The sequence below is a fragment of the Ranitomeya variabilis genome, chromosome 1 (assembly GCF_051348905.1).
Source record: "Ranitomeya variabilis isolate aRanVar5 chromosome 1, aRanVar5.hap1, whole genome shotgun sequence".
Classification (NCBI taxonomy): Eukaryota; Metazoa; Chordata; class Amphibia; order Anura; family Dendrobatidae; genus Ranitomeya; species Ranitomeya variabilis.
In genome coordinates, this window is record NC_135232.1 from 329,443,981 (window position 1) to 329,516,069 (window position 72,089).

Here is a 72,089-nt window from a genome sequence, read left to right on the forward strand (position 1 = left end):
GACAGGTCTAATGCGTTGCAATGCATGTGTAATGCAATGCTTTACACCAGTAATCAGATAAATGAATGTGTAAGTCCATTAGAGAATGTTTGTATACATAAAAATGAGTGAAAATAATTTGTGTAAAAATATTACGCCAATAAATATGCATGTTTTATGTAAAGAACAAACATAAACCAAAAAAGCACACGTTAGGTATCGCTGTGTCTGGAAGGCCCTGATCTACAGAACTGTCACACCATTTATCCCCTACATTGAACACTATAAAAAAAAAGTTAAAAAGTGTGTTTTTTCATCATAACACAAAGTAGTGGAATGAAATGAGATAAAAAAAAGTTGCATGTAAATAAAAATGGTATCTCTGAAAATGTCATCTCCCTCACACAAGCCATCACTCAGCTCTGTTAGCCGGAAAAGAAAAATGCTACAGCTCTCACAATATGAGGATGCAAAAACATTTTTTTTCTACAAAATTGTTTTAAAAGCAGCAAAACAAAAATAAAAACCCATATAAATGTGGTGACTGTAGTCGAATTAACTCAAAGACCTTTTTTTACATAGTTTTACAACACAGTGAATAGCTAAAAGAAAAATAAAACAGTTCCTAAATTACCGTTTTTTATTCATTTTCACTTTCTCCCAAATATCTGAGTAAAAAGCGATCAAAAAAAAATTTTGTTCCTGAAAATAGTACCAAAAAAGCTTCAACTAATCCCACCAAAAATACCCTCACATGACTCTATCAGTAGAATAGAAAAATAAAAGCTCTCAAAATATGGCAATGCAAAAAAACTTATTTCAGTGTGTTATTCTATGTTCACACGTTACGTTTTTGCTGTATTTTTTCCGTAGGTGAAACCTGCTCTCTTGGCTGTTAGATACTTTATTAAAATTAACAGGTTTTTCTTAGTTTTTGGTGCATTTTTGTCAGTGTACATTTGTCTCTTGTGCATTCTAATAAAGTTTAACCCCTTAACAACTGCCAGTACGGCTTTTAACGACGGCAGTTAAGGGGCATTATTCCTCAGCGCCGCTCTTTAATGGCGCTGAGAAATAAGGGAACAGTACCCCCCAGCATTGGAAAATCTCTGGGGTCTTGGCTATAGGTGGTAGCTGAGACCCCGGAGAACATGATTTGGGTTGGCTTTTACTGTCCCCATTCTCATGATCTCTGTTATTCACCGAATAACGGCGATCGCAAAAAAAAGACAGATTTCCCATTCATTCCTCTCTCCTCTGATATGATCTAGCATACCAATGGAGAGAGAAATGTGGTCCTCTTAGCCCCCCCAGGTACCACCGCCATCCCCAGAAACTCCTACTCCATCTCCCGGCCCTCCATGCCTTCTTCCTGGAAGAACATGGTGGGCGCATGTGCAGTGCTCTCGCCAAGATCTGCTGACTGGTACTCAGCAACAATAGGAGATTTTTCCTATTAGTTCATTTTGATCACTGTGATAGACTTGATCAAAGTGACCAAAATAAAAAAAAATGTAAATCAAACCCCCCTTTGTCACCCCTTTATCTAGGTATCAATAATAAAATAAAAAAAATTATTTTTTCCATTTTTTGCAGTTAGGGTAAGGGTTGGGGTTAGATCTAGGGATAGGGATGGGGCTAGGGTTAGGGTTGGGTCTAGGGTTAGGGTTGGGTTTAGGGTTAGGGTTGGGTCTAGGGTTAGAATTGTGTTGGGGATAGGGTTGTGTTGGGGTTACGGTTGTGGTGTTGAGGTTAGGGTGGTGTTGGGGTTAGGGTGGTGGTTAGGGTTATGGTTGTGATTAAGGTTGGGATTAGGATTAGAGTTGGGATTAGGGTTAGGGTTGGGGCTAGGATTAGGGTTAGAGCTAGAGTTAGGCTTGGGGCTAGGATTAGGGTTGGGGCTAGGGTTGGGACTAGGGTTAGGGTTGGGGTTGGGGCTAGGGTTGTGTTGGGGTTAGTGTTTTGTTGAGGTTAGGGTTTTGGTTAGGGTTATGGTTGTGGTTAGGGTTAGGTTTGTGGTTAGGGTTAGGGTTGGGATTAGGGTTAGGAGTGTGTTGGGGTTAGGGCTTTGTTAGGTTTGGAGTTAGAATCGCGTGGTTCCACTGTTTTCATACCTTAGGGGGTCTCCAAATGCGACATGGTACCCGCCATTGATTCCAGCCAATTTTGCATTCAAAACATCAAACAGTGCTCCCTTCCTTCTGGGCTCTGCCATGTACCCAATCAGTGGCTTTCCCCCACATACAAAGTATCACCGTACTCAGGAGAAATTTCACAAGAAATGTTGTGGTCCATTTTCTCCTGATACCCTTGCGAAAATAAAAAAAAGTTTGGGTCTAAAGTAAATTTTTTGTGAAAAAAGTAAAATGTTCATTTTTTCCTTCCACATTGCTTTAGTTCTAGTGAGGCATCTGAAGGGTTAATAAGCTTCTTGAATGTGGTTTTGAGCACCATGAGGGGTGAAGTTTTAGAATGGTGTCACTTTTGGGTATTTTCTGTCATGTTGACCTCCCAAAATCACTTCAGATGTGAGGTGATCCTTAAAAAATGGTTTTGTTGGAAAAATGAGAAATCGCTGGTCAACTTTTAACCTTTATAATGTCCTAGCAAAAAAAAACATGCTATCAAAATTGTGCTGATGTAAAGTAGACATATGGGAAATGTAAATTTTTTTTATTTACATAAATAAGCGCAAATCATATCAAAGAAACTTTACCACTAACATGAAGTACAATATGTCATGAAAAAACAGTCTCCGAATCAATGGGATCTGTGAAAACGTTCCAGAGTTAAAACCTCATAAAGTGACAGTGGTAAGAATTATAAAATTTTGGCATGTGAATAAGGTCAAAATTGGCTCGGTCACTAAGGAGATGATACATTAAAAATAAACCTTGCATCAACTTCCTCTGGTTTTGGCACTAAAAAAAGCACAACACTGATACCTGCCTTTTTGCAGTGTTTTTTCAGAGTTTTTTGAACTAGTCCCTTTGCTTTCGATGGGTGAAAAACGCTGAAAAAAACGGAAAAAAGTGACATGCTCCATTGTGCAATAACCAAGACATTTTTCAAAATACTGAGGATAAAAAAATCAAGCTGAAATCTCGTAGACATAGCTGGTACTGTAAAAAGCAGCTGAAAGTTTGTTTTAAAAAACACATGAAAAAAACACTGAAGGAGCATTACAGCTTTAAGTCTCCTCATCTTGGCATGCTTAACATGTGACTCTCGGCAAGGAGAAATGTTACTTCTTGGATCCTGGTCAGACGCCTGTCACACAGCCAAACCACATCTCAAGAATGAAAATATTCAAACTCAGGATATATTCACACGGTGTACACCACCAACTAATTATGGAAAAAGGGGGAAAGGGATTAGGGATGCATGAATGAAATAGTACTTTATTAACTTTTATTTTAAAATAATAAAGTAAATGAATTATATATACAGTACAGACCAAAAATTTGGACACACCTTCTCATTTAAAGATTTTTCTGTATTTTCATGACTATGAAAACTGTACATTCACACTGAAGGCATCAAAACTATGAATTAACACATGTGGAATTATATACTTAACAAAAAAGTGTGAAACAACTGAAATTATGTCTTATATTCTAGGTTCTTCAAAGTAGCCACCTTTTGCTTTGATGACTGCTTTGCACACTCTTGGCATTAACTTGATGAGCTTCAAGAGGTAGTCACCGGGAATGGTATTCACTTCACAGGTGTGCCCTGTCAGGTTTAATAAGTGGGATTTCTTGCCTTATAAATGGTACTGGGACCATCAGTTGTGTTGAGCAGAAGGCTGGTGGATACACAGCTGATAGTCCTACTGAATAGACTGTTAGAATTTGTATTATGGCAAGAAAAAAGCAGCTAAGTAAAGAAAAATGAGTGGCCATCATTACTCTAAGAAATGAAGGTCTGTCAGTCCGAAAAATTGGGAAAACTTTGAAAGTGTCCCCAAGTGCAGTTGCAAAAACCATCAAGCGCTACAAAGAAACTGTGACTCAGAAAAGGTGAACGGATGGACTCCACATGCCTGGTTCCTACCGTGAAGCATGGAGGAGGAGGTGTGATGGTGTGGGGGTGCTTTGCTGGTGACACTGTTTGGGATTTATTCAAAACTGAAGGCATACTGAACCAGCATGGCTACCACAACATCTTGCAGTGGCATGCTATTCCATCCGGTTTGCGTTTAGTTGGACCATCATTTATTTTTCAACAGGACAATGACCCCAAATACACCTCCAGGCTGTGTAAGGGCTATTTGACCAAGAAGGAGAGCGATGGGGTGCTACGCCAGACCTGAACCCAATCGAGATGGTTTGGGGTGAGCTGGACCGCAGAGTGAAGGCAAAAGAGCCAACAAGTGCTAAGCATCTCTGGGAACTCCTTCAAAATTGTTGGAAGACCATTTCCGGTGACTACCTCTTGAAGCTTATCAAGAGAATGCCGAGGGTGTGCAAAGCAGTCATCAAAGTAAAAGGTGGCTACTTTGAAGAACCTAGAATATAAGACATATTTTCAGTTGTTTCACACTTTTTTGTTAAGTATATAATTCCACATGTGTTAATTCATAGTTTTGATGCCTTCAGTGTGAATGTACAATTTTCATAGTCATGAAAATACAGAAAAATCTTTAAATGAGAAGGTGTGTCCAAACTTTTGGTCTGTACTGTATGTATAATTCATTTACTTTAGTATTTTAAAATAAAAGTTAATAAAGTACTATTTTATTCATACATCCCTAATCCCTTTCCCCCTTTTCCCAAACTACATTTCACACTTTGCACTGACGAGGGTCAGTACCCCGAAACACAGTGTCTGCAAATTGAGATTCTGGTTTTAGCTTTTATCATGTCATGTAACAATGCCACGTTAAAGGATTAACATTGACTTTTAGGATTGCTGCTTCCTATAGGTGGCATGAGAGTTCTAGTCCTCTTCCTCTCTGAAGAGACAATTTGCATATTTCCCAGAGGAACATTGTGGCCTTAAGTCTCCTCATCACGGCATGTTTAACATGTGACTCTCAGCAATGAGAAACGATACTTCTTGGATATCGGTCAGACATCTCTCACTCAGCCAAACCAGATCTCACACTTTGCACTGATGAGGGGCAGTACCCCGAAACACATTGTCTGCGAATTGAGATTCTGGTTTTGGCTTTTATCTTAAATCATGTAACAAAGCTCGCTAAAGGGTCGACATTGACTTCTAGGATTGCTACTTCCAATAGGTGGTACTAGAGTTCTAGTCCTGTGCTCCTTTCCTTCCTGTCATGTGCCCAAACAGTAATTTTCAATAATATGTTGGTTATCAGCTTACTCAGGAGAAAATGGATCCCCTGTCAATTGTGCAGTTTTTCTTGTTATAATTCTAATAATGAAAAATATGGAGATAAAACAAAATTTTCAAGGAAAAAAATATTTCATTTTTACCACTCAACAATATAAAATTCTATGAAGCATTAAGTACGAGATTTTTATCACACCCCTAGATGAATTCCTTTACTGGTGTAGTTTCCAATTTAGTGTCACATGTGGGGGTTTTATGCTATTTTGGCATCTCGAGGGCTCTGCAAGTGTCACCTGACATCCGCAGTCTTTTCCAAAGATAGCTGCAAAAATAAAAAAAGCACTCCTTCTCTTATGAGTCCTTTCATGTGTTAAAACAATTGTTTCAGACCACATGTGGAAAATTGGCATACTAAGAAGAAATTGCACTATAAATTTTATAGTCCAACTTCTTCATTCATCCTTGTGAAAATGAAACATTTGGAGCTAAAGCAACATTTCCATGAAAAAAATATATTTCACAGCCCAATATTCTAAAATTCTGTAAAGCACTTGTGAATTCAAGATTCTCGTCACACCTTTCAATGAATTTCTTGAGGGATGTAGTTTTTAAAATGTGGTCAATTTTGTGTGGTGTTTGCTGTTTAGGCACCTCAGGGGCTTCTCAAATGTTACATGAATCAATTCCGGCCAAATCTGCATTCCAAAATTTAAATAGCGCTCCTTCCCTTCAATGCTCTGCCGTGCACCCAAACAGTAGATTCCAACCACATATGGGGCATTAGAATGCTCAAGAGAAATTGCACAACAAATTTTACATTCTATTTTCTCCTGTTACCTTTGTGAAAATTATAATTTTGGAACTAAACAGGATTTTGTAGGAAAAAAACATAATCTGTTATTTTCACGGCACCATAACATTCCGAAAATCTCCTATTGGTTTAGGGAGGTCACTACACCCATAGATAAATGCCTTGATGTGCACAGTTTCCAAAATGGGGTCAGCTGTGTGGAATTTCTGCTGCTTTAGTACCTTATGGGCTCTCCAAATTCGACATGGCGTCTGCATTTTGTTCCAGCAAAAAATGCGCTACAAAAGTCAAATGGTTCTGCTTCCTTCTGAGCCCTGATGTGAGCACAACACTAGTTTCCAACCACTTATGTTCAGAAGAAAATGGACCTTGCATACTATTGTGTAATTTCTCTTTTCATCATTAAAATGTGAAATTAGGCTCCAAAGCAACATTCTGATGCAAAAAAAACCATAATAACCCAAGACCCAATAATATACATTTTTGTGAAGTACCTGTAAAATGAACATAGTCATCAAACCCGTCTATACATTTCTTAAGTGGCATAGTTTCCAAAATGGGGTCACTTGTGGGGGGTTCTGCTGTTATGTGACCAGGTGCAATGCAAACGACACATGGCATCCACAATTTATTCCAGCAAAATTTACGCTCAAGAAATCAAGTAGTGCCCCTTCTCTTACGAGCCCTGCTGTGTGCATAAAGTGTGGAAACAGTGCAGTGTTTTACAAATGGTATATAAAAAATTGTTTCATTTATACAACAGTTAATAAAGAAATTCATACATTTTAAACACATGCATGCATAAAGTGCATAGTTTACTGCCTTGAAAAATATACATTCCATATTAAAGAGACTCAGTCACCCACAAAATCGTATATGAGGTAAGCCCACTGGCATCAGGGGCTTATCTACAACATTCTGTAATGCTGTAGATAAGCCCCCGATGTATCCTGAAAGAGGAGAAAAAGCGGTTATATTATACTCACCCAGGGGCGGTCCGGTCCGGCTCCTCTTATCTTCATTCGATGACGTCCTCTTCTTGTCTTCTTTCTGTGGTTCCGGCGCAGGCATACTGATTTGTCCTGTTGAGGACAGAGCAAAGTACTGCAGTGCGCAGGCGCTGGGCCTCTCTGACCGTTCCCGTCCCCTGTGCAGGCATACTTTGTCTCTCCTGATGAGGGCAGAGCAAAGTACTGTAGTGCGCAGGGGACGGGAAAGGTCAGAGAGGCCCAGCGCCTGCGCACTGCAGTACTTTGCTCTGTCCTCAACAGGGCAAATCAGTACGCCTGCGCCGGAGCCGCAGAAAGAAGACAAGAAGAGGACATCATCGAATGAAGATAGGAGGCGCCGGACCGGACCGCCCCTGGGTGAGTATAATATAACCGCTTTTTCTCATCTTTCATGATACATCGGGGGCTTATCTACAGCATTACAGAATGCTGTAGATAAGCCCCCTAGTTGCCGGTGGGCTTACCTCATATACGATTTGGGGGGTGACAGGTTCCCTTTAAATGCAGTGAGTGCAAATACAATACATCTTAATTGGTCACAACCATCTCATATGTATATAATTTATTATATTTTTCTGACTCACCCCACCATCGATAGTAACACAAAGACATCAATGCCGCTATCGGCGTCCCGGAAACCACAATGCCCATACCCAAAGCATATGGAATATACCATAGTTTTCTCATCTGCGCATGCGCGCCGTCATGTGGTAGTCTAAGGCACATACGTTGCACCTATTGATAATAGCCTGCTGCCACATATTACTACAGGGCAAAGCCATTAAATCTGTATTATCCATATTACCATAGAAAAGCTGCAAAATTAACCCCAAGCTCTACTACATATTGCACTGTGCCTTTTTCTTCCTTGTTACATTCATTCAACAAGAATATCTTCAAATACATATTCATAAGGGAAGTACATATATTTTATTAAATTCACCTAAGGGCTGTCCCACACGTCCAGATAATTCCGGTACCGGAATAAATCGGTACCGGAGTTATCCGTGTCCGTGTGCCTGGGAACTCACGGAGGCCATACGTGCGGCACACGTGTGCCGCCCGTATGGCGAGTGGGTACCACACGGAGCGTGTGGTACCCACTCTGCATGGTGCTGAAGCTGCGATTCATATCTTCCCTGCAGCAACGTTTGCTGTAGAGAAAATATGAAGAATAGTGTTTAAAATAAAGATCCATGTGTCCGCCGCCCCCCCCACCCCCTGTGCGCCCCCCCGCTGGTCAGAAAATACTTACCCGCTCCCTCGCTGCTTCCTGGTCTGGCCGCGGCTTCTCCTGCATGCGGTCACGTGGGCCCGATCATTTACAGTCATGAATATGTGGCTCCACCTCCCATAGGGGCGGAGCCGACTATTCATGATTGTAAATGATCGGCCCCACGTGACCGCATACAGTAGGAGGCGCGGCCAGACCAGGAAGGAGCGAGGGAGCGGGTAAGTATTTTCTGACCAGCGGGGGGGCGCACAGGGGGTGGGGGGGCGACGGACACATGGATCTTTATTTTTAACACTATTCTTCATATTTTCTCTACAGCAAACGCTGCTACAGGGAAGATATGAATACCGGCTTCAGCACCATGTGGGGGGACAGCGCTTACTGTAGCGCTGTCTCCTGCACGCACACGGATCCCAGACGGAGAATGTCCGTGTGAGGTCCGTGTTTTACGCGGACCCATTGACTCTATTGGGTCCGTGTAAAACGTGCGCTCCCACGAACACTGACATGTCTCCGTGTTTGGCACACGGAGACACGGTCCGCAAAAAATCAATGACATCTGAACAGATGCATTGATTTTTATGTGTCTACGTGTGTCAGTGTCTCCGGTACGTGAGGAAACTGTCACCTCACGTACCGGAGCCACTGACGTGTGAAACCGGCCTAAGACATATAAAATACAGTCAAATTATATCCCCTTGAAAAAGGGCTGGCAATTATATATTCAACCAAAAAATATAACCAAAGGAAAAAGTTCCTGACCAAGAAAATGTATAATTTTGATAGAAATCCTTATTAATGTAAAATGAACAATATACAGCACATTGCTAAATGTATAAATAAGAGGAAATAAGTTACATGGCGGAGTGAGTGATGATTCACTATGCGTCTTCAAAATGCAAAAGCTCTGTGGAGACATACATAAAAAATTGTTAGAATATAAAAAAATATAAAAAAAATATAAAATAAAAAATTAAACTGTAGAAATACAATAATGCAGAAAGAAAAAAAATCCTATATAGAGGAGATCCATCATATCAATGTATGAAATTTAAAATCCACATTAAGACCACTTGGTTTCAAAGATTCTAGCCTACAAATCCACTCAAGTTTTTTCTTTTTAAGTAATTTCTCTCTGTCACCCCCTCTTCAGGGTGATCTACTATACAGAATTTAAGATCTTTTTCTTTATGTCACAAATCTGCAAAATGTTTTGATACCAGAAAAATCCAGCTAATTGTGAAGAAATGATGATTAATCATTGTTTGAGGGTATGTGCACACGTTGCGGAAAGTGGTTCGGATTTTTACGGACTGATTTTGGTAAATCCGCAGGTAATCTGCACTGCGGATTTCCTGCGAAATTACCGCGGATTTACCGCAATTTTTTTGCGGATTTTGTGCGGATTCCACTGCGGTTTTACACCTGCAGATTCCTATTGAGGAGCAGGTGTAAACTGCTGCGGAATCCACACAAAGAATTGACATGCTGCGGAATAAACAACGCTACGTTTCTGCGCGGATTTTGTTTTCCATAGGTTTACATGGTACTGTAAACTCAGAGAAAACAGCTGCAGATCCGCAGCATCAAAACCGCTGCGGACCTGCAGCAAAATCCGCAACGTGTGCACATAGCCTTAAAGTCCCAGGTTGTTGCTCCTAAGTATAATAATTTGCATGGGAACTTTAGGATATAAACAACATAATCTGTATCACATGTCACATAGAATTTAAAGTTATATGTCTTACCAGATGTGGGATGTTTACAATTCACACCCTTTGACAATTTTTACAACCCAAACAGTTAGATAGTTAGATAGATAGATAGATAGATAGATAGATAGATAGATAGATAATAGCTAGATAAATAGATAGATACGAGATAGATATGAGATAGATATATTATGAATAGATAGATCAGATAAATAAATTGATCAGATAGATACTGTATGGGATAGATAGATAGATAGACAGATAGATAGATAGATAGATAGATAGATAGATAGATAGATAGATAGATAGATAGATAGATAGATACCGTAGTTAGATAGACACAGACAAACACGCTGATCAGCTTGGTGTATAAAACCTGCCATTCATGAAGCAAAATATCATTCATGAATGTAGTTTTATAACTGGGAGACATGACCGCGTATGCCGAGTACGGTCTTTTCCTCCGTATGTAACCTAACCACCAAAAACTGCCCACTGACCCAACCTTTACTTAAATAAAACATAACCAATTATTCTTTTTTGGATATTTTGGCCACAGCGGCCAACTTTATTAATAAAATTAACATAACATAAATACAACAGTATAAATTCGAGGGGAGGGTTCTTGGAGCTAAAAAGATCTGGCAAAAACCCCACAATATAAGATCGACCACCATATTACCCTCAGCCGTGAAAACCAGCTCGAGGGCACCGTACATCCCGTTCCGGGAAGAGAAAAAACCACCAACAGCTCCCAGGGTAAAACCCCGTCCAGAGCCCATACCAAAATGCCAGATCCAACCCCACCACATTTTAAATTGCCTGCAATTATGCTCCAATTCCTTCCCCCAACCAATCAGCGTCAACTCCAAGAACCCCCACCCCCCCACCGCCACTGTGACAATAAATGAATAAAATGCAAACAATGACCAAAAAACCCGCATACCAAGTGTAAACCCAAACACTTTTTTTTTTTTTTTTTTATATAACATCCCGTGCCATATCAATATATAAAAACTCTGCCCCACAATTCCCCCCCCCCCCCTCGTTAAACAAAAACCCCAATCACAAGCCTACAAGGGAGGGTGGGTGGGTCTTCCTTCTTCTGGATTCAGGTAGGGAATGGCGGTTTTCCCGCACTTTCCCTACTAACTCCCCTTCTAAAACCCCTCCCCCTTTTCCCTTCTCCTATCCCCAGCCGTAGCATCATTTAAAAAAGCCCGCCGGCTCAAAGCAGTCATGGGGGGCCTCCTCCCAGCTGCGCTTTGTTCCGGCCCCCATCTTGACCGCGTATGCCGAGTACGGTCTTTTCCTCCGTATGTAACCTAACCACCAAAAACTGCCCACTGACCCAACCTTTACTTAAATAAAACATAACCAATTATTCTTTTTTGGATATTTTGGCCACAGCGGCCAACTTTATTAATAAAATTAACATAACATAAATACAACAGTATAAATTCGAGGGGAGGGTTCTTGGAGCTAAAAAGATCTGGCAAAAACCCCACAATATAAGATCGACCACCATATTACCCTCAGCCGTGAAAACCAGCTCGAGGGCACCGTACATCCCGTTCCGGGAAGAGAAAAAACCACCAACAGCTCCCAGGGTAAAACCCCGTCCAGAGCCCATACCAAAATGCCAGATCCAACCCCACCACATTTTAAATTGCCTGCAATTATGCTCCAATTCCTTCCCCCAACCAATCAGCGTCAACTCCAAGAACCCCCACCCCCCCACCACACACGAACAGCCCTGACCACCTCAGGCTCGTGAGTGCCCCAACGCCACCAACGCCCGTTCAACTCCTTCTTGCAATGCTAAAGTCCACAAATCAATCCCAATCGCGTTTAAGTGGACTCCGTCTTCCAACCAGTAGTTACCAAGCCCCGACTCCAATTCAAAATGTCTAACGCTAATCCCCCCGTTCCTGGAAACAAAACCTGCTATTGCCCTATTCAACTTGACCCTAGCCCTATTAATACCCTTCAAAGATCTAGCCCCCCTCCACCGTTTCCTAGGCACAATGTCCGACCACACAATCAACACCCCAGGAAATGATACCTGCAACCTCAACAAATCAAACCGTATGTCCCTAATCAACTCCCTGACAGGCCGCGCGCCCAAGTCGTTCCCCCCCAAATGCACAATTAAAATGTCAGGTTGCCTGTCTAAACGAACCGCCTTGGAAAATTCAGGAAGGGCCCTGCACCACACCATCCCCCTATACCCCAACCACCGAATGACAACCTGACGCCTACTAAACCCCAGTTGCCTACCGTCCGGCCGGACCTCGGCCCGCAGCGCCCCCCAATGAACGAACGAATGTCCGAAGATCCAGGCTAAGTAAGGGGACACACCTGCAACAAGAAGCATGAAGAAAAAACACTGAGGTCAAATACCAAAATCATAACCACACCACTAAATTAATGACGGATGTAACTCAAGTAACGATTGGAAGTCCACCTGCCAATCCTACAAATGTCCTCCGCGCCCAAACCCAAACTATCAGCTTCTGATGCCGCCCCGATACGAAAAGAATGCGACCCAAACAAATCTGGAGAAAGGCCCAACTCCCGCAAGCCCCTTCTTAACACTGCAATGAACTGAAAGCGTGACAAAAAGGACCCCTCTGCGTGACACAACAAAGGGCCGGATCTGCCCGACCATAACTGCCAGTACGCTTCCAGACAACCTCTAGGGCACATCAGAGACCCGTTAACCCTCCCCAGCACCACACGTTTTCCTCTCCCAAGTTGGTCAGTCTTCGAACGCCGAATCCAAAAAACGACACCCCCCGTCCATACTTCTACATCCTCCGCCAACAAACCCCCTGCTCTAACTTTGGACGTTGACACCAGCTCCCCAACGCGCATAGCCCCAAAAAATGCTAATGAAAAGGCGAGACGAAACAACGCCAACTCAAAACTCGAACCACAAATAATCTCCAAAACCCCACCCAACCGTTCTAAAAGTCTAAACGAAATGGGGCGGCGACGGTCAATCGTCTGAGTACCTCTCCTAAAACCCCTAAGTGCCTGTCTGACCAAAAAATGTTTAGTCGCGTCCACCAACCCCTGTAACTTAAAAGCAAAAGCCAATCCAGCAACAAATTTATTTACCTTCGAAATCGACCAACCTTCTTCGGCCGCCTTCCCTATCAAAAATAACACTGCCAACATTCTATCTTCGTCAGACACCAACTGGCCCCACACCGACACCCAACTTTGCCATACTCGCCAAGATGCTTCGTATGATGCCCATGTTTGACTCGTAACAGACTCCTGAATCAACCGACCCGCTCGTCCATAATCACGCTCCAAAGATGCAAAGGGCATTCCTCTCCCGAGATTTCCGCATCCGGCGCCAATTCCCGAAAACGGTCCCACTGGAAACGAGACAATGCATCTGCTATTGAGTTCTGCACACCCGGCACATGCACTGCCGAAATACAAGCATTCAGCTCTAAGCACCGAAAAACCAACTCCCTCACCAACTTAATCACCGGGGGAGATGAGGCCGACAAACTGTTCATCACTGACACGACGCTCATGTTGTCGCAATGAAAACGAATCCTCCTGTTAGCAAACATTTCCCCCCAAATGGAAACCGCAACCACGATAGGGAACAATTCCAACAAGACCAGGTTTTTTGTAAGGCCCAACTCCCTCCACTGGCCCGGCCACCGTCCGGCACACCAACGACCACCGCAATAGGCCCCGTAACCAGCCGAACCAGCTGCATCCGTATATATCTCGCAATCAAAGTTTGTTAAGACCTCCTGCTGAATCAACGACCGCCCGTTGTAGTTACACAGGAAACGTTGCCACACTAGCAAATCGTCTTTGTGTTCCTTGCTCAGACGAATAAAATGGTGCGGCTCTTTCACACCTGCCGTCGCGACCGACAACCTGCGACAAAATATCCTGCCCATGGGTATGATCCGACATGCAAAATTCAATCTACCCAAAAGAGACTGCAACTCTTTCAAAGTCAGCTTCTTCCTCTTTCTAGCTCTATCAACCTCCTGCTGCAGCAGGGCCAGCTTATCCTCCGGCAACCGACACTCCATTCTCTCGGAGTCAATTAAAATTCCCAAAAAACTCAACACCGTAGCAGGACCTTCCGTCTTATCTGCCGCTAATGGAACTCCAAAAAGCTCTGCAACCCAAAACATAGCCGTTAACGTATTACGGCATACCGCGGAATCAGGCGGCCCGATAAACAAAAAATCATCCAAATAATGGATAACCGACTGAACTCCCGCCACGTCCCTAACCACCCACTCCAGAAAAGTACTAAACGTCTCAAACAAGGAACAAGAAATGGCGCAGCCCATTGGCAAACATCTGTCCAAATAGTAACCACCATTCCAAAAACAACCTAACAACGGAACGCTGTCCGGGTGCACCGGAAGCAAACGGAAGGCCGATTCAATATCCGTCTTTGCCAACAGGGCCCCAGGGCCATGCCTTCTCACCCACAGCACCGCTGCATCAAATGATGTATACTCAACAGAGCACAGCTCTTGGGCGATGCCATCATTTACCGACCGACCCTTTGGATACGACAAATGTTGAATCAACCGAAATTTATTCGGCTCTTTCTTAGGCACCACCCCCAACGGGGAAACCACCAAACCCTCAATCGGCGGGTTTAAAAACGGCCCCGACATCCTTCCCAACTCCACTTCTTTCTTCAGTTTAACATCAACAACCTCGGCATGCAACATTGCCGACCGCAAATTCTTAATCGAAAAAGGAACCTCGTGACTCGGGGGAGGAATCCTAAAACCATCCGCAAAACCATCAAAAATAATACCCGCCTTCAACTGATCGGGGTACCTATTTAGAAAGGGGGCCATCTCGTGAAGCCTCACCGGGCTCTCCCCCTTGACCGGCACCCAAAGCTGGCTTTCCTTTTCCCTTCCTGAAACACTTGGAAGCCCCGTGTGAACTTCCATTACAGTGGGAACACACATGCTTAAATTTACAGGTGTTACCGTATTTACACTGCCCGTCGTTAAACTGCCAGCAGGTTCCAGACTTCTCCTTTGCTCCCTGTGCACCCTGACTACTGCTTCCGTGTCCCGACTGCTGGCTGCCACCACCCCCGGACCCATGAAAGGACTGCCCATGTCTGGCTGGGGCCATAACCTTCAGCCAAAGGCCTATATCCTTCTGGTCCCACCTAATTTCCGGCCTTACCGCCTTACGCTGCCTGAACTGCTCATCATACCGCAGCCACGTCTGACCGCCATATGTACGATGCGCCTCCCCAATCGAGTCTAAATAGCAAAACAAACCCGAGCAATTCTCAGGCGCCTTCTCCCCCACTACACTCGCCAATATTGCAAATGCCTGCAACCAGTTCAAAAACGTCTGCGGAATTAACCGCCACCTCCGCTTCTCTTCCTCCTCCTTTTTGCTATCGTCTTTTTTTCCTTTATCCAAGTTAAACTTTTCCAAAGGAAGCAGGGAAAAAATTTCCACATACTCGTCTCTCCAAATCTTCTCCTTCACCTCCTTTTTTAAATGCGCTCCCAACGGCCCTTCAAAGCACACATAAACTTCCCCTTTGGCTCTGTCATCTAATTTGACCGTATCGCCTTTATCCTTCTCCGTCTGAACCGAAACTGATACACCTGACGATGCAACCTCCACTGCCTGACCAGGGCTTAACAAACCACAACTTGCCTGGGGTTCCACCCCTCGACCAGACAACCACGCCTCAACCGGCGATGCGGCAACCCCAGCCGCCGACCCTCCCTCTAATCTACGCAAAATCTGCGACATACCCTGCAATAAGTCCTGCATACCTGGCACCTCAGCCACAATCGGCCCACTCCTCTGCCGTTCCTCACACACCGCCACCCGACCGCTCCTACTTTCCTGCAACCCGGCCCCTGCGGGCGACAAACCAGACATAGAGGCATACTCACAAGGCTGCGCGGGTGCTGTGTCCCCGCCAGCCGGACCTCCGGATCCCTGGCGCTCCGACCTCACGCGACTATCACCGCTGGACTCCAACCTCTCGTCGCCGCGTTGATGCCCCAGGCCCGCGCCCCTGGCCTCCTCGTCACCAGGGGGGACCCGAGCGTGCTGGAACTGCTGCGCCGTTAGCCCTCTCTGCCCCAGGCCCGCGCCCCTGGCCTCCTCGTCACCAGGGGGGACCCGAGCGTACTGGAACTGCTGCGCCGTTAGCCCTCTCTGCCCCAGGCCCGCGCCCCTGGCCTCCTCGTCACCAGGGGGGACCCGAGCGTGCTGTAGCTGCTGTATCGATCCACTCCTCCGTCCGCCGACAGTATCCCCCGCCACCTCACCGCCCGATGGGTAACGGGTAAACGCTGCTCTATGTTCCTGAGATCTCCTGGGCGACCGTGACCGATCCCCGCGTTCCAACCCGGGCGAGCCCGCCCGGTCGAGTAACGATCTTTGCTCCCTCGCAGGCAGCTCGACACTGCTGCCTGCAACTCTCCCTCCGCTGCGCCGTTGCATATAGGCGGGACGCAGAAGATCTCCTGACCGTTGACCGTCCGCCGCCTGCGCACTCCTTGTGGACATCCCAGCAGGCACCCTGAGAGGTGATGGACTGTGGGTGCCTGCCGCAGGTAAAGGGGCCGAATTCCTGACTGTTCCTGCCGCTGCTCGTCCCGGCCGTGCTGCTCCTCCTGGACTTGTTGTTCCTCCTGCTGCTCCTCCTGGCTGCGTCGCTCTGCCTGGCTGGGCTGCTCTTCCTGTCCGCGCTGCTCTCCCTCTCCTTGCCGCCGCTCGCCCCCTGGGCCCTGTGGATCTGGTGGGGGCAGGTGAAGCGGGGGCAGGGGAAGCGCCGGCCGCCCTGCCCCTGTACGCTGGGACACCGGATGTAGCTGGAGGACCGGCGGCCGCACGCCCGCTGTTATCTGGGGACCTGCCAGGAGCGGAGGAAGCTGCGGCTGCGCTCTGCCTGGATCGCGCAGGCCGCACTTCCGGTCCGGCGCTCCCAGCAGCAGCGGCGGTGTCCTGAGTCCGACGCCCGGCGCGTGCAGGCCGGGTGCTGGGATTCCTGCCGGTGCGGGAGCGGCCGGGGGAGGCAGCGCCGCTGGACTCACCGCCCGCAGGGTCCCTGGAGGGGCTCCGGAGCCTGCGCCTGCCACGCGCCGGGAGATCCGGAGATAGTCTCTCTGGGGGCCTGGTCCTCCTGCCCCGTAAACTCTGCCTGGATCCTCCTGCGGCACCAATGATGGAGGACAGCTGGGCCTCAAGCCAGCCCCCTCTTCTCGATCTGGCCATCTCTCGGAGCTGGGCCAGCATGGACTCCGCCGACGCCATCCTGGACTTCTTCCTTCTTCTGGATTCAGGTAGGGAATGGCGGTTTTCCCGCACTTTCCCTACTAACTCCCCTTCTAAAACCCCTCCCCCTTTTCCCTTCTCCTATCCCCAGCCGTAGCATCATTTAAAAAAGCCCGCCGGCTCAAAGCAGTCATGGGGGGCCTCCTCCCAGCTGCGCTTTGTTCCGGCCCCCATCTGGAAGGAGCTTGCCTGGTTTTCATAACCTCTGTCCTAGCTCCATTGCTGAAGAGACAAAGCTAATATATCACATTGTGAGAGCACGCATTTAGATCAGTGGTATCACTGTGCCATTGATCTGAAGAACCAATCAAAGTGGAGCACAAGCCCTCAGCAACTCAAAAGTGTGAGTGCCTGTGGAGCAATACATTTCTCAAAAGCAAAATAACCGTGTAACCACTTCTCTATGGTTTAATCCCTTGAATAGCTAATCTTTACTTCAGAATGGACTGTGTGACCTTCATTAGCCCACTGTACCTACATGATATCTTAAGGCCCCGTCTCACATAGCGAGATCGCTAGCGAGATCGCTGCTGAGTCACAAGTTTTGTGACGCAACAGCGACCTCCATAGCGATCTCGCTATGTGTGACACGTACCAGCGATCAGGCCCCTGCTGCGAGATCGCTGGTCGTGTCGGAATGGCCTGGACCTTTTTTTGGTCGTTGAGGCCCCGCTGACATTGCTGAATCGGTGTGTGTGACACCGATCCAGCGATGTCTTCACTGGTAACCAGGGTAAACATCGGGTTACTAAGCGCAGGGCCGCGCTTAGTAACCCGATGTTTACCCTGGTTACCAGCGTAAATGTAAAAAAAAACAAACAATACATACTCGCCTTCTGATGTCCGTCAGGTCCCTTGCCGTCTGCTTCCTGCTCTCACTGACTGCCGGCCGTACAGTGAGAAGTGAGAGCACAGCAGTGACGTCACCGCTGCGCTCTGCTCTCAGTGTACGGCGGCTCAGTCAGTCAGAGCAGGAAGCAGACGGCAAGGGACCTGGACACCGAAAGGCGAGTATGTACTGTTTGTTTTTTTTGGTAACCAGGGTAAACATCGGGTTACTAAGCGCGGCCCTGCGCTTAGTAACCCGATGTTTACCCTGGTTACCCGGGTGCTGCAGGGGGACTTCGGCATCGTTGAAGACAGTTTCAACGATGCCGAACTCGTTCCCCTGATCGTTGGTCGCTGGGGAGAGCGGTCTGTGTGACAGCTCCCCAGCGACCACACAGCGACTTACCAACGATCACGGCCAGGTCATATCGCTGGTCGTGATCGTTGGTAAATCGCTAAGTGAGACGGGGCCTTTAGGCTTGCTGGCTACTGTTCTAACTTTAATTGAACAAAGAATATCATACCGAACATGATCACCAAGTAGAAACACAGGAACATCAAAAGTAAAGGCCCCGTCTCACTTAGCGATTTACCAACGATCACGACCAGCGATATGACCTGGCCGTGATCGTTGGTAAGTCGCTGTGTGGTCGCTGGGGAGCTGTCACACAGACCGCTCTCCCCAGCGACCAACGATCAGGGGAACGAGTTCGGCATCGTTGAAACTGTCTTCAACGATGCCGAAGTCCCCCTGCAGCACCCGGGTAACCAGGGTAAACATCGGGTTACTAAGCGCAGGGCCGCGCTTAGTAACCCGATGTTTACCCTGGTTACCAAAAAAAACAAACAGTACATACTCGCCTTTCGGTGTCCAGGTCCCTTGCCGTCTGCTTCCTGCTCTGACTGACTGAGCCGCCGTACACTGAGAGCAGAGCGCAGCGGTGACGTCACTGCTGTGCTCTCACTTCTCACTGTACGGCCGGCAGTCAGTGAGAGCAGGAAGCAGACGGCAAGGGACCTGACGGACATCAGAAGGCGAGTATGTATTGTTTGTTTTTTTTTACATTTACGCTGGTAACCAGGGTAAACATCGGGTTACTAAGCGCGGCCCTGCGCTTAGTAACCCGATGTTTACCCTGGTTACCAGTGAAGACATCGCTGGATCGGTGTCACACACACCGATTCAGCAATGTCAGCGGGGCCTCAACGACCAAAAAAAGGTCCAGGCCATTCCGACACGACCAGCGATCTCGCAGCAGGGGCCTGATCGCTGGTACGTGTCACACATAGCGAGATCGCTATGGAGGTCGCTGTTGCGTCACAAAACTTGTGACTCAGCAGCGATCTCGCTAGCGATCTCGCTATGTGAGACGGGGCCTTAACAGAGGGGCAACTCCTAAATATAACAAACCTACAGAGAACAACTGAGTTAAATGCCCCAATAGAGTCAATATACGTACTCAGATGACTAGCTAAACAAACTAGACAGCACTGTATAGAAACATCAAAAAGTTTATTAATTACAAAAATGTATATAGACATATAAGACACTTAAAAAGTTTCTCTAGATGGGTAGGTGAAATGACAAAGAGAATGCAGGAGTACTGAGCCTCAAAAGATCAACCTTGATGTCCACAATAGGTTATCTATAATATAACGCTGGGAGCGTCACTCTGTCCGAAGCCTCTATAGACTGCGCAAGCGCAAGCGCCGGCGCAGTCTGGACCGCACAGAGCGACGCTCCCAGGAGATCGCGGTATGCGTAAGCGCTGAACGCACACCGCGATCTCCACCGGACAAGCAGGGACGAGCCAGGAGGCGGAGGGTGAGTATACTTACCTGACCCGTTCCACCGACGCGCTTCCGGGCCGTGACTGTCCCCCTGATCCCGGAATCGGCGCCTGCGCAGTCCGCGCTTTCCGGCGCCATTTTCTTGAAGACACATTGCAGTGTCTTCAAGAAAATGGCGCCGGAAAGCGCGGACTGCGCAGGCGCCGACTCCGGGAGCAGGACCGAGAAAATGGCTGCACCCAGCACAGCCGCCGCGCCCAGCACAGCCACGCACAGCCGCCCACAGCAACGCACAGCCGCCACACCCAGCACAGCCGACCATAGATGCCCACAGCCACGCACAGGCGCCCACAGCCACGCACAGCCGCCGCACCCAGCACAGCTGCCCACAGCCACGCACAGCCACCCATAGCCACGCACAGCCGCCGCACCCAGCACAGCCGCCCACAGCCACGCACAGCCGCCGCACCCAGCACAGCCGACCACAGCCGCCGCACCCAGCACAGCCGCCCACAGCCACGCACAGCCGCCCACAGCACAGCCGACCACAGCCGCCGCACCCAGCACAGCCGCCCACAGCCACGCACAGCCGCCCACAGCCACGCACAGCCGCACCCAGCACAGCCGACCACAGCCACGCACAGCCGCCGCACCCAGCACAGCCGCCCACAGCCACGTACAGCCACCCATAGCCACGCACAGCCGCCGCACCCAGCACAGCCGACCACAGCCGCCGCACCCAGCACAGCCGCCCACAGCCACGCACAGCCCACAGCCACGCACAGCCGCCGCACCCAGCACAGCCGCCGCACCCAGCACATCCGCCGCACCCAGCACAGCCATGCACAGCCGCCACAGCCACGCACAGCCGCCTACAGCCACGCACAGCCTCCCACAGCCACGCACAGCTGCCCACAGCCACGGACAGCCGCCGCACCCAGCACAGCCGCCGCACCCAGCACAGCCGCCGCACCCAGCACAGCCGCCCACAGCCACGCACAGCCGCCCACAGCCACGCACAGCCGCTGCACCCAGCACAGCCGCCCACAGCCACGCACAACCGCTGCACCCAGCACAGCCACCCACAGCCGCCGCACCCAGCACAGCCGCCGCACCCAGCACAGCCGCCGCACCCAGCACAGCCACGCACAGCCGCCACAGCCATGCACAGCCTCCGCACCCAGCACAGCCACGCACAGCCGCCTACAGCCACGGACAGCCGCACCCAGCACAGCCGACCACAGCCGCCGCACCCAGCACAGCCGCCCACAGCCACGCACAGCCGCCCACAGCCACGCACAGCCGCACCCAGCACAGCCGACCACAGCCACGCACAGCCGCCGCACCCAGCACAGCCGCCCACAGCCACGTACAGCCACCCATAGCCACGCACAGCCGCCGCACCCAGCACAGCCGACCACAGCCGCCGCACCCAGCACAGCCGCCCACAGCCACGCACAGCCCACAGCCACGCACAGCCGCCGCACCCAGCACAGCCGCCGCACCCAGCACAGCCGCCGCACCCAGCACAGCCGCCGCACCCAGCACATCCGCCGCACCCAGCACAGCCATGCACAGCCACGCACAGCCGCCTACAGCCACGCACAGCCTCCCACAGCCACGCACAGCCGCCCACAGCCACGGACAGCCGCCGCACCCAGCACAGCCGCCCACAGCCACGCACAGCCGCCGCACCCAGCACAGCCGCCCACAGCCACGCACAACCGCTGCACCCAGCACAGCCACCCACAGCCGCCGCACCCAGCACAGCCGCCGCACCCAGCACATCCGCCGCACCCAGCACAGCCGCCGCACCCAGCACAGCCACGCACAGCCGCCACAGCCATGCACAGCCTCCGCACCCAGCACAGCCACGCACAGCCGCCTACAGCCACGGACAGCTGCCGCACCCAGCACAGCCACCGCACCCAGCACAGCCGCCGCACCCAGCACAGCCGCCCACAGCCACGCACAGCCGCCGCACCCAGCACAGCCTCCCACAGCCGCCTACAGCCACGCACAGCCGCTGCACCCAGCACAGCCGCTGCACCCAGCACAGCCACCGCACCCAGCACAGCCGTCCACAGCTGCCGCACCCAGCACAGCCGCCCGCACCCAGCACAGCCACGTCACATACAGCCGCCCGCACTCAGCACAGCCACATACAGCCGCCCGCACTCAGCACAGCCGCCCGCACTCAGCACAGCCGCCCGCACTGATGGGGGCGCAGGATGGAGCAGCACGTGATAGGATGGGGGCGCAGGATGGGAGCACATGACAGGATGGGGATGAGGATGGAGCAGCACATGACACGGTGGAGCAGCACATGACAGGATGGGGGCGCAGGATGGAGCAGCACATGACACGGTGGAGCAGCACATGACAGGATGGGGATGCAGGATGGAGCAGCACATGACACGGTGGAGCAGCACATGACAGGATGGGGGCGCAGGATGGAGCAGCACATGACACGGTGGAGCAGCACATGACAGGATGGGGGCGCAGGATGGAGCAGCATATGACAGGATGGGAGCAGCACATACCAGGATGGAGACCATATTCCAATATAAATGCTCGCCACCCGGGCGTAGAACGGGTTCAATAGCTAGTACTAATATAAAAGGAGAAATCATGCTCTTTCTTATAGCCAGTCATGTCAAAAAAGTGTATAGGAGGATTCCCAGTGAAACACATCCCAATTGGCTAGCCACTACAGCATGAACCTATATCTGTTTCGGAGAGACTAGGTGGGCGAGAGCTTATAACCCGGGCCCCTGCAATTTCCCTAAGACTAGGGAAATACTGACTGGCCCCCTACCTGAAGTTTACACTGATGGTGTGCATGTTCAGGCCTCGAACCTCACCCTGCCTCCTGATACAACCCTGAGCTGGAAACCTCAGCCCTCCACCCAGTGAATGCAATACACCTGTACCCACAGTTAGCACAGGCAAGGATAAAGGAAAATATACATCACGCTGCAGTCACTCAGGAATACACTATAAATGTGCAGGGCAAAATAAACACAAATATAGGAAGGAGTAAATAAGACAAGGGAAAATACACCACCAGCAATGATACTCCAACGACCAGCTCTCCACTCCAGACCAAGATAACAAATGCGCCAAACAGAAGCTATAATCGGCAACACCCAATGATCAGGAGAACTATAAAAAGGCAATGGGCATGGCCCAGCCTCCAATCCGAGGATCAGGTAAATTAACCCCGGAACAGCTAGACAAAATCTAGCCGACGCCAATGAGCAAATAGTGGTCAAAAGCGGAACTACCGCTGTCTGTCAGATGACCTGGTCTGAACAGCGTCCGACATGACAATATCATCCAGATATAGTTAATCTATTAGTCCTAAAGTGCTGCAAATTGTGCTCCCAATTAAAAAGTGCTTACCCATGTGGGGACTCAGTACCTTCCTTCCGTCGCCCCGACGCGCGTTTCGCGTGATGGGCTTCCTCGGGGGGTGGTGCAGCTTATGTTGTGGCTAATAGTCTTTATATAGTGGCCGTCATAGTGATTTTAGATGGAGCCACCATCTTCATTGGCGCATGCAAAGTAAGCACGCGATCCACATCGCGTCATGTCCGGCCATCCCGGAAGCCGACGCGGGTCAGAGGGAACATTTCCCGTAACGTCACTGACCAACATCAGACCCATATGGATGCCTTCCAAAACGCGAGGGGGACCCACCACCACCACGCATGCGCACGATGTGGCGGCCATCAAATGCAAGGGCAAGAGAATGGGCAATATATTAGAGTGATAACGTAAGTATATAAAAAACAATAACACTTATTGCAATTTGCAGCTACATCATAAACAAGTCATATAAATACAGTATGTTTCAAATTACTATTAATACAAATTCAATTGTGCTATACATTCACTGAAAAGCAGGGGGAGGGATTGAAAGCTTCATTATGTTCATCATTAGATGTCCCATAAAGATGATAACCCAAAAAGGGACTGTGCTTTTTTGCTCTCTTTTTTCCATTTCTCCCCAGAATGGTAATCTAGTAGTCCAAGGCAATAAAGCAAACGGCCAGCATACGTGTCATCAGATATCCAAAACAGAAGTAACTATATAAAAACAAAAAAAGTTAAAACCACAAAACACACAACATGAATATAAAAAAGAGAAAGCAGAAAGAGTATATAGGCATATATCTAGAATTTAGAGAAACAATGTGAAGGGCAATTTTTCATTGAGGCCACAAGGGGACATTGTGCCAAGCATAACAATCCAACGACACTCAAGCTGCGCCAAAGCGCACTTGAGGTCACTCCCGCTTATTCCACAGTGGACACGATCTATACCGCGTACCAACAACCCAGCAGGATTAGAGTCATGGCATGTCATAAAATGCCTGGAAATTGTTTTAAGAACCGAGACATCAAGGGCTTCTCTAGCCACCACAATATCTCTCACATGTTCCATTGTCCTGATACGGAGTTCCCGGGACATTAAGCCCACATAAATACGATTACATGGGCATGTAGCGTAATATACAACATATCTGGTGCTGCATGATATGTACGATAAAATCCAGTAATCCCTACTCCCGTCAGATGACGAAAGAGTTAGCTCGCACAATGTTACTACATGCACGACAGGAGCCGCATGGATAACAGCTTCACTTCTGTCCGCGAGTACCGAAGGGGTTGGGTGGAGTCGCCACATAATGGCTCCTCACCAACAAATCCCTCAAGTTCCTACCTCTTCTCGCAGTCATTAATGGAGACTCCGTCAGGAACCCATTGAGAGATGGTTCAGTTTTTAGAATTGACCAGTGTCTCTGTAGGATCTGATTCATACCGGTCTACTGATTATTGTAAGTCCCAATAAATCATATAGGTGGATCCTTATTGACCATATGCATCGATTCACAGAGAAGCTGGTCACGGGGAGTCCTACGTGATCGTTGGTTCCCTCTTTTAATGCACCTATTACTATAACCGCGCTCACGGAACCTGGACCTGAGGTCCCTAGCCTGGCCCTCAAAGGCTCCATCCGATGAGCAAACCCTCCTCATTCTCAAAAACTGTCTGGTGGGGATAGCCTGTATGGTGGATGGGGTATGGGGAGAAGTAGCATGTAACAATGCATTGACCGACGTCTCCTTCCTGAAGACATCAGTCTGTATTCTGCCCACCCCATCCACCACAATCTATATATCCAAAAAATCAATCTCCCCACTAGCAATCCTATATGTGAATTTTACTATTCTAACTCTGTCTCTAACTTGTCATTATGCCATTACTTTCATTCTCGGGTTTTGACACAGGTGGTAAATTATTATTTTGCCAACTCCATCGCTTGCCATTGTACTTCATATGCACAACCTTAGGACCTCTACAGCAAGAGCCCAATATTTGTATATTTGAAAATCCCAATAAGAGTTGCCAAATTCCTCATACAGTTCCCAACAGCCATGTTGCTCATAGATTGTACGCTTGCGAGCAGGGCCCTCATTCCTCTTGGTATCTGTTGATTTATGTGATTATTGTTAATCTTTAATCTCTTTTATTGTCTGTACAAATCCCCTCTATAATGTAAAGTGCTGTGGAATATGTTGGCGCTATAGAAATAAAATTATTATTATTATTATTATTATGTTGTCTGCTTCTCTATGTGATGAATCTATTATGTATTCTGAAGTTTTGGATAAAGAACTATCTATATACTCACAGTTAATAACCTTATAAACCTTGCTGGGGAGTGACTAGGATGACATTTGGCACTAGGCTCATGCTAATATGGATGTTTGACATATTTCTGTTAATAGGGTAATGTAAGATATGCAGCTCTGCCCTGCTTCTCCTCCGACATTTAGCCATTGGCGATTTCTTACCTGTTTGATGTGATACATTCAATGTCACAACAGTGGGAGGGGAACGGCACATTTAGTTATATTACGCATTTCTAGCTGTAAATCAATAGTGCCCTAAGAGAAAGCTTGAAGAAAGGTCACGTTTTGCAATGTTAAGTAATTAAGAAAGTATGTCTAAATAACAGAAATTGACCAGTTAATGTCAAATTCTCTCCTTGCCCGTCATTGCTAAGGTGTGTTGTCAGATGGCATCTGCCTCTGACAACAGAAGCCAGAGCTGAGCTCAGATCACTGCAGTTAACCATTTAAATGTTGCTGTCAATCGCATTTAAATAGAGCGTTTGCAGGGCACCAATGGCTTGCCATGGCTGCCGGGGGCTTAACTCAGCAACACAGGCTGAGTTTCATAGTAGACTGCAATTTACAGGATATCCTGCAATAACATTGTATTGCAATGTATAGTGTAAGGTCCAAATTCCCTGATCAGACAACAAAATATAGTAAGAAAACAGTTTCTAAAAATATATAAAAAAAATGATAAACATTTGAATCACCCCTTTTTCCCACATTAAAGATAAAAAAAAAAAAAAAAAATCTTATTTAAAATTGCGGCAACCATTAAAGTCCAGAGTACAAAAATATAAACGTAATTAACCAATATGGTGAACAAAGTAAAAAGTTACAGAATTGTGTTTTATTTGATCACTACACCTCCATAAAAATGCAATAAAAAGCAATCAAAATGTCGTATGTATTCCACATTGATATGAAGAAAACCATCAGATGGTGTGCAAAAACCAAGTCCTCTCGCATCTCTATTGAAAGAAATATAAAAATGTTACTCTAAATTGTTTTAACCACTCAAGTAAAATAATATCTATGCAAATTTGGAATTGCCCTAAATGTACTAACCTGGAGAATTATGCTTCCAAGTCATTTCTACCTTAATAAACGTTGTAAAAACAAAACCCAAAGAACAATGACAGAATTCCATCTTTTTTATCATACACTTGCACTTGGAAAGTTTTCCTATTTTTCGGTATATTGTATGGTAAAATGGATAGTCTCATTTGAAACGACACTTCATCCTGCTAAAGCAAACTGTAAGGCCGGGGTCACACTTGCGAGTCTCTCACATCAATACCTGGCACTGCCGCCGGCACTCGGGACCGGAGTGTGCAGCTGTATGTATTTCTATGCATCTGAATTCTCCGGTCCCGAGTGACGGCGGCAGTGTCGGGTGTTGATACGAGAGAGTAAAGAAGAGATGCAGTATAAAACAGTAAAAAGAAAAGTCCAGCTCACCATAGTCGTTGTCCCAAGAAACTCGGAGCACGGAAACGCTGTGTCAAGGCGTGAAGAAGCCGAAAATGAAGAAAGGATTCCAGCTCAACGAGACGGTGAAAAAGTAAAAACTGGGTACTTTATTCACTTCATATCGGAAGCAGAGGATAAAACATCAGCACAATGTAATAAAAACACTATCTACGCGTTTCAGGTGGCACAGCACAGTTAATCATGATATCATGAGAATACATTACACTTACCATATGATATATAACATACATTAGTAATGGCTTTCCTGGTCACAGCAACCTGAACTAGGAAAGTTGCTTAATCATGCTCAGAGAATGATCATCAACTTACCCTGTCAGTGCAACTCTGACAGTATGCATGGCACAGTGATGCTGCTGCATCCCCATGCTATGTAAGGGATCAGCCTGCAAAAAAATGAAAGTCCCATAGTTGGACAAAGTAATAAAGAAAAAATAGTTAGAAAGAAGTTTAAAAAAAATTAGTAAATAAATTTAAAATAAATAAATAAATAAAAATAAATAAAAATATAATGTGCACATGGATGAATATTTTTCTGAAAAATAAAAACTAAAAACAATAAAAGTTCACATATTTGCTATCGCCATGTCCGGAAAGACCCGACCTTTCAAACTGTCCCAATAGTTAACCCCTTTAGTGAATACTATAAAAAAAAGGCAAAAAACTATTTCTTATCATCATATCGCCATTCAAAATCTGGAATAAAACGCAATAAAAAAGACGAATATAAATATAAACGGTACCACTGAAAACGTCATCTTGTCTCCCAAAAAACAATCTATCATACAGCTCCATCAGTGAAAAAATAAGTTATAGCTCTCAGAGTAAAACGATGCAAAAATATTTTTTTTATAAAAGTTTTTATTGTCTAAAAACGCCAAAACGTAAAAAAATGCTATGAATGAGGTATTGCTTTGATCGTACTGACCCGAAGAATAAAGCTGCTTTATCAATTTTACCACAAGTGGAATGACAAAAACCCCCACCAAAAAAATATGAATTGTTGGTTATTGTTCATTCTGCCTCCCAAAAATCGGAATAGAAAGCGATCAAAAAGTGTCATGTGTCTGAAAATGAGACCAATAAAAATGTCAACTCGTTCTGCAAAAAACAAGCCCTAACACGACTCTGAGGGATGAAATATGGGAAATTATATCTCTAAAAATATGGCTATGCAAAAAATAGTTTTTGCAATAAAAGCGTTGCATAGTGTGTGACAGCAGCCAAACATAAAAACCCGCTATAAATCTAGTATCGCTGTAATCGCTCCGACCCGAAGAATAAAGTCACCTAATCACTTATACCCCATGAGGAACAGTGTAAAAAAAATTAAAAGCAATACTTCGCCTGATGTTTTGTGCATTCTGCCTGCCAAAGATCGCAGCAAGGATATGTGCGCATGTTGCAGAATGGTGTACGGATTTTTCAACACTGTTTTTGCAAAATCCGCAGGTAAACCGCACTGTGGATTACCCATGGATTTACAGCGGTTTTTGTGCGGATTCCACCTGCGGTTTTACATCTGTGGATTCCTATTGAGGAGCAGGTGTAAAACGCAAGAATTGACATTCTGCAGAAAAACACTACTGCGTTTCCGCGCATTTTTTTTCCACAGCATGTGCACTGCGGATTTTGTTTTCCATATGTTTACATGGTACTGTACAACGCATAGAAAACAGCTGCAGATCCACAGGGTCAAAAACGCAGCAGATCCGCAGCAAAAACCGCAACGTGTGCACATAGCCTAAGGCTCGACACACATTTATTTTGTGCTCTATGCTGAGCGCTTACATCGGGGTTTCCATATAAATCTCTGAAATGTGTGATTCAGACGGAACCCCCAATGGAAGATTCCCTATAATGAGGCAGATGGAGGCACTGTGGACACTGTCTTACCTGTGATCCGGCGATGTCCGTCTTTTTAGGATTGCATAAAAGTGCGTCCTGCCAACGTTTTGTGCGCTTCTGAAAAGAGGACATCGCTGAACTGAGGCCAGATGGAGCCCAGAGTATCTCTGCTGCCTCATTATAGTGAATGGATCCCTTTGTAGTTTCATCTGAATCATGTCACTTGGAGATTTAGATGGAAACCTAAGAATAAGTGCTCAGCATAGAGCGCCGGATAACTGTGATCCCAAACACTATGTAAAATGTTCCCAAAAAATCAAATCCATAACAAAAGTAGGTCCCCACTCAGGTCAGTTATCTGTTAATGGAAATATAGGGGGCTTCCACGTTACTGGTAGTACAAAGGCTCTGGAAAAACTAAATGGCTCCTCGCCCCTGAAAAGAAATTCAGCAAATTCTCTGCTCCCAAATCCAAATGGCCCCCTCCATTCTGAGCCCCACAGTGTGCCTAAACCACATATGGCATCCACATATTTGGCATTTCTGAAGCGATAAGAGCCCTCCTATTTTACAGGTGCGTGTCTCCATAAGCATAAGCTGGGCATAACATACTGGTGATTACAAAGTACTGGTCACTACACTGTACTGGTCACTACAATGGCAGTTTGCAATTTTCACTCGGCAACATTCATTGCTGCATGTTTCAGGAAACACCCATGGAGACAAAATCGTTACTACAACAGTAATTGAGAGGGGATTCTGCTCTTCTAGCAATTAGGGGCTCTGCATATGTAGTCCACAAACTGTTTTAGGAAATTCTGTGCTCCTGGAGGCAAATAGCGCTCCGTCCCTCCCAAGTCTCTCTGTATGGCTAAGCAGTACTGTACAGCCACATATGAGGTATTGCAACGTTTAGGAGAAATTGTGGGACTAATTATGGTGTGAAAATGTAAAATCTAGGGGTAAAACAAACTTTTGGTGGTAAAAATGTAGTTATGTAGTTTTTCATCACTGCCCAATGGCATAAAATTCTGTGACACACCCATTGTATCAATATGATCACTACACCCCTAGATGAATTCGTTGAGAAGTGTAGCTTGTAAAATGGCATAACTTATGGGAAGTTCTTCTGTTAGGGCAACTCAGGGGCTCTTCCAGTGGGTCATGGCACCCGCAAACCTTAAAAGTAAAATCTGCACTATACTATGATGCTCTATCCCTTCTGAGCTTTGCACTGTGCCTGAAAATTCTTTCCCTCTTACATGTAGGTTATTGGCACACTCAGGAAAAAATGGACCTATGTTTGTTGTAAAAAATATTCTTATTAGCCCATAGAAAAATTAAAAACTTGGTGCTAAAACAACATTTTAGTGGTAAAAATTTAATTTATTCTTTCTTCACCAATGAACCCCTTTCTGACATCCGATGTACTATCCCGTTGAGGTGACCTATGACCATCGACGGGAAAGTTTGTCATACGCGATCGCAGCCGGGTGTCAGCTGATTATCCCAGCTGACACCCGGCACTATGTGCCTGTCAGGACTCTGAACATTTTTTACCTTTAGTGCATTACTGCCTTTTTCCAAGATGGCGTCTTTGGTCTCGTGTGCACTGTGTCTTCTTGCTATAAAACTCCACCCCAGACTTCAGTCTGTGCTAGAGTATTCTGCCTTGCATCCAGCTCCTGACCTCTGGTGACTCCCTGGCTATATACCTGCTCCTGTGAACCTGTATGGTGATCCTGCTACTCTGCTCTGAGTTCCTGCTGCATACACCAGTTTCCAGTAATCCTCCTTCATCTGCTGCTCGTGTTTACTTCCATCTGCATTTGCTGGACATGTAAGCTGTTGCTGCTCTGCAAAATCCTGAGACTATTAACCAGGCCTCCCTGGTTGAGCTAAGATATGATTTGAACTGCCTTATATGCTTATCTATCTGTGTTTGGACTAAGACAAGAATTTATTTGTGTCAAGTATCCTCAAGAATAACTGTGCTTCATAGACTTTCTGCTTGATTGCATTTTCCTCTGAAGTCTCCTATAGACTGCTAAGCTGCGTTTAATATTTACACCAAGTGTTGTGGACTTGAGTTTCTCTCTGCACCTGTTTGAATCACCTGTGATAATATAGACTTTACCACTTATAAAACTGTGTCCTGTAGTTGTCTTGTTCCACGCAAAGAGTCTCCTGAGTTATCCCCTATAATTATTACAGGACACTCTAGCCATTAAAAAAGGAGACTGCTGGAACAATGACTACAGAAAGCAGATTAGAGCAGGTGTTTTTTCCATAATTAGATCACTGCAGAAAGATGTCAAAGGTCTGTAAAAGAAGTTTGGAAGCTTTGAACACAATCAACAAGTGTTTGGACAAACTTTGCAGGACTTAAGCAACCACATGGCAGCCCAGGAAAACAAACTTGCTGGCATAGAGTCCCAGTATGGATGGGCTTTTCAGGACATAAGCACGCAAATAGCTGCACAAGTGACTTTACCCTCTGGGCAACAGCCACCAGCTAGCCCACCTAAGTTGCCCCAATCAGATTTAATGGTGATCGCGACAAATTTCGTGGCTTTGTGAATCAATGTATGCTATATTTTGATGTGCATGGCGACCATTTTCTTAGTGATATATCCAAAGTATTGTGTGTAATAATACTAACCTCACGAGCGCTCGCCTTGGCGAATCCAATGATTGAGTCTCGTGACCCACGGTTAAATAACTTGGATGATTTCTTGGCCGCTATGGCATTAATGTTTGATGACCCTAATCGCCGTGCAACCGCTGAATCTGCTTTGTTGTCTTTATGCCAGGCTAAACGTTCTGTTATTGAGTATGCCATTGAATTCAGGAGATTAGCGGTAGATACCAATTGGGACAGTTATGCACAATTGCCTATTTTTAAAAGGGTTCTGTCTAGTATTGTAAAAGATGAACTAGCTCACTCTGAGTCACCACAAGAGCTAGAGACATTTATACAGCATTATGTGCGCATAGACATTCGCCTTACTGAGCGTATGCAGGAGAAATTTGCTGCAAATAACCGTATTTCTAACTTTTCCCTTCCTTCCAAAGAGCCTGCAGGTAAAACCTCTCGGGAGGTGGAGGAGGTGCCCATGCAAATTGATTCCGTTCAGAGGCGCGAGATTAATGAGCGCCGGGAGCATCGCCTTCGTGAAAGTCTATGTTTCTACTGCGGTCAGTCTGACCACTTTTTAATCAACTGTCCCAAGTGTCCCAAGCGGCCTAACAAGGTGCTAGCAGTGGTAGGAGAATATGACAAATGTGATGATGAATCTGACATCTCTGAATGTAGCTTGCCTTTAAATGCTGTATTCCATTCACTTTCTATGACTTCACCCCCCCCCAAGGAGCTGAAGGAGAAGAACTCTCACTGTTCTCTCCCTATTAAGATCCTGTGTTCAGGACAGTGGATTTCCAGTGCAGCTATGATTGACTCTGGTGCAGGTGGCAATTTCATGGATATCGCATTTGCCAAGGAACATGGTATTGAAATTCAGCAAAGAGCCTCTCCAATTACCATGGAAACAGTGGATGGGTCACCTTTAATCTCTGGGCCTGTGGAATAGGAGACCGTACCCCTTGAAATTTTGTTTGAGCCTAATCATCAGGAGCAACTTTCTTTCTTGCTAATTTCTTCTCCTCATTTTCCTGTGATTTTATGCATTGCTTGGTTGCGTTCTCAGAACCCAATTATCAACTGGGAGACCAAGGAGATTATCTTTCCAACAAGGAGCAACTCAGTGTTAACAGAAGCTGTCCCTGAGTCCATGGCTACGGAACCACATGTACAGGTATTTACCTTACCTTCAGCATATCAAGAGTTCACTGACATCTGTGACAAGAAGAATGCAGATCAGCTTCCTCCACACAGGCATTATGACTGTCCCATTGAGCTGCTTCCTGGGGCACCTATTCCTTTTGGTAACGTATACCCTTTGGCGGCACCTGAGCTTCAAGCCTTAAAGGAGTATATTGATGAAAATCTGGCCAAAGGCTTCATACATCCTTCTTCCACACCAGCAGGGGCACCTATATTTTTTGTAAAAAAGAAGGATGGGACCCTGAGACCCTGTGTTGACTATCGGGAACTTAATAAGGTAACCATACGAAACCGTTACCCTTTGCCTCTGATTCCCAAATTACTGGAAAGAGTCCGCCATGCTAAGGTGTTCTCTAAACTGGATCTTCGTGGGGCTTATAATTTGGTGCGTTTTCGTCCAGGGGATGAGTGGAAGACAGCATTCAGATGCCGGTATGGACACTTTGAATATCTTGTGATGCCCTTCGGGCTTTGTAACGCCCCTGCAACGTTTCAACACCTTGCTAATGACATTTTCAGAGATTTGTTGGACCAGTTTGTGGTGATCTATTTGGACGAAATACTAATCTTTTCTGACTCTCTACAGGAACATGAAGAACATGTCAAAACTGTTTTAAGACGTCTGAAAGAGAACCATCTGTATATTAAGCCGGAGAAATGCGAGTTCCATCGTTCTGAGATACAGTTCTTAGGTTATATCATCTCTCCCTGGGGCTGAACATGGAATCCATTAAGATTCAGGCTCTCCTTGACTGGCCGGTACCCAAGAACGTTAAGGAGGTCCAACGTTTTATTGGTTTTGCAAATTTCTACAGACGCTTCATTCGAAATTTTTCTGATATTGTCCATCCCATTACTTCCTTGACAAAGAAGGAAAAGCCCTTTAAGTGGTCATCACAGGCTCAAGAAGCTTTTCATCGGCCTAAGATCGGTTTCACCTCAGCACCACTGTTGATACACCCAGATCCAACACTTTCTTTCATTGTGGAGGTGGATGCTTCTGATAATGTTTTGGGGGCTATTCTCTCCCAAAGAACTGGAGAGAAGGGTCTGCTACATCCTTGTGCTTTCTTTTCCCGTAGACTAACCTCAGCAGAGAAGAAGTACGACATGGGAGTCAAGGAATTGCTGGCTATTATTGCGGCTTTCAAAGAATGGAGGCATCATCTGCAAGGAGCTGCACAACAGATCATAGTGCTAACTAACCATCGCAATTTAGAGTTCCTTAGATCAGCTGGATGTCTTTCTCCTCGTCAGGCTCGTTGGAACTTATTTTTAAATCAATTTAACTTTGTTATCTCATACCGTCCAGGTTCTCGTAATGGGAAGGCTGATGCTTTATCCCGAATCTATGCTGCGGATTCTGTACCTGGATCCCTGTCCAAGACCATTCTATCTGATGCCAATTTCATCGGAGTTATCCACGATAAGGACTTGTGGAAGGAGTGCATGGAGGTTTGTGACGGTGATGTATTTCTGGCCAACACACCTGTGGATATTAATCTTGTCTTTAAGGGTGGCATGTGGTTCAGAGATCGACGTATCTACGTTCCTGAGGTCGTCGGTCTGCAGATCCTCAAGTTGGTACATGACTCCAAGTTGGCTGGTCACAGGGGGTACAGAAGACACAAGAGTTCCTGAGCTGATTCTTCTGGTGGCCATCTTGCCTGAATGATACCAAGGACTATGTTCTCTCTTGCGAGGTATGTGCTCGTTACAAGACTCCTCATGTGGCACCTATGGGTCTTCTACAACAATTACCTGTTCCATCCCGCCCTTGGGGGTCTATATCAATGGACTTTATTATAGAGCTGCCTACATCGGGGGGCATGAATACAATCATGGTGGTAGTTGATCGCCTGACTAAAGCTGCTCATTTTGTTCCGTGCACCAGCCTCCCCTCAGCTAAAAATACAGTGAACTTGGTTAAACAGAATGTCTTTTGGTTGCATGGGGTCCCGGATGAGATCATCTCTGACCATGCAGTACAGTTCACTTCAAGATTCTGGAAGGGGTTTTGCTCTGCACTCAATATTAATGTCTGTCTCTCTTCGGATGATTGGTTGGAGTTGCTTCCGTTAGCCAAATTTTCATATAACAATTCTCAGAGCGCCTCCACTAAATTTACACCTTTCTTTGCCAATCTGGGTTATTATCAGTGTATCTTATCTAGGTCTCCAATTAATTCTCCGTTTCCGGCAGTGGAGGAAAGGCTGACTGCGATGAGGCAAAATCTGGAGGTTCTGAAGGAATCCCTGCCCACAGCTCTAGAACGTTATAAGAGATCGGCTGATAGATTCCGTAAACCTGCACCCATGTTCAAGGTAGGAGATTCCGTGTGGTTAGCAACTAAGAATCTGAAGTTAAACGTTCCTTCACAAAACCTTGGACAGAAATTCATTGGTCCTTTCAAGATCAACGGTATTGTGAGCTCTGTGGCCTGCCGGCTGAAGCTGCCTAGGACTATGAAAGTACACCCAGTTTTTCATGTATCTTTACTAAAGCCTGTATCTCCTAATACCTTCCAGGGAAGTGTTGTGCCACCTCCGCAGCCTGTGGTGATTGATGGGCAAGAACAGTTTGTGGTGGAGGAAATTATTGATTCCAGGATTAGCAGGAATCGGCTCCGATATCTGATAAGATGGCAGGGATATCCCCCTGAGGAAGACTCTTGGGAACCTGTGCAAAACATCAATGCCCAACAGAATATTTCTCGTTTTCATCAGAGATTCCCTGAGAAACCAGGTCCAGGATCGTCCTGAGGCTGCTTCTAAGGAGGGAGTGATGTCAGGACTCTGAACATTTTTATTACCTTTTGTGAATTACTGCCCTTTTCCAAGATGGCGTCTTTGGTCTCATGTGCAATGTGTCTTCCTGCTATAAAACTCCACCCCAGCCTTCAGTCTGTGCTAGAGAATTCTGCCTTGCATGCAGCTCCTGACCTCTGATTACTCCCTGGCTATGTACCTGCTCCTGTGAACCTGTGTGGTGATCCTGCTACTCTGCTCTGAGTTCCTGCTGCATACACCAGTTTCCAGTAATCCTCCTTCATCTGCTGCTCGTGTTTACTTCCATCTGCATTTGCTGGACATGTAAGCTGTTTCTGCTCTGCAAAAACCTGAGACTATTAACCAGGCCTCCCTGGTTGAGCTAAGATATGATTTGAACTGCCTTATAAGCTTATCTATCTGTGTTTGGACTAAGACAAGGATTTATTCGTGTCCAGTACCCTCAAGAATAACTGTGCTTCATAGACTTTCTGCTTGATTGCATTTTCCTCTGAAGTTTCCTATAGACTGCTAAGATGCGTTTAATATTTACACCAAGTGTTGTGGACTTGAGTTTATATCTGCACCTGTTTGAATCACTGTGTGATAATATAGACTTTACCACTTATAAAACTGTGTTCTGTAGTTGTCTTGTTCCATGCAAAGAGTCTCCTGAATTGTCCCCTATAATTATTACAACGGCCTAACAAGGTGCTAGCAGCAGTAGGGGAGTATGACAACTGTGATGATGAATCTGACATCTCTGAATGTAGCCTGCCATTAAACGCTGTATTCCATTCACTTTCTATGACTTCACCCCCCAAGGAGCTTAAGGAAAAGAACGCTCACTGTTCTCTCCCTATTAAGATCCTGTGTTCAGGACAGTGGATTTCCAGTGCAGCTATGATTGACTCTGGGGCAGGTGGCAATTTCATGGATATCACAATTGCCAAGGAATATGGTATTGAAATTCAGCAAAGAGCCTCTCCAATTACAATCTTTTCTGACTCTCTACAGGAACATGAAGAACATGTCAAAACTGTTTTAAGACGTCTGAAAGAGAACCAACTGTATATCAAGCCGGAGAAATGCGAGTTCCATCATTCTGAGATACAGTTCTTGGGTTATATCATCTCTCCCCAGGGGCTGAACATGGAATCTGGTAAGATTCAGGCTATCCTTGACTGGCCGGCACCCAAGAACGTTAAGGAGCTCCAACGTTTTATTGGTTTTGCAAATTTCTACAGACGCTTCATTCGAAATTTTTCTGATATTGTCCATCCCATTACTTCCTTGACAAAGAAGGAAAAGCCCTTTAAGTGGTCATCACAGGCTCAAGAAGCTTTTCATCGGCTGAAGATCTGTTTCACATCAGCGCCGCTGTTGATACACCCAGATCCAACACATCCTTTCATTGTGGAGGTGGATGCTTCTGATAATGCTTTGGGGGCTATTCTCTCCCAAAGAACTGGAGAGAAGGGTCTGCTACATCCTTGTGCTTTCTTTTCCCGTAGACTAACCTCAGCAGAGAAGAATTACAATGTGGGAGACAAGGAATTGCTGGCTATTATTGCGGCTTTCAAAGAATGGAGGCATCATCTGCAAGGAGCTGCACAACAGATCATAGTGCTAACTGACCATCGCAATCTAGAGTTCCTTAGATCCCCTAGATGTCTTTCTCCTCATCAGGCTCATTGGAACTTATTCTTAAATCAATTTAACTTTGTTATCTCGTACCGTCCAGGTTCTCGTAATGGGAAGGCTGATGCTTTATCCCGAATCCATGCTGTGGATTCCGTACCTGGAACCCTGTCCAAGACCATTCTATCTGATGCCAATTTCATCGGAGTTATCCACGATCAGGACTTGTGGAAGGAGTGCAGGGAGGCCTATGAAGGTGATGTATTTCTGGCCAACCCACCTGTGGATATTAATCTTGTCTTTAAGGGTGGCATGTGGTTCAGAGATCGACGTATCTATGTCCCAGAGGTCGTCCGTCTGCAGATCCTCAAGTTGGTACATGACTCCAAGTTGGCTGGTCACAGGGGGTACAGAAGACACAAGAGTTCCTGAGCCGATTCTTCTGGTGGCCAACTTGCCTGAAGGATACCAAGGACTATGTTCTCTCTTGCGAGGTATGTGTCCATTACAAGACTCCTCATGTGGCACCTACGGGTCTTCTACAACCATTACCTGTTCCATCCAACCCTTGGGGGTCTATATCAATGGACTTTATTATGGAGCTGCCTAAATCGGGGGGCATGAATACAATCATGGTGGTAGTTGATCGCCTGACTAAAGCAGCTCATTTTGTTCCGTGCACCGGCCTCCCCTCAGCTAAAGATACAGTGAACTTGGTTATACAGAATGTCTTTCGGTTACATGGGGTCCCGGATGAGATCATCTCTGACCGTGGAGTACAGTTCACTTCAAGATTCTGGAAGGGGTTTTGCTCTGCACTCAATATTAATGTCTGTCTCTCTTCTGCTTACCATCCCCAGACAAATGGTCAGACTGAGCGTACCAACCAGACACTGGAACAATATCTAAGATGCTATGTCAGCCATCTCCAGGATGATTGGTTGGAGTTGTTGCCGTTAGCCGAATTTTCATATAATAATTCTCAGAGCGCCTCCACTAAATTTACACCTTTCTTTGCCAATCTGGGTTATCATCCGTGTATTTTACCTAGGTCTCCAATTAATTCTCTGGTTCCGGCAGTGGAGGAAAGGCTGACTGCGATGAGACAAAATCTGGAGTTTCTGAAGGAATCCTTGACCACGGCTCAAGAACGTTATAAGAGATCGGCTGATAGATTCCGTAAACCTGCACCCATGTTCAAGGTAGGAGATTCCGTGTGGTTATCAACTAAGAATCTGAAATTAAACGTTTCTTCACAAAAACTTGGACATTAATTCATTGGCCCTTTCAAGATCAACGGTATTGTGAGCTCTGTGGCCTGCCGGCTGAAGCTACCTAAGACAATGAAGGTACACCCAGTTTTTCATGTATCTTTACTAAAGCCTGTATCCCTTAATACCTTCCAGGGATGTGTTGTGCCACCTCCGCAGCCTGTGTTGATTGATGGGCAAGAACAATTTGTGGTGGAGGAAATTATTGATTCCAGGATTCGCAGGAATCGGCTCCAATATCTGATAAGATTGCAGGGATATCCCCCTGAGGAAGACTCTTGGGAACCTGTGGAAAACATCAATGCCCAACAGAAGATTTCTCGTTTCCATCAGAGATTCCCAGAGAAACCAGGTCCAGGATCGTCCTGAGGCCGCTTCTAAGGAGGGAGTAATGTCAGGACTCTGAACATTTTTTACCTTTTGTGCATTACTGCCCTTTTCCAACATGGCGTCTTTGGTCTCATGTGCACTTGTCTTCCTGCTATAAAACTCCACCCCAGCCTTCAGTCTGTGCTAGATTATTCTGCTTTGCATCCAGCTCCTGATTACTCCCTGGCCGTGCACCTGCACCTGCACCTGCTCCTGTGAACCTGTGTTGGAGATCCTGCCACTCTGCTCTGAGTTCCTGCTGCATACACCAGTTTCCAGTAATCCTCCTTCATCTGCTGCTCGTGTTACTTCCATCTGCATTTGCTGGACATGTAAGCTGTTTGCTGCTCTGCAAAACCTGAGCCTATTAACCAGGCCTCCCTGGTTGAGCTAAGATAAGATTTGAACTGCCTTATAGCATATCTATCTGTGCCTGGACTAAGTCAAGTATCAATACGTGTCAAGTTTCCTCAAGTATAACTGTGCTTCATAGACTTTCGGTTTGTTTGCATCTACCTCTGAAGTTTCAAATTGACTGCTAAGCTGCGTTTATTATTTGCACCAAGTGTTGTGGACTTGAGTTTCTCTCTGCACCTGTTTGAATCACCGTGTGATAATATAAACTTTACCACTTATAAAACTGTGTCCTGTTGTCTTGTTCCACGCAAAGAGTCTCCTGAATTATCCCCTATAATTATTACAGTTGATGACGCTGTATGGCAGCTCATTTTTTGCCGGACAAGATGACGTTTTCAGCGGTACCATGGTTATTTATATCCGTCTTTTTTATCGCGTGTTATTCCACTTTTTGTTTTGCGGTATGATAAAAAAGCGTTGTTTTTCGCCTCTTTTTTTTTTTTTTACAGTGATCACTGAAGGGTAGTGTTGAGCGATACCTTCCGATATCGGAAAGTATCGGTATCGGAAAGTATCGGCCGATACCGTCAAAGTATCGGATCTAATCTGATACCGATACCCGATCCCAATGCAAGTCAATGGGACGAAAATATCGGAATTAAAATAAACCCTTTCTTTCCTTGTAGGTTAATTCTACATGAAGGAAAACAACTAAGAATAATGTAGGATGTATTGGGGGAGGTGGCGGAGACATTAAAGGCACAGAGGTTTAGCCCAATCAAATAGAATAGCATGATTTTTATTTTTTTTTATGACGTTCGGCGTTAGAAAGATTTTGACTATGTTATTTTTTTTTATTTATTTTGTCAGATATTGATGTTTCACTACTTCCACGCCCTTCGCCTTCTTTTTTACTTCTCCCACACTTTCTTCTTCATTATCCTCATCATCAGCTTCTTTGACATCAACTTCTTCACCTTATTCATCTTCTTCTTCATCTTCTACCTATTATTTTTTTTGTTACATTGTTCATATTCTTTTTATTTTACTATTATCTTCTTCATATTCAACTTCTTCATCATATTCTTATTTGTGACAGGCATTCCCGTAGTTGTTATCTATAAAAGTTTGAAGATTACACCTTCCGTTCTGCCTGTGACAAAACAGTTACATTTGTCCGCGTTCAGTTTGGCCTGCAGCATCAGGCTTTATCCAGGGGCACCACGAGGAGGAACGGACTCACCCCCATACACTGCTTAGTCTTCTTCTGCTTATAATTTAGATAATATCTTTTGCTCTGATATTTAGTCTTATGCTTAATGTTCTTCTGCTCTTTGTTCTGCAGCCTCTTGTTCTTCTGCTTCTCGGTCTTCCAGGTCGTCGTCGTCTCAGTGGTTGTCGTCTCTGGTGTCGTCGTCATCTTAGGGGTGGTCTTCCGGGTCATCGTCTTTAGGGTCTTGAACTTGGAAATGTAGCAGAAGGTACAAGTAGGCTGAGAAAATGCCGAGAAACAGCTGATGGAACTGGAACTCGGATGGCTACCCGAAGGTCCAAGAGCCAATGGAACTACCGAGGACCAGCTGACGTTACTGGAACCCGGTTACTAAGCAGGAGGTACCCGTGCCTGAAAGCACTACCAAGGACCACCTGACGTTGGTGGAACTCAGATACCCAGAGGGAGGCACCTAAGCCAAAGGCTCTGCCCGGAACCAGCTGATGGTACTGGAACCAGGATGGGGAGCAGAAGGTACAAGAGCAAAAGACACTGCTGAGAACCAGCTGACGGTACTGGAACCCGGATGGGTAGCCGAAGGTCCAAGAGCCAATGGAACTACCGAGGACCAGCTGACGTTACTGGAACCCGGTTACTAAGCAGGAGGTACCCGTGCTGAAAGCACTACCAAGGACCACCTGATGTTGGTGGAACTCAGATACCCAGAGGGAGGCACCTAAGCCAAAGGCTCTGCCCGGAACCAGCTGATGGTACTGGAACCAGGATGGGGAGCAGAAGGTACAAGAGCAAAAGACACTGCCGAGAACCAGCTGACGGTACTGGAACCCGGATGGGTAGCCGAAGGTCCAAGAGCCAATGGAACTACCGAGGACCAGCTGACGTTACTGGAACCCGGTTACTAAGCAGGAGGTACCCGTGCCTGAAAGCACTACCAAGGACCACCTGACGTTGGTGGAACTCGGATACCCAGAGGGAGGCACCTAAGCCAAAGGCTCTGCCTGGAAACAGCTGACGGTGCTGGAACCAGGATGGGGACCTATTCAAGCTTGTCTTCCTAGAGCCCCAACTAGCGGTGTTGGAGCAAAGGGTCAGCAGGGAGAGCAGAGTGTAGGCCAAAGCCTGCACTGGAGGCATTTGTAGGTCTGTTGTGTCTGCATGGCATTTGCAGGACACGTTGCCGGCTACACAGCAGGGGAACAGCTGGCGGTGCTGAACCCCACTGACACATTGGCTGGTGTTTTTCTCTGTGCAGCTAGCAGTACCGGGCCCCAACTGGCGGTGTTAGAGCCCAGGGTCAGCAGGAGGAGAGGGAGCAGAGTGTAGGCCGAAGCCTAATTGAACCAATTTTAAAGGTAACCTTTAACCCCCCCTCAGGTGTTACAAACTAGAAGAGCCACGCCTTATGCAGCAGTAGTGCTGCACAAGTCAAAGGTTGCTCTTTTAATTTTGTTCCTTGCACAAGCTGAATGAAACACGTACAACATTTTGGCCCTTATAGAGTCAATCTGTCTTGGAGGCGGGAGTTCCCTTCGTAATGAGACGCAGCACAGCTGGCAAAAATACCACCTTTGTGCTTGGCGCCGCCTCCTGAGCATCGCATTTTGATGTACAGGAGTCTGCGTTGTTGCGTTATCCCTTGGCCATGCGCTGCCCATCTTCTGACATCATTTCATGTCGGCTGGTGCGCTTCGCGATGCCCATGAATCCCAGCCCCGCAGTGTCTTTACAGTGTTTCACACTGCGGGGCTGGGATTCCTGGCCTGGCGCAGTACATAGGTTCGCCTCTCGCTCGTGTCCTTACACCTGCTACAGACTGTGCGGCGTCAGCTGATCCCTTATCGCATGCCGCGGCCATGAAGCCGCACAGTCTGAAGAAGGCGGAAGGAGCTGAGTGACAGCCTGGCGAAGATATGCACTGCTCATGCCTGTCAATCACACCCTCGCAGTCAAAATAAATAAGACACCGAGGGGCGTTGTGTCGGGCAGGGTGGCCGCAGAGGCGCAGCCAGCCAAACAATGATGTCAGAAGAAGGGCTGTGCTACCAAGGGGGTCGTTGCGTGTCATTACAAAGGAAAGTCACACCTCAGGGACGTTTTAATGGTCTCAGGGGACACATTGTAGACGTGTTCTGTTCCACGGGTGCAAGGAGAATAAGTTTATGAACCACCTTGCACACATGCAGCATTACTGCTGTACAAGGTGGCTGTAAAACATACAAACACCTGGGGGTGGGGCGACAGGATCCCTTCAATTTCAGTTCTTGTGTCTGCGTGGCTTTTGCAGGACACGATGCCGGCTACACAGCAGGGGAACAGCTGGCGGTGCTGAACCCCACTGACAAATTGGCTGGTGTTTTTCTCTGTGCAGCTAGCAGTACCGGGCACCAACTGGCGGTGTTAGAGCCCAGGGTCAGCAGGAGGAGGAGAGGGAGCAGAGTGTAGGCCGAAGCCTGCACTGTCGGCAGCTTTGGGTCTGTTGTGTCTGCGTGGCTGTTGCAGGACACGTTGCCGGCTACACAGCAGGGGAACAGCTGGCGGTGCTGAACCCCACTGACACATTGGCGGGTGTTTTTCTCTGTGCAGCTAGCAGTACCGGGCACCAACTGGTGGTGTTAGAGCCCAGGGTCAGCAGGAGGAGGAGAGGGATCAGAGTGTAGGCCGAAGCCTGCACTGGCGGCTGCTTTGGGTCTGTTGTGTCTGCGTGGCTGTTGCAGGACACGTTGCCGGCTACACAGCAGGGGAACAGCTGGCGGTGCTGAACCCCACTGACACATTGGCGGGTGTTTTTCTCTGTGCAGCCAGCACTTCGGGGCACCAACTGGCGGTGTTAGAGCCCAGGATCTGCAGGGGGAGCAGAGTGTAGGCCGAAGCCTAATTGAACCAATTTTAAAGGTAACCTTTAACCCCCCCTCAGGGGTTACAAACTAGAAGAGCCACGCCTTATGCAGCAGTAGTGCTGCACAAGTCAAAGGTTGCTCTTTTAATTTTTCTCCTTGCACACGCTGAATGAAACACGTATAACATTTAGCCCTTTATACAGTCAAACTGTGTTGGAGGCGAGAGTTCCCTTCGTAATGAGACGCAGCACAGATGTCAAAAATCCCACCTTGGTGCTGGGCGCAGCCTCCTGAGCGTTGTTATTTGCTGTACAGGAGTCTGCGCTGTCGTGTTATCCCTTGGCCTTGCGCTGTTAGCGCTGCCCATCTTCTGACATCATTTAATGTTGGCCGTTGCGGTTCGCGATGACCATGAATCCCAGCCCCGCAGTGTCTTTACATAGTTAAAACACTGCGGGGCTGGGATTCATGGCCTGGCGCAGTACATATGTTTGCCTCTCGCTCGGGTCCTTACACCTGCTACAGACTGTGCGGCGTCAGCTGATCCCTTATCGCATGCCACGGCCATGAAGCCGCACAGTCTGAAGAAGGCGGAAGGAGATGAGGGACAGGCGAACATATGCACTGCTCATGCCCATCAATCACACCCTCGCAGTCAAAATAAATAAGACACCGAGGGGCGTTGTGTGGGTCAGGGCGGCCGCAGAGGCGCAGCCAGCCAAACAATGATGCCAGAAGACGAGCAGCGCTACCAAGGGGGTTGCAGCGTGTCATTACAAAGGAAAGTCACACCTCCGGGACGGTTAAATGGTTACAGAGGACACATTTTTGTCGTGTTCAGTTCCACATGTGCAAGGAGAATAAGTTTATGAGCCACCTTGCACACATGCAGCATTACCGCTGTACAAGGTGGCTGTAAAACATACAAACGCCTGGGGGAGGGGGGACAGGTTCCCTTCAATTTCAGTTCTTTTGTCTGCGTGGCTGTTGCAGGACACGTTGCCGGCTACACAGCAGGGGAACAGCTGGCGGTGCTGAACCCCACTGACACATTGGCTGGTGTTTTTCTCTGTGCAGCTAGCAGTACCGGGCACCAACTGGTGGTGTTAGAGCCCAGGGTCAGCAGGAGGTGGAGAGGGAGCAGAGTGTAGGCCGAAGCCTGCACTGGCGGCAGCTTTGTGTCTGCGTGGCTGTTGCAGGACACGTTGCCGGCTACACAGCAGGGGAACAGCTGGCGGTGCTGAACCCCACTGACACATTGGTGAGGTGTTTTTCTCTGTACAGCCAGCACTTCGGGGCACCAACTGGCGGTGTTAGAGCCCAGGCTCTGCAGGGGGAGCAGAGTGTAGGCCGAAGCCTAATTGAGCCAATTTTAAAGGTAACCTTTAACCCCCCCTCAGGTGTTACACACTAGAAGAGCCACGCCTTATGCAGCAGTAGTGCTGCAGAAGTGAAAGGTTGCTCTTTTAATTTTGTTCCTTGCACAAGCTGAATGAAACACGTACAACATTTTGGCCCTTATACAGTCAATCTGTCTTGGAGGCAGGAGTTCCCTTCGTAATGAGACGCAGCACAGCTGGCAAAAATTGTTTTTTATTTTCACGGCTCTGCGTTATAAACTTCTGCGAAGCACTGGGGGGTTCAAAGTGCTCACCACACATCTAGATTAGTTCCTTGGGAGGTCTAGTTTCCAAAATGGGGTCACTTGTGCGGGAGCTCCAATGTTTAGGCACACAGGGGCTCTCCAAACGCGACATGGTGTCCGCTAATGATTTGAGCTAGCTTGGCGCGGCCTCCTGAGCATCGCATTTTGATGTACAGGAGTCTGCGTTGTTGCGTTATCCCTTGGCCATGCGCTGCCCGTCTTCTGACATCATTTCAAGTCGGCTGGTGCGGTTCACGATGACCATGAATCCCAGCCCCGCAGTGCCTTTACAGTGTTTCACACTGCGGGGCTGGGATTCATGGCCTGGCGCAGTACATAGGTTCGCCTCTCGCTCGGGTCCTTACACCTGCTTCAGACTGTGCGGCGCCAGCTGATCCCTTATGGCATGCCACGGCCATGAGGCCGCACAGTGTGAAGAAGGCGGAAGGAGATAAGTGCCAGGCGAAGATAGGCACTGCTCATGCCCATCAATCACACCCTCGCAGTCTAAAGAAATTAGACACCGAGGGACATTGTGTCGGGCAGGGCTGCCGCAGAGGCGCAGCCAGCCAAACAATGATGTGAGAAGACGGGCAGCGCTACCAAGGGGGTTGCTGCGTGTCATTACAAAGGAAAGTCACACCTCAGGGACGTTTTAATGGTCTCAGGGGACACATTGTAGACGTGTTCCGTTCCACGGGTGCAAGGAGAATAAGTTTATGAGCCACCTTGCACACATGCAGCATTACTGCTGTACAAGGTGGCTGTAAAACACACAAACACCTGGGGGTGGGGCGACAGGATCCCTTCAATTTCAGTTCTTGTGTCTGCGTGGCTTTTGCAGGACACCATGCCGGCTACACAGCAGGGGAACAGCTGGCGGCGCTGAATCCCACTGACACATTGGCTGGTGTTTTTCTCTGTGCAGCTAGCAGTACCGGGCACCAACTGGCGGTGTTAGAGCCCAGGGTCAGCAGGAGGAGGAGAGGGAGCAGAGTGTAGGCCGAAGCTTGCACTGGCGGCTGCTTTGTGTCTGCGTGGCTGTTGCAGGACACGTTGCAGGCTACACAGCAGGGGAACAGCTGGCAGTGCTGAATTCCACTGACACATTGGCGGGTGTTTTTCTCTGTGCAGCCAGCACTTCAGGGCACCAACTGGCGGTGTTAGAGCCCAGGATCTGCAGGGGGAGCAGAGTGTAGGCCGAAGCCTAATTGAACCAATTTTAAAGGTAACCTTTAACCCCCCCTCAGGGGTTACAAACTAGAAGAGCCACGCCTTATGCAGCAGTAGTGCTGCACAAGTCAAAGGTTGCTCTTTTAATTTTTCTCCTTGCACACGCTGAATGAAACACGTATAACATTTAGCCCTTTATACAGTCAAACTGTGTTGGAGGCGAGAGTTCCCTTCGTAATGAGACGCAGCACAGATGTCAAAAATCCCACCTTGGTGCTGGGCGCAGCCTCCTGAGCGTTGTTATTTGCTGTACAGGAGTCTGCGCTGTCATGCTATCCCTTGGCCTTGCGCTGTTAGCGCTGCCCATCTTCTGACATCATTTAATGTCGGCCGTTGCGGTTCGCGATGACCATGAATCCCAGCCCCGCAGTGTCTTTACATAGTTAAAACACTGCGGGGCTGGGATTCATGGCCTGGCGCAGTACATATGTTCGCCTCTCGCTCGGGTCCTTACACCTGCTACAGACTGTGCGGCGTCAGCTGATCCCTTATCGCATGCCACGGCCATGAAGCCGCACAGTCTGAAGAAGGCGGAAGGAGATGAGGGACAGGCTTACATATGCACTGCTCATGCCCATCAATCACACCCTCGCAGTCAAAATAACTAAGACACCAAGGGGCGTTGTGTGGGTCAGGGCGGCCGCAGAGGCGCAGCCAGCCAAACAATGATGCCAGAAGACGGGCAGCGCTACCAAGGAGGTTGCAGCGTGTCATTACAAAGGAAAGTCACACCTCCGGGACGGTTAAATGGTCACAGAGGACACATTTTTGTCGTGTTCAGTTCCACATGTGCAAGGAGAATAAGTTTATGAGCCACCTTGCACACATGCAGCATTACCGCTGTACAAGGTGGCTGTAAAACATACAAACGCCTGGGGGAGGGGGGACAGGTTCCCTTCAATTTCAGTTCTTGTGTCTGCGTGGCTTTTGCAGGACACGTTGCCGGCTACACAGCAGGGGAACATCTGGCGGTGCTGAACCCCACTGACACATTGGCGAGGTGTTTGGCTCTGTGCAGCTAGCAGTAACGGGCACCAACAGGTGGTGTTAGAGCCCAGGGTCAGCAGGAGGAGTAGAGGGAGCAGAGTGTAGGCCAAAGCCTGCACTGGTGGCAGCTTTGTGTCTGCGTGGCTGTTGCAGGATTCGATGCCGGCTACACAGCAGGGGAACAGCTGGCGGTGCTGAACCCCACTGACAGAGTGGCGTGTGTTTTGCTCTGTGCAGCCAGCACTTCCGGAGAGCAACTAGCGGTGTTGGAGTCCGGGCTCTGCAGGTGGAGCAGAGTGTAGGCCGAAGCCTAATTGAACCGATTTTAAAGGTAACCTTTAAACCCCGTCAGGGGTTACAAACTACAAGAGCCACAGCTTGGGCAGCAGTAATGCTGCACAAGTCAAAGGTTGCTCTTTTAATTTTGCTCCTTGCACACGCAGAAAGAAACACGTATATCATTTAGGCCCTTAAGCAGTCAAACTGTTTTGGAGGCGTGAGTTCCCTTTGTAATGAGACGCAGCACAGCTGTCAAAAATCCCACCTTGGTGCTGGGCGCGGCCTCCTGAGCGTCGTTACTTGCTGCACAGGACTCTGTGCTGACGTGTTATCCCTTGGCCTTGCGCTGTTAGCGCTGCCCATCTTCTGACATCATTTAATGTTGGCCGGTGCGGTTCGCGATGACCATCAATCCCAGCCCCGCAGTGTCTTTACATTGTTAAAACACTGCGGGGCTGGGATTCATGGCCTGGCGCAGTACATAGGTTCGCCTCTCACTCGGGTCCTTACACCTGCTTCAGACTGTGCGGCGCCAGCTGATCCCTTATGGCATGCCACGGCCATGATGCCGCACAGTGTGAAGAAGGCGGAAGGAGATAAGTGCCAGGCGAAGATAGGCACTGCTCATGCCCATCAATCACACCCTCTCAGTCTAAAGAAATTAGACACCGAGGGACGTTGTGTCGGGCAGGGCTGCCGCAGAGGCGCAGCCAGCCAAACAATGATGCCAGAAGACGGGCAGTGCTACCAAGGGGGTTGCAGCGTGTCATTACAAAGGAAAGTCACACCTCCGGGACGGTTTAATGGTCACAGAGGACACATTGTAGACGTGTTCTGTTCCACGGGTGCAAGGAGAATAAGTTTATGAGCCACCTTGCACACATGCAGCATTACTGCTGTACAAGGTGGCTGTAAAACATACAAACACCTGGGGGTGGGGCGACAGGATCCCTTCAATTTCAGTTCTTGTGTCTGCGTGGCTTTTGCAGGACACGATGCCGGCTACACAGCAGGGGAACAGCTGGCGTTGCTGAACCCCACTGACACATTGGCTGGTGTATTTCTCTGTGCAGCTAGCAGTACCGGGCACCAACTGGCGTTGTTAGAGCCCAGGGTCAGCAGGAGGAGCAGGGGGAGCAGAGTGTAGGCCGAAGCCTGCACTGTCGGCAGCTTTGGGTCTGTTGTGTCTGCGTGGCTGTTGCAGGACACGTTGCTGGCTACACAGCAGGGGAACAGCTGGCGGTGCTGAACCCCACTGACACATTGGCGAGGTGTTTTTCTCTGTGCAGCCAGCACTTCCGGACAGCAACTAGCGGTGTTGGAGCCCGGGCTCTGCAGGTGGAGCAGAGTGTAGGCCGCAGCCTGCACTGGAGCAAGTTGAAAGGGAACCTTTAACCCCCCCCCCAGGCGTTTGTAGCTGAAAGAGCCATCTTGTACAGCACTAATGCTGGAAAAGGTAAACTTAGCTCTTTTAATTATGGTCCTTGCACATGCTGAGCCTAACACTTTTGAAATGTTAAACCGTCCGGTCGGTGGAACTTTCCTTTGTCATGTGACGCAGCACAGCCGTCATTCTTACCCCCTTGGCGCCGTGCGCCTCCTCCTCAGCGTTGTTTGAATCTGTCCCAGAGTCTGCGCTGTTATGTTATCCCTTGGCCAGGCACAAGCTGCCCGTCTTCTGACATCATTTGGTGTCAGGATGGCTGCGCCTGTGCAGCCGCGCTGGACGAGATCCCGCCTCGTAGTGTCTTCTGATTTAATCCCACTGCGGACCTGTGATCCATGGGCATGAGCAGTGCATATCCTCGCCTCTCACTCCCCTCCCTACGGCTTCTTCAGACTGTGCGGCGTCACGGCCATGGCATGCTATTAGGGATCAGCTGACAGCGCACAGTCTGAAGAAGGCGTAGGGAGATGAGTGAGAGGCGGAGGTTAAGATATGCACTGCTAATGTCCTTGGATCACAGGTCCGCAGTGGGATTAAATCAGAAGACACTACGAGGCGGGATCTCGTCCAGCGCGGCCGCACAGGCGCAGCCATCCTGACACCAAATGATGTCAGAAGACGGGCAGCGCTAAGTGTGCCTGGCCAAGGGATAACATAACAGCGCAGACTCCGGGACAGATTCAAACAACGCTGAGGAGGAGGCGCACGGCGCCAAGGGGGTAAGAATGACGGCTGTGCTGCGTCACATGACAAAGGAAAGTTCCACCGACCGGACGGTTTAACCATGTGAGGGGACACATTTCAAAAGTGTTAGGTTCAGCATGTGCAAGGAGCACCACGAAAAGAGGCACTTTTTCCCTTTGCATCATTACTGCTGCACAAGGTGTCTCCTTCAGTAACAAACGACTGGGGGGGGGGGGACAGGTTCCCTTAAATTTAACTTGTTGTGCCTGCGTGGCGGTCGCAGGACACGTTGCCGTATACACAGCAGGGGAGCAGCAGGCATTACTGAACCCCACTAACACATTGGCAAGGTGTTTGGCTCTGTGTGGACAGCACTTCTGGACGGCAACTAGCGGTGTTGGAGCCCAGGGACAGGAGGAGGAGGAGGTGGAGGAGATAGGAGGGATTGCCACACACACAGCTGGGGAACAGCTGACGTTACTGAACCCCAATAACAGAGGAGCGACTGTTGGGACTTTGCGGGCAGCACTTCTGGACGGCAACTAGCGGTGTTGGAGCCCAGGGACAGGAGGAGGAGGAGGTGGAGGAGATAGGAGGGATTGCCACACACACAGCTGGGGAACAGCTGACGTTACTGAACCCCAATAACAGAGGAGGGACTGTTGGGACTGTGCGGGCAGCACTTCTGGACGGCAACTAGCGGTGTTGGAGCCCAGGGACAGGAGGAGGAGGAGGTGGAGGAGATAGGAGGGATTGCCACACACACAGCTGGGGAACAGCTGACGTTACTGAACCCCAATAACAGAGGAGCGACTGTTGGGACTGTGCGGGCAGCACTTCTGGACGGCAACTAGCGGTGTTGGAGCCCAGGGACAGGAGGAGGAGGAGGTGGAGGAGATAGGAGGGATTGCCACACACACAGCTGGGGAACAGCTGACGTTACTGAACCCCAATAACAGAGGAGGGACTGTTGGGACTGTGCGGGCAGCACTTCTGGATGGCAACTAGCGGTGTTGGAGCCCAGGGACAGGAGGAGGAGGAGGTGGAGGAGATAGGAGGGATTGCCACACACACAGCTGGGGAACAGCTGACGTTACTGAACCCCAATAAAAGAGGAGCGACTGTTGGGACTGTGCGGGCAGCACTTCTGGACGGCAACTAGCGGTGTTGTAGCCCAGGGACAGGAGGAGGAGGAGGTGGAGGAGATAGGAGGGATTGCCACACACACAGCTGGGGAACAGCTGACGTTACTGAACCCCAATAACAGAGGAGGGACTGTTGGGACTGTGCGGGCAGCACTTCTGGACGGCAACTAGTGGTGTTGGAGCCCAGGGACAGGAGGAGGAGGACGTGGAGGAGATAGGAGGGATTGCCACACACACAGCTGGGGAACAGCTGACGTTACTGAACCCCAATAACAGAGTAGCGACTGTTGGGACTGTGCGGGCAGCACTTCTGGACGGCAACTAGCGGTGTTGGAGCCCAGGGACAGGAGGAGGAGGAGGTGGAGGAGATAGGAGGGATTGCCACACACACAGCTGGGGAACAGCTGACGTTACTGAACCCCAATAACAGAGGAGGGACTGTTGGGACTGTGCGGGCAGCACTTCTGGACGGCAACTAGCGGTGTTGGAGCCCAGGGACAGGAGGAGGAGGTGGAGGAGATAGGAGGGATTGCCACACACACAGCTGGGGAACAGCTGACGTTACTGAACCCCAATAACAGAGGAGGGACTGTTGGGACTGTGCGGGCAGCACTTCTGGATGGCAACTAGCGGTGTTGGAGCCCAGGGACAGGAGGAGGAGGAGGTGGAGGAGATAGGAGGGATTGCCACACACACAGCTGGGGAACAGCTGACGTTACTGAACCCCAATAACAGAGGAGCGACTGTTGGGACTGTGCGGGCAGCACTTCTGGATGGCAACTAGCGGTGTTGGAGCCCAGGGACAGGAGGAGGAGGTGGAGGAGATAGGAGGGATTGCCACACACACAGCTGGGGAACAGCTGACATTACTGAACCCCAATAACAGAGGAGGGACTGTTGGGACTGTGCGGGCAGCACTTCTGGACGGCAACTAGCGGTGTTGGAGCCCAGGGACAGGAGGAGGAGGAGGTGGAGGAGATAGGAGGGATTGCCACACACACAGCTGGGGAACAGCTGACGTTACTGAACCCCAATAACAGAGGAGGGACTGTTGGGACTGTGCGGGCAGCACTTCTGGATGGCAACTAGCGGTGTTGGAGCCCAGGGACAGGAGGAGGAGGAGGTGGAGGAGATAGGAGGGATTGCCACACACACAGCTGGGGAACAGCTGACGTTACTGAACCCCAATAACAGAGGAGGGACTGTTGGGACTGTGCGGGCAGCACTTCTGGATGGCAACTAGCGGTGTTGGAGCCCAGGGACAGGAGGAGGAGGTGGAGGAGATAGGAGGGATTGCCACACACACAGCTGGGGAACAGCTGACGTTACTGAACCCCAATAACAGAGGAGCGACTGTTGGGACTGTGCGGGCAGCACTTCTGGACGGCAACTAGCGGTGTTGGAGCGCAGGGACAGGAGGAGGAGGAGGTGGAGGAGATAGGAGGGATTGCCACACACACAGCTGGGGAACAGCTGACGTTACTGAACCCCAATAACAGAGGAGGGACTGTTTGGACTGTGCGGGCAGCACTTCTGGATGGCAACTAGCGGTGTTGGAGCCCAGGGACAGGAGGAGGAGGAGGTGGAGGAGATAGGAGGGATTGCCACACACACAGCTGGGGAACAGCTGATGTTACTGAACCCCAATAACAGAGGAGCGACTGTTGGGACTGTGCGGGCAGCACTTCTGGATGGCAACTAGCGGTGTTGGAGCCCAGGGACAGGAGGAGGTGGAGGAGATAGGAGGGATTGCCACACACACAGCTGGGGAACAGCTGACGTTACTGAACCCCAATAACAGAGGAGCGACTGTTGGGACTGTGTGGGCAGCACTTCTGGACGGCAACTAGCGGTGTTGGAGCCCAGGGACAGGAGGAGGAGGAGGTGGAGGAGATAGGAGGGATTGCCACACACACAACTGGGGAACAGCTGACGTTACTGAACCCCAATAACAGAGGAGCGACTGTTGACTGTGCGTACAGCACTACCAGGCAACAACTAGTGGTGTTGGAGCCCAGGGACAGCAGGAGAAGCAGAGGAACACAATGTAGGCCGAAGCCTGATTGGAGAAAGTCGAAAGGGAACCTTTAACCCCCCCCCCCAAGGCGTTTCTAGCTGAAAGAGCCAGCTTATGCAGCACAAAAGATGCAAAAGGAAAAGGTGGCTCTTTTCATTATGCTCCTTGCAAACACAGAACTAAACACTTATAAAATGTGTCCCCTGAAACCGTGAGACCGTCCCGGAGGTGGGACTTTCCTTCGTAATATGACGCAGCACAGCTGTCATTCCTACTCCCTTGCCACCGTGCCACCGTACGGCTTCTTCAGACTGTGCGGCGTCACGGCCGTGGCATGCTATTAGGGATCAGCTGACGGCGCACAGTCTGAAGAAGGCGTAGGGAGATGAGTGAGAGGCGGAGGTTCAGATATGCACTGCGCATGTCCATGGATCTCAGGCCCCCAGTGGGATTAAATCAGAAGACAATGCGAGGCAGGCTCTTGGCCAGCGCGGCCGCACAGGCGCATCCAGCCTTACACCAAATGATGTCAGAAGATGGGCAGCTCTAAGTCTGCCTGGCCAAGGGATAACATAACAGCGCAGGCTCCGGGACGGAATCAAACAACGCTGAGGAGCCGGGGCACGGTGCCAAGGGGGTAGGAATGACAGCTGTGCTGCGTCATATTACGAAGGAAAGTCCCACCTCCGGGACGGTTTTACGGTATCAGTGGACACATTTTATAAGTGTTAAGTTCTGCGTGTGCAAGGAGCTAAACAAAAATAGCTACCTTTTCCTTGTGCAGCATTACTGCTGCACAAGGTGGCTCTTTCAGTAACAAACGCCTTGGGGTGGGGGGGACAGGTTCCCTTACATTTCAGTTGTTGTGTCAGCGTGGCGGTCGCAGGACACATTGCCGGCTACACAGCTGGGGATCAGCTGACGTTACTGAAACCCACTAACACTGGGTCGTATGTTTTGACTGTGCAGACGGCACTTCAGAGCCTCAACTGGCGGTGTTGGAGCCCAGGAATTTAAGTTCAGGTGGTAGAAAGATGAACACAACAGGAGACCTGGATAATGTAGACAGTCACCTAATTATTTAATCAGGAATAGGAGTGGCAAATTCCTGCGAGATCCAGGCCTTGTTCATTTTCAGGAAAGTAAGCCGGTCAACGTTATCGGAGGATAGTCGCATGCGACGGTCAGTTAGTACACCACCTGCAGCACTAAAGACGCGTTCCGATAATACACTAGCCGCAGGGCAAGCCAGCACCTCCAATGCATACTGGCTTAGCTCTGGCCATGTATCCAGCTTTGAGACCCAAAACTTGAAAGGGGAAGAGCCGTCTGGGAGTACAGCAAGAGGGCAAGACATGTAGTCTGTCACCATCTGACGGAACCGTTGCCTCCTGCTGACTGGAGCCGTCTGTGATGGTGTAGACTTTTGTGGCGGGCACAGAAAACTGTGCCACAGTTGGGCCATACTGGTCTTGCCTTGGGCAGAGGCACTGCTTCTGCTCCCTCTTTGTGCAGAGCCTCCACCACTTCCTGGACGCACTGAGCTGCTTTGTAATGCACTAGCAGCACTTCTCTCACTTGGAATAGAGAAGATGATGGAATTCACCAGTGTGTCTTGGTACTCCCGCATTTTTCGCTCCTGGTTCAACGGTGTGATGAGGCTTTCTACGTTGTCCCGGTAGCGAGGATCGAGGAGGGTGAACACCCAATAATCAGACATGTTGAGAATGTGGGCGATGCGGCGGTCGTTTCTCAGGCACTGCAGCATGTAATCCACCATGTGCTGCAGACTGCCCAAGAAACGCTGTCCCCTGCTGGAGGCGTGATCTCTGCCCGCTCGTCATCACCCCACCCTCGCTGTACACACTGACTACTGGACAAATGTGTAACTCCCTCCTCTGGACGGATGTCTTCCTCCTCCATTGACTCCTCCTCATCCTCCTCACAAACTGTCCCCTGCCTACGCGTTTGTGAGGAACCACGTGGCGCTGACTGTCCAGAAGATGATGGAAATGGTGAATCCTCATCCTCCACCTCTTCCACAACATCATCCCTTAGCGCTTGCAGTGATTTTTCAAGCAGGCAGATAAGGGGGACAGTCATGCTGACTAGTGCATCATCTGCACTCGCCATCCACGTGGAATAATCGAAGGGACGCAAAACCTGGCAGACGTCATTCATAGTGGCCCACTCTGTGGTTGTGAAGTCTGAACGGCGCTGAGTGCGACTTCTTTGTGCCTGAAGCAGCTGGTACTCCATTACAGCTTGCTGCTGCTCACACAACCGCTCCAACATATGTAACGTGGAATTCCACCTGGTAGGTAGGTCACATATGATGCGATGTTCCGGCAGGCGGTGTCGGCGCTGCAGAGCCGCAATGCGCACTTTTGCCGTGCTGGAACGCCGCAAGTGAGCACACTCTAGGCGGACCTTGTGCAGCAGTGCATCAAGATCCGGATAGTCCCTCAAAAAACTCTGCACGACCAAATTGAGCACATGTGCCAGACATGGGATGTGAGTGAGGTTGCCGAGGCCCAGAGCTGCCACCAGATTTCGGCCATTATCACACACTACCATGCCTGGCTGGAGATTCGCTGGCACAAACCACACATCGCTCTCCTGCTTGATGGCATTCCAGAGCTCCTGCGCTGTGTGGCTTCGATTCCCCAAATAAATTAATTTCAAGACGGCCTGTTGACGTTTGGCCACGGCTGTGCTCATGTCGGTCGTAACAGGTACACGTTCATCACGGGTCCATGTGGAGGAGGACTGTGACGGCTCCTGCAGCGATGATTCTGAGGAACTGGTGTAAGAGGAGTCAATGCGTACAGAATGGATTCCTGCAATCCTTGGAGTGGGCAGGACACGTCCTGCGCCACTCGCACGATCTGTACCCGGCTCAAGGACATTAACCCAATGGGCAGTGAGGGAAAGGTATCGCCCCTGTCCATGTTGACTGGTCCACGCATCGGTGGTGAGGTGGACCTTGCTACTGACGGCATTCAGTAGCGCGTGTTTTATGTGTCCCTCCACATGCTTGTGCAGGGCAGGGATGGCTTGCCTGCTGAAGTAAAAGCGGCTGGGCACATTGTACTGTGGGACTGCCAATGACATCAAGTCACGGAAGCTGTCAGTCTCCACCAGCCTGAATGACAGCATTTCCAGTGACAGAAGTTTGGCAATGCCTGCAGTCAGAGCCTGTGCTCGTGGGTGGTTTGACGAGAAAGGCCGCCTTTTCTCCCATGCCTGTACTACCGATGGCTGTACACTGGGCTGGGAGTGTGTGGATGACTGGGAAAGTGGTGCTGCGGGTGGAATTACAGCGGGTCTCTGGACAACAGGGCCAGAGGTTCTTCCACGGCAATCCTGGGAGGAAGCCGAACCAGCTGCGTGTGAGCTGGAGGAAGAGGCAACACGAGCTGAAGAGGTGGTAGCTGCCGCTGTTGGTTGGCCTAGCTCTTCAGTGTGTCTTTCTAACTCCGCCGCGTGCCTGGTGCGCACATGTTTCCACATGTTGGAGGTATTGAGGTTGCTGACATTTCGACCTCTTTTGACTTTGTGATGACACACCTTGCATTTGACATAGCAAATGTCATCTGCAACTGTGTCAAAAAATGGACCAGGCACTGCAAGTCTTGGGAGCGCCCTTTTTGGCTTTTGGAAGAGACATGCTCCTAATGGGTGCCAAAGCGGAGGCTGCAGGATCCGCAGTCTTCCCCCTCCCTCTCCCTCTTTGGGCCGTACGGGGAATCTCTTCCTCAGCGCTGCTCCCACCACCTTCCTGTCCCTCACGCCAAGATGGGTCAAGGACCTCATCATCTACACTACCCTCTGCCCCCAACTGCTCCTCCTGGGTAGTCTCAGCAGCAGAGCACGCACCAGAAAGTGGCACCTGAGTGTCATCAGCGGATGCGTCCTGCGATGTGGTGACCGGCGCCACTGGCCCACCCGCCTCTTCAGACTCAGAGAGAAAAAGCTGTTGGGCATCACTGCACCCTGCCTCTTCTTCCATTTCTCCAATGCTGCTTGGCTGGCCCCCTGTTTCCAAGCCAAGAGATTCAGAGAACAGAAGTAGAGACGGCTCCTGTCCTGGGATCTCTGTCTGCCTGGGCAATTTGGCAGGTGGTGAAGAGACAGATGGCTGCTCTCCAGTGCTCTGTGTCTGAGAGGATGTGGCACTAATTGAAGTTGATGCATTAGCTGCCATCCATCCGACAACGGCTTCAATTTGTTCTTCACGCAGCAGCGGTGTACGGCGCTCTGCGACAAAGCTGCGCATGAAGGACTGTTCCCTGGTGAAAGTGGGTGCTGATGAGTCACCGGTGCCCGCAGCAGGCACAGAATCCCCACGTCCTCTCTCTGCTCCGCGCCCACGCCCACGTGCCTTACTCACTGCCTTCTTCATCTTGGTTGACTGATAAAGATAAGCAGAAAAGTACTAACGGCTTTGTGTGCTTATTCCTGAACAACTCCTAATAGGTATAAGAAACACTAATTTTCTAAAGTGTGGACTAGACTTTAATATGAGCTAATGTGGCCTACACAAATGTAAAGTGGTGTCACTGGTGTGTTTGGTGAACTTTATTATTTATTTATTTTTTGGGGGCTGAACTGACAACAGAGAGAGCTGCAGTCACACGGAGACCGTGCAGACAGCCGTAAAGGGCGCTGCAAGGCCCAAAAACCCTCCTCTACGTTATACTATGTAGTGTTTTTCCACAAGTTAGCTGGAGACGGGTGAAAAGACACTAATAGGAATTTTTTTAAAAAATGTGCAGCAGCCTGCACTACTTAAAACAAAAGGAAAATTGATTTTACGGTATGACGCAGTGAAGAACCCTGAGCTGGAGACAACCAGGCTATGGCTGCTCACAGACTACAGGGCGAGCTGCAGTCACACGGAGACCGTGCAGACAGCCGTAAACGGCGCTGCAAGGCCCAAACACCCTCCTCTACGTTATCCTATGTAATGTTTTTCCACAAGTTAGCTGGAGACGGGTGGAAAGACACTAATAGGAATTTTTTGAAAAAATGTGCAGCAGCCTGCACTACTTAAAACAAAAGGAAAATTGATTTTACGGTATGACGCAGTGAAGAACCCTGAGCTGGAGACAACCAGGCTATGGCTGCTCACAGACTACAGGGCGAGCTGCAGTCACACGGAGACCGTGCAGACAGCCGTAAACGGCGCTGCAAGGCCCAAAAACCCTCCTCTACGTTATCCTATGTAGTGTTTTTCCACAAGTTAGCTGGAGACGGGTGGAAAGACACTAATAGGAATTTTTTGAAAAAATGTGCAGCAGCCTGCACTACTTAAAACAAAAGGAAAATTGATTTTACGGTATGACGCAGTGAAGAACCCTGAGCTGGAGACAACCAGGCTATGGCTGCTCACAGACTACAGGGAGAGCTGCAGTCACACGGAGACCGTGCAGACAGCCGTAAACGGCGCTGCAAGGCCCAAAAACCCTCCTCTACGTTATCCTATGTAGTGTTTTTCCACAAGTTAGCTGGAGACGGGTGGAAAGACACTAATAGGAATTGTTTGAAAAAATGAGCAGCAGACTACACTACTTGAAAAAAAAAAAAAAAAAAAGAACAGTATGAGGCAATGAACCACCCTCCCTGAACTGAATACAACCAGCTATGGATGGCCTATGGCTGCACTCAGACTAGAGAGTGGGCTGCACTCACACACACACACACACAGACCTTGCAGATCGCTGTGAAAACAGCGCTACAAGGCAAAAGCAAGGTGATTAGTAGGTGAACACAGCGGTTGCTAAATTAGCCTTTGAAAAGCACAAAGAAGCAAATCGCTATCTCTAAACTGGCCCTCAGTCAGCAAACAGCGTCCTTTCACTAACTGAATTCACAGCAGAGTGAGCGCAAAATGGCGCCAGCGACTTTTAAACTGCATCATGACATCATTTCAGCAGCCAATCACAGCCTTGCCAGTAGTTTCAGGCCCTCCATGCTGAACAGGATGTGCCCACACTTGGAATCATTCTCATTGGCTGATTTCGTACAAATTTGTGCAGTTTGAATCCTGGGAACTTCCAATTCCGGTATCCGATACGCGGCAAGTATCGGATCTCGGTATCGGAATTCCGATACCGCTAAGTATCGGCCGATACCCGATACTTGCGGTATCGGAATGCTCAACACTACTGAAGGGGTTAACTAGGGGGACAGTTTTATAGGTTGGGTCATTACGGACGTGGCGATACTAAATATGTGTACTTTTATTTTTTTTTTATTATTTAGATAAGGAAATGTATTTATTGGAACGATATATATATTTTTTCTTTATTTAGAAATTATTATTTTTTTTACACATGTACATTTTTTTTTTTTACTTTTTTACTTTGTCCCAGGGAGGGACATGACTATATAGGGTCAGATCGTTGATCTGACACTTTGCTGTGCACTGTGTCAGATCAGCGATCACACAGGCACAGCAGGCGCTTGGAAGCCACCTCCCTGCAGGACCCGGAAGGCCCCCGCTGCTATTTTGGATCTGGGCCTGCAGGAAGGAGGAGGTAAGAGACCCTCGGATCAATTCGATCACATCACGTTGCTCCGAGGGTCTCAGGGAAGCACTCAGGGAGCCCCCTCCCTGCGCAATGCTTCCCTATACCGCCAGAACACTGCGATCATCTTTGATCGCAGTGTGCCACGGGTTATTGTGCCAGGAGTGGTCCGTGACCACTCCTGGCCCATAGTGCCGGATGTCAGCTGCAATAGTCAGCTGACACCCTGCCCCGATCGGCCGTGCTCCCCCCGTGAGCGTTTCTGATTGGTGATGACGTACTATCCTGTCGGTGGTTATACGGGCCCATACCACCTCGAAGGGATAGTATGTCCGATGTCAGAAAGGGGTTAAGTAGCCACCTATGTGCCCACTCTTCAGTTGGTCCCTATTATACTATTTCTGCTGTGGTGAAATTGATGCCACTTCTGTGATGTAAGTCCCTCTCTTCTTTAAATGTGAACACTCCTGGTTGGGTGTCCATCTGCTGGATTGCGTGTAGTGGAAGACCTGTCGGTCCCTATTATACTGTTTCTACTTTGGTGAAATTGATGCCACTTTGGTATTGTCTGCCAGTAATTTTTGGAAATGTGAATACTCCTGTTTGGGTCTCCACTTAGTTTGCTGCCTGTAGCAGAAGGCCCCCGAGAATTTAGGCCTCCACCTCCTTGTACTCTACTACCCATGTTACTATCCTTAAATTTTTCTGACAATGGTAGTCTACAAAACTGATTTTTGTGCAACCTGAGTGTGGCTCAGCTTGAAAGAAGGTAGAGGTGTTGCATGTGGTATCAGGTCTCCCAGCAAAGGAGGCCTACACCGATCTCTCACCCACCTCATCTTACTGTGACATTCAATTGAAAGCTGTAAATGCTGTCCCAGACCCCGATACCTCGTGCCTGGCTGATTGCTGCAGTGCCATGCTAAAATGTGTACTGTGGGTGAATTAATGCAACTTTCCTGTTGTCTGTCCCTCATTTGATGTGTTTTGGCAGCATTTGGGGCCGTTATAAGGTATTGTGCATTTGTTTGTTTTTGCCTCCCAATTGACATGAATGTCATTAGGCTATGTTCAGCGAATATTCAACTAATTAATCGGTGAATATTGAAAATTCGGTGATTGTAATCTGAACCGAACATTGAAATATGCGCTTATCTCTAGTTAAGAGGTCATAATCAAGAAATTATGTTGTAAAGAGCTCCTCAAACTGTCCTAGTGTGGGATTACTTGTCTCCTGGGACTCAACATGGTGGGAGAAAGTAGGATCAGGATGAGGATTAAGTAGGGTTGAGCAAAACGGATCGGTCATTTTCATAAGTCGCCGACTTTTGGCAAAGTCGGGTTTCATGAAACCCGATCCGTTCCCAGCGTGGGATCGGCCATGCGGTACACGATCTTCGCGCCAAAGTCACGTTTCCTATGACGCTTAAAGTGCCATTTCTCAGCCAATGAAGGTGCACGCAGAGTGTGGGCAGCGTGATGACATAGGTCCTGGTCCCCACCATCTTAGAGAAGGGCATGGCAGTGATTGGCTTGCTGTCTGCGGCGTCACAGGGGCTATAAAGGGGCGTTCCCGCCGACCGCCATCTTACAGCTGCTGATCTGAGCATAGGGAGAGGTTGCTGCCGCTTCGTCAGAAGCAGGGATAGCGTTAGGCAGGGTAAATTAACCCCAAAACTGCTTGTGCTGTAGCGATTTCCACTGTCCAACACCACCTTTTCTTTGCAGGGACAGTGGAGGCTCGATTTCTGTGCAACAGCTCTGTAGGTTATAAGGCTCCCTGATAGCTGCATTGCTGTGTGTACTCCGCTGTGCAAACCAACTGCTTTTTTCAAAGCACAAATCCTGTTGCTCCTTCCTTTCTGCACAGCTATCTTGTTTGTTTGTCCACACTTTTGACTTTTGTGTGCAGCAGTCCTTTTTATTGCTGCCTGCCATACTTTTCTGAGATTACTGTAGGGAGATAGTAATTGTAGTACAGTCCCTTTTTTTTTTTTGTTATATCTCTTCAAGCCACTTTCTGCCACAGAAAATATACTCTAATACAGTGGACCAGATTTATTCACTAGTCTCCCTGAAAAAAAAAAAAAAGGGGCAGATTAAGATTGGCAAATCTGCATCAGTGCCAGTCCTGTGTGTGGCATCTGTCTTTGTTTTTCTGCCACAGAAAACCTACTGTATAACAGTGGGCCTGATTTCTTCACAATTCTCCCAGAAAAAAAAAAACAAGTGGGAGATTTAGATTGGCAAATCTGCATCAGTGCCAGTCCTGTGTGTGGCATCTGTCTTTCTTTTTCTGCCACAGAAAACCTACTGTATAACAGTGGGCCTGATTTCTTCACAATTCTCCCAGAAGAAAAAATCAAGTGGGAGATTAAGATTGGCACATCTGCATCAGTGCCAGTCCTGTGTGTGGCATCTGTCTTTTTTTTTCTGCCACAGAAAACCTACTGTATAACAGTGGGCCTGATTTCTTCACAATTCTCCCAGAAAAAAAAAAAAGTGGGAGATTTAGATTGGCAAATCTGCATCAGTGCCAGTCCCGTGTGTGGCATCTGTCTTTGTTTTTCTGCCACAGAAAACCTACTGTATAACAGTGGGCATGATTTCTTCACAATTCTCCCAGAAAAAAAAAAAGTGGGAGATTTAGATTGGCAAATCTGCATCAGTGCCAGTCCTGTGTGTGGCATCTGTATTTGTTTTTCTGCCACAGAAAACCTACTGTATAACAGTGGGCCTGATTTCTTCACAATTCTCCCAGAAAAAAATAAAACAAGTGGGAGATTAAGATTGGCAAATCTGCATCAGTGCCAGTCCTGTGTGTGGCATCTGTCTTTGTTTTTCTGCCACAGAAAACCTACAGTATAACAGTGGGCCTGATTTCTTCACAATTCTCCCAGAATAAAAAAAAAAGTGGGAGATTAAGATTGGCAAATCTGCATCAGTGCCAGTCCTGTGTGTGGCATCTGTCTTTCTTTTTCTGCCACAGAAAACCTACAGTATAACAGTGGGCCTGATTAAATCACTTGTCTCCCATATCCAAATTTTTTTTTAAAATAAAGGGAGAATAATCTTGCCAAATCTGTGCATCTGTGCCAGTGCTGTCTGTGGTATCTGTCAGTCATTTTGTGCCACAGGAACTATACTGTGATATAGTGGGCCTGATTAAATCCCTTGTCTCCCATATAAAAAAAAGAGGGACATTTCTATTGCCAGTGTGTGCATCTGCATCAGTCCTGTTAGTGTCATATCTGCCAGCCTCTTTCTGCCAATCAAACTGTGTAGTGTAATACAGTGGGCCTGATTTTTACCTGCATTCTCCCACATATAAAGAGGGAGATTTCTATTGCCTGTGTGTGCATCTGCGTCAGTCCTGTTAGTGTAATTTCTGCCAGCCTCTTTCTGCCAATCAAACAGTGTAGTGTAATACAGTGGGCCTGATTTTTCCCTGCATTCTCCAACACATAAAGAGGGACATTTCTATTGCCAGTGTGTGCATCTGCGTCAGTCCTGTTAGTGTCATATCTGCCAACCTCTTTCTTCCAATCAAACAGTGTAGTGTAATAAAATGGGCCTGATTTGATTTTTCCCTGCATTCTCCCACACATAAAGAGGGAGATTTCTATTGCCAGTGTGTGCATCTGCGTCAGTCCTGTTAGTGGCATATCTGCCAGCCTCTTTCTGCCAATCAAACTGTGTAGTGTAATACAGTGGGCCTGATTTTTCCCTGCATTCTTCCACACATAAAGAGGGAGATATCTATTGCCAGTGTGTGCATCTGCATCAGTCCTGTTAGTGCCATATCTGCCAGCCTCTTTCTGCCAATCAAACTGTGTAGTGTAATACAGTGGGCCTGATTTTTCCCTGCATTCTCCCACATATAAAGAGGGAGATTTCTATTGCCAGAGTGTGCATCTGCGTCAGTCCTGTTAGTGTCATTTCTGCCAGCCTCTTTCTGCCAATCAAACAGTGTAGTGTAATACAGTGGGCCTGATTTTTCCATGCATTCTCCCACACATAAAGAGGGACATTTCTATTGCCAGTGTGTGCATCTGTGTCAGTCCTGTTAGTGTCATATCTGCCAGCCTCTTTCTGCCAATCAAACAGTGTAGTGTAATACAGTGGGCCTGATTTTTCCCTGCATTCTCCCACACATAAAGAGGGAGATTTCTATTGCCAGTGTGTGCATCTGCGTCAGTCCTGTTAGTGTCATATCTGCCAGCCTCTTTCTGCCAATCAAACTGTGTAGTGTAATACAGTGGGCCTGATTTTTCCCTGCATTCTCCCACATAAAGAGGGAGATTTCTATTGCCAGTGTGTGCATCTGCGTCAGTCCTGTTAGTGTCATATCTGCCAGCCTATTTCTGCCAATCAAACAGTGTAGTGTAATACAGTGGGCCTGATTTTTCCCTGCATTCTCCCACACATAAAGTGGGACATTTCTATTGCCAGTGTGTGCATCTGCATCAGTCCTGTTAGTGTCATATCTGCCAGCCTCTTTCTGCCAATCAAACAGTGTAGTGTAATACAGTGGGCCTGATTTTTCCCTGCATTCTCCCACACATAAAGAGGGACAATTCTATTGCCAGTGTGTGCATCTGCGTCAGTCCTGTTAGTGTCATATCTGCCAGCCTCTTTCTGCCAATCAAACAGTGTAGTGTAATACAGTGGGCCTGATTTTCCCCTGCATTTTCCCAAACATAAAGAGGGAGATTTCTATTGCCAGTGTGTGCATCTGCGTCAGTCCTGTTAGTGTCATATCTGCCAGCCTCTTTCTGCCAATCAAACTGTGTAGTGAAATACAGTGGGCCTGATTTTTCCCTGCATTCTCCCACACATAAAGAGGGACATTTCTATTGCCAGTGTGTGCATCTGCGTCAGTCCTGTTAGTGCCATATCGGCCAGCCTCTTTCTGCCAATCAAACTGTGTAGTGTAATACAGTGGGCCTGATTTTTCCCTGCATTCTCCCACACATAAAGAGGGACATTTCTATTGCCAGTGTGTGCATCTGCATCAGTCCTGTTAGTGCCATATCTGCCAGCCTCTTTCTGCCAATCAAACTGTGTAGTGTAATACAGTGGGCCTGATTTTTCCCTGCATTCTCCCACATATAAAGAGGGACATTTCTATTGCCAGTGTGTGCATCTGCGTAAGTCCTGTTTTTGTCATTTCTGCCAGCCACTTTCTGCCAATCAAACAGTGTAGTGTAATACAGTGGGCCTGATTTTTCCCTGCATTCTCCCACACATAAAGAGGGACATTTCTATTGCCAGTGTGTGCATCTGCGTCAGTCCTGTTAGTGTCATATCTGCCAGCCTCTTTCTGCCAATCAAACAGTGTAGTGTAATACAGTGGGCCTGATTTTCCCCTGCATTCTCCCAAACATAAAGAGGGAGATTTCTATTGCCAGTGTGTGCATCTGTGTCAGTCCTGTTAGTGTCATATCTGCCAGCCTCTTTCTGCCAATCAAACTGTGTAGTGTAATACATTTGGCCTGTTTTTTCCCTGCATTCTCCCACACATAAAGAGGGACATTTCTATTGCCAGTGTGTGCATCAGCGTCAGTCCTGTTAGTGCCATATCTGCCAGCCTCTTTCTGCCAATCAAACTGTGTAGTGTAATACAGTGGGCCTGATTTTTCCCTGCATTCTTCCACACATAAAGAGGGACATTTCTATTGCCAGTGTGTGCATCTGCGTCAGTCCTGTTAGTGCCATATCTGCCAGCCTCTTTCTGCCAATCAAACTGTGTAGTGTAATACAGTGGGCCTGATTTTTCCCTGCATTCTCCCACGTATAAAGAGGGAGATTTCTATTGCCAGTGTGTGCATCTGCGTCAGTCCTGTTAGTGTCATTTCTGCCAGCCTCTTTCTGCCAATCAAACAGTGTAGTGTAATACAGTGGGCCTGATTTTTCCCTGCATTCTCCCACACATAAAAAGGGACATTTCTATTGCCAGTGTGTGCATCTGCGTCAGTCCTGTTAGTGTCATATCTGCCAGCCTCTTTCTGCCAATCAAACAGTGTAGTGTAATACAGTGGGCCTGATTTTTCCCTGATTCTCCCACACATAAAGAGGGACATTTCTATTGCCAGTGTGTGCATCTGCATCAGTCCTGTTAGTGCCATATCTGCCAGCCTCTTTCTGCCAATCAAACAGTGTAGTGTAATACAGTGGGCCTGATTTTTTCCTGCATTCTCCCACACATAAAAAAGGGAGATTTACATTCACAACAAGTTCACGTACACCTTCTACCTGGTTTTACAGGACCCCATAACGGTTGTTAGTTTAGTAATATTTTTCCAAGAATGAGGAAGTGTGGTGGAAGAGGTCGTGGCCGTGGGCGTTCATTGCCAGCTGGTAATGATGGTAGTGGTGGTGGTCGTGGAGCATCAGGTGGTCGTGGGAAAAGCAATATAGCCCCTAAGTCTCGAGTTGTTGAGCCAGCGTCATCGTCTGGCTACACAAGGCCTCGAAGGCTCCCTTTTCTGGGAGTAGGAAAACCGCTTTTGAAGCCGGAGCAGGAGGAACAAGTATTGGCTTTCATTGCTGACTCTGCTTCTAGCTCTTTCACCTCCTCCTCGGAAAGTGCCAAATGTCAGAGCAGTGCGTCGTCAGTGGATGCTCCCGGTCAGGAACAAGTCGCTTCCTTGTGTCCTTCACCCAGAACAACAGTGAAGGATGCGTCAGGCGACACAACAGGTTACTCCATGGAGCTCTTTACACATACTATGCCTGGGTTAGAAAGGGAAATTGTTAACAGGCCATGCCCATTACAAGATGAATCGGACATGGAGTGCACAGATGCACAGCCACAGCCAGATTATTATGCTGTTCCTTTGACTCAGATCAGAACATTGCCCTCGCAGTGTACTGATCCAGAATCTGACCCCGATGAGACTATGGAGTCCCGTCACGAACGCTATAGCACCGGCTTACACGGTGACCCAGAGGAAGGTGCACAGGACATAGAAGAGAAGGTCATAGATGACCCAGTTGACCCCGATTGGCAGCCATTGGGGGAACAGGGTGCAGGCGGCAGTAGCTCTGAAGCGGAGGAGGAGGAGCCGCAGCAGGCATCAACATCGCAACAGGTTCCATCTGGCAGGCCCGTATCTGGCCAAAAATGTGTGGCAAAAGCAAAACCAGTTGTAGAACAGCGTGGCCATCCGGTTAAAGTAGCTCAGTGTGCAATGCCTGAAAAGGTATCCGATAGTAGGAAGAGTGCAGTCTGGCATTTTTTTAACCAAGATCCCAATGATCAGTGCAAAGTCATCTGTAAGAAATGCTCAAGGACCTTCAGCAGAGGTCAGAATGTTAAAAATCTAAATACAAGTTGCATGCGTAGACATTTAACCACCATGCACTTGCAAGCCTGGAAAAACTACCAAACGTCCCTTAACGTTGTAGCACCCTCTCACAATGAAGCTAGTCAGCAACGCGACATCCCTTTCCTCACTGTAAGCCCACCGTTTACCACACCACCTGCAGGTAATGTGGTGGTTTTGTCGCAAGGCCAAAGCAGTCAGGGAATCACCAGGTTCGTGGTAGGAAAAACTGTATGTAGGGCAACAGCGAGAATACCATCACCAACCCTCTCTCAGTCACCCATGTCCACCGGCACCCCCGCTAGTTCCACCCTATGCAGCTCTCCAGTCCAGCTCACCCTACATGAGACTCTCGTTAGGAAAAGGAAGTACTCATCCTCGCATCCCCGTACACAGGGTTTGAACGCCCACATTGCTAGACTAATCTCGTTAGAGATGATGCCCTACCGGTTAGTTGAAAGCGAAGCTTTCCAAACCCTGATGGACTACGCTGTACCACGCTACGAGCTACCCAGTTGACACTTTTTTTTCCAGAAAAGCCATCCCAGCCCTCCACCAGCATGTAAAAGACCGCATTGTCCATGTGCTCAGGCAATCTGTGAGTAGAAAGGTGCACCTGACAACAGATGCATGGACCAGTAGGCATGGCCAGGGGTGTTACGTCTCCATCACGGCACACTGGGTTAATGTGGTGGATGCAGGGTCCACAGGGGACAGCAATATTGGGACAGTTCTGCCTAGCCCACGGTCTAGGAAACAGTTGGCTGTATGCGTTCGTCACCCCTCCTCCTCCTCGTCCTCCAGCAGAAGCGAGAGCTCGTCCACAGACCGCAGTTGCACGACCACTCCATCCGCATCTGCCACTGTTGCACACGAGGTGTCCAATTATGGAACAGCTAGTGGCAAGCAATGAAGTGTTTGGGCGACAACAGACACACCGCGGAAGTTCTGTCTGAGTTCTGTCTGAGTTCTTGCAGCAAGAAACTCAGTCATGGCTGGGCACTGTACATCTTGAGGCAGGCAAGGTAGTGAGTGATAACGGAAGGAATTTTATGGCTGCCATAGCCCTTTCACAACTGAAACACATTCCTTGCCTGGCTCACACCTTAAACCTGGTGGTGCAGTGCTTCCTGAAAAGTTATCCAGGGTTACCCGACCTGCTGCTGAAAGTGCGCAGACTTTGCTCTCACATCCGCCGTTCGCCCGTACACTCCAGCCGTATGCAGAACCATCAGTGGTCTTTGAACCTTCCCCAGCATCGCCTAATCATCGACGTTGCAACAAGGTGGAAATCCACACTGCACATGCTTCATAGCCTGTGCGAACAGAGGCATGCTGTTATGTATTTGTGGGAGGATACACATACATGGGCAGGCAGTTGGATGGCAGACATGGAGTTGTCAGCTGTGCAGTGGTCGAAGCTCCAAGACCTGTGTCAAGTCCTTCAGTGTTTTAAGGAATGCACACGGCTGGTTAGTGCAGACAATGCCATAATAAGCATGAGCATCCCCCTAATGCATCTGCTGATGCAAAGTTTGACGCACATAAAGGAGCAGGCGTCTGCAGCCGAGGACGAGGGAAGCCTTGATGACAGTCAGCCATTGTCTGCTCAGGGAAGTCTACAGGACGAGGTGGCGGGTGAAGAGGAGGAGGACGAGGAGGATGATGGGGATGAGTATTTTTTGGATGAGGAAGCTTCTCAGGGGGCAATAGAAACTGCTGGCGGTGCAAGGCCGGGTTCAGGGTTTTTGAGGGAGACAAGTGACGTTGATTTGCCAGAAAGTGCTCCTCAACCCAGCATATGCACTGACTTGACAACTGGAACATTGGCCCACATGGCGGATTATGCCTTGCGTATCCTCAAAAGGGACCCACGCATTATAAAAATGATGACCGATGACGATTACTGGTTGGCCTGCCTCCTTGATCCTCGCTATAAAGGCAAATTGCAAAATATCATGTCACATGAGAACCTCGAACAGATATTGGCAACCAAACAAGCTACTCTTGTAGACCGTTTGATTCAGGCATTCCCAGCACACAGCGCCGGTGATGGTTCTCACACGAGCTGCAGGGGGCAACAGGGCAGAGGTGTTAGAGGTGCACAAATCAGAAGTGGCGTTGGACAGAGGGGTTTTCTGACCAGGTTGTGGAGTGATTTCGCAATGACCGCAGACACGACAGGTACAGCAGCATCAATTCAAAGTGACAGGAGACAACATTTGTCCAGTATGGTTACTAACTATTTTTCCTCCATTACCGATGTTCTCCCTCAACTGTCATTCCCCTTTGATTACTGGGCATCCAAAATAGACACCTGGTCTGAAATGGCCGAATATGCATTGCAGGAGCTTGCTTGCCCAGCAGCTAGTGTGCTATCAGAAAGAGTATTCAGTGCTGCTGGTTCAATACTGACCGAAAAAAGGACTCGTCTGGCTACCCAAAATGTTGATGATCTAACCTTCATTAAAATGAACCACTCATGGAATTCAAATTATTTTGCCCCACCTTTCCCGGCTGACACCTAGCTTTCCTGTAAAAAGGTCTTGCTTTGGGACTGGTGTTACTGACTGTTCCAATCTCTTAATTTGCAGCTGCTGTTTGTCCAGCATATGACATGTTTACACCTCCCTAAATGGCCTAACTCCCCCCACGGGGCCATGGTCTCGCCACTTGGCGCAAGCACCCGTCAGAGTGCCGTTTGTCTGAAGAGGTGGGTGTGCCCACTTTTGGTCGACGGCACTGGCACTGGGTCCCTCATAGTACAATGAAGTGTCTCTGGCGGTGGTGGCGCGCACCCAACGTCAGACACACCGTTGTAACATGAGGGGCCCTGGGCTTGTACCGCCGGCCAGGAGAGAGTGCCCCCCCAGGTCAAACAGTGCTCTACCACTTGCAAAATTATCTGTTGCTGCTCCACCACTGTTTAGTCTATGCGCTGAAATCCTTCAATGGCTGGCACAGACAATAACAATTTGTTGACATGTATGATGCTAGTTAAAATAGTCAGGGGCCCTGTCCTACATTTACACCAGTAAATACTTTGCGCCAAATTACAATGTCTGAAAGTCAGCATAGGAGCACACCCCTGTACCTAGGTATGCCACCCTTTTTTTTTTTTTTTTGTTTTTGTTTTTTTTTGGGATACATTAACATCAATTTAGTTTTTGGGAGTACTTACTGTGTCAGACACTCCTTCCAATTGTCCTCCGCTGACCACACCAATGCTGCCTGTGCACCCCTGTAGCCAAATTTAAGCTGCATAGAGCCTATTTTATTATTTTGGGCCTAGGAAGTCTGTCTGCGGTCCCTCCTTCCAATTTTCCACAGCTGACCACACCAATGCTGCCTGTGTACCCCTGTAGCCAAATTTAAGCTGCATAGAGCCTATTTTATTATTTTGGGCCTAGGAAGTCTGTCTGCGGTCCCTCCTTCCAATTGTCCACAGCTGATCACACCAATGCTGCCTGTGTACCCCTGTAGCCAAATTTAAGCTGCATAGAGCCTATTTTAATATTTTGGGCCTAGGAAGTCTGTCTGCGGTCCCTCCTTCCAATTGTCCACAGCTGACCACACCAATGCTGCCTGTGTACCCCTGCCACATAATGGAAGCTGCATAGAGCCTATTTTATTATTTTAGGTCTAGGAAGTCTGTCTGCGGTCCCTCATTCCAATTGTCCTCCGCTGACCACACCAATGCTGCCTGTGTACCCCTGCCACATAATGGAAGCTGCATAGAGCCTATTTTATTATTTTAGGTCTAGGAAGTCTGTCTGCGGTCCCTCCTTCCAATTGTCCTCCGCTGACCACACCAATGCTGCCTGTGTACCCCTGCCACATAATGGAAGCTGCATATAGCCTATTTTATTATTTTAGGCCTAGGAAGTCTGTCTGCTGTCCCTCCTTCCAATTGTCCTCCGCTGACCACACCAATGCTGCCTGTGTACCCCTGCCACATAATGGAAGCTGCATATAGCCTATTTTATTATTTTAGGCCTAGGAAGTCTGTCTGCGGTCCCTCCTTCCAATTGTCCTCCGCTGACCACACCAATGTTGCCTGTGTACCCCTGTAACCAATTTAAAAATGCATAGAGCCAACTTTTTTAGTTAACACATACTACCTTTGTCTGTCTGCGCCACTCAATCATGCTGTCCTCCACTGAAAAATCTGAGCTTCAACATTCAGGCTCTCATTAAGTAGTTGTTAATGTAACACTGCAGTTGCCCTACTACTTTGGTTGGGGCCTAGTAATGGTGTCTGCCGCTCCTTGGTTTTCTCCTCCAGGTTTCCTTGTCTGAGCTTCAACCTTCAGGCTCTCATTAAGTAGTTTTTAATGTAACACTGCAGTTGCCCTACTACTTTGGTTGGGGCCTAGTAATGGTGTCTGCCGCTCCTTGGTGTTCTCCTCCAGGTTTCCTTGTCTGAGCTTCAACCTTCAGGCTCTCATTAAGTAGTTTTTAATGTAACACTGCAGTTGCCCTACTACTTTGTTTGGGGCCTAGTAACGGTGTCTGCCGCTCCTTGGTGTTCTCCTCCTCCTTGGTGTTCTCCTCCAGGTTTCCTTGTCTGAGCTTCAACCTTCAGGCTCTCATTAAGTAGTTTTTAATGTAACACTGCAGTTGCCCTACTACTTTGGTTGGGGCCTAGTAACGGTGTCTGCCGCTCCTTGGTGTTCTCCTCCTCCTTGGTGTTCTCCTCCAGGTTTCCTTGTCTGAGCTTCAACCTTCAGGCTCTCATTAAGTAGTTGTTAATGTAACACTGCAGTTGCCCTACTACTTTGGTTGGGGCCTAGTAACGGTGTCTGCCGCTCCTTGGTGTTCTCCTCCTCCTTGGTGTTCTCCTCCAGGTTTCCTTGTCTGAGCTTCAACCTTCAGGCTCTCATTAAGTAGTTGTTAATGTAACACTGCAGTTGCCCTACTACTTTGGTTGGGGCCTAGTAACGGTGTCTGCCGCTCCTTGGTGTTCTCCTCCTCCTTGGTGTTCTCCTCCAGGTTTCCTTGTCTGAGCTTCAACATTCAGGCTCTCATTAGGTAGTTGTTAATGTAACACTGCAGTTGGCCTACTAGTTTGGTTGGGGCCTAGTAACGGTGTCTGCTGCTGCTTGGTGTTCTCCTCCACTGAATAAAACAGTGCCGCCTGTTTCCTAATGTTACCAATTTAGAACTGCATTTAGCCTAGTTACTTATTTGGCCCTACTCACTGTGTCAGCCTCTCATTACAGTTGTCCTCCACTGCACAAAGCAATGCCGCCTGGTTAGTCCTGTTACCAATTTTGAACTGCATTTAGCCCACTTTATTATTTGGGCCTAGATCTGTGTTTCCTCCTCATCCTGCCCATTGCCCAGCCACTGCTAGATGAGTCCGCTGGTACATTGACCCAGACCACTACATTCCCCTTGCACTCTACACAGCCAGAATCTGACCCTGCTGAAAGTCAGGTTC